At 46.9% G+C, this 72089-nt stretch overlaps 1 protein-coding gene across 1 annotated transcript; it reads right to left on the minus strand.

The window, feature by feature from the left end:
• Nucleotides 1–37444: 37444 nt before the first annotated feature.
• LOC144168536 (uncharacterized) lies at nucleotides 37445–44354 on the minus strand. Its single transcript, XM_077697499.1, has 3 exons — nucleotides 42836–44354; nucleotides 40276–40427; nucleotides 37445–37636 (listed from the first exon to the last, which is right to left on the minus strand). The coding sequence occupies exons 1-3, from the start codon at nucleotides 44352–44354 to the stop codon at nucleotides 37445–37447; spliced, it is 1863 nt and encodes a 620-aa protein (XP_077553625.1).
• Between the last annotated feature and the right edge of the window lie 27735 nt (nucleotides 44355–72089).

Here is a 72089-nt window from a genome sequence, read left to right on the forward strand (position 1 = left end):
TCACGTTGAAGTGGATAAGGCCGTGCAGCAAAGACACAGCTTTCAGAATGTTTTTTTTTTTTTTTCACCTTTCACTTACCCCGCCGATTGTGTCTGAGCACCACCGGAAGCACCTCGTCGCCTCTCTTGCTCAAGATGACACGTATGGTATATTCTACTGTAAAGAGACCTCCGCTGAAATTATACATAAACCTTTAATCACTGTATGCACACAAGTGTACAAGGAATAGGTATGTTTGGGTGCTCATGCGCGCACGCTTGTGTGTGTGTGTGTGCATGTGTGCGTGTGTGCGTGCGCGTGCATGCGTGCGCGCGTGTGTGTGCGTGCGTGTGTGTGCATGTCGTGTGTGCGTGCGCGTGCGTGAGCGTGTGCGTGCGCGTGCGTGCGTCTGTGTGCGTGCGTCGGCTGTCAAATTTCTATACGCCATGCTCCCCAGGAGCATCAACAACAAAAAATAAACGGTGAAAATTACGTATGTAAAGGCAAAAACTGGGTGTGTTCTGTAATACAGTACATTACGTCTGTATAATCGTTCAAATAAAAGCTATAATAAACGCTCTATTTACTGGTTTGAGTGAGATGACCGTGAGTTACTGTTCTTTTTTTTCTGGTCTGTTGTGCGCGCTAGCAGAATGAAAAAAAAAAAACTGAGGTGTCATTGTCAACATTTGTTAGAAACCGTGCGAATATAATATGGCTCTTTGAGCTCATCGCAAAATAAAGCTCGTAGAAGCGCCCACTGTCACCGTTAGTCCCTGATTATGAAACGAAGAACTGGCGGAAATGTAAGTCATGCTGTAAAAAACCGTAAGCTGGAACGACCTTGAAGTGTAGCGCCTTTACTGGTGAATTCTTTACAAGCCAATTTGTCACCTTTTCCAAAGGCGCTAGCGTTCCCGTTAGCCAGCTGCAATCCGTCCAATTCGTCCGAATCGCGGCAAAAATGTCGCAGTTTGTGGCGCCAAAGCGGAATCGTGTCTCATCCAGTACGGTTAAGCCTTGAGTGCGCCCGATTACTTCTCTGACATGCATTGAAAACATTTGTCCGCGCTCCATTCTCCCTTTCCAAAGAGTCCCTCTAGATAGTCTCCTCTCGAACATTTGGCGTATTTTAGAGTCCTCGCTGGGATTATTTGTTGTGGACATCGTTTCTTCATTTAACATTGGGGCTGTTGTAGGTCAAGCGTTTTCGTCCGTCCGCTATAGGTCACGCGTCACGCGAGGGAAGTTCGTTGACCCGCTGGTTGCATGGAGAAACCAAGGAGGTTGTACAACCTCCTTGGGAGAAACCGGTTCCGAGACCACCGATAGAGGGCGCAGTGGTCTCGCAAGGCCGCGATCCTCAGCCTGTCACCACTGACGTAAAGCTGTCGATTCATTTGCGCGAACCGTAGAATTTGTAGTCCGACGGCGCTGCCGTTTTCGAGTGAGCACTTGTTGACGTTCAAGCCGAGACAAGAGAGCCACAGCTCGGCTCTTTCGGCAGATTTCATACTGGGTAGAATTTGGTTTAGTCTTTTTTGGAGTCATTGCATCAACGTTCCGTCATTCCGCGAGCACACTTACACGCTCAGACATGGCGTTGAAAGTACGGGTTGAAAACTTAATGCTGAATAGTGATTTCGTAACCTTATTTTAGTTGCCAAAAGATCATGAATATTTTCTGTAGTTTTTGTGATGATGGTTACCCGCAAAGTGGCGGCGTTGCCTTCGTCGCGTTGAACGAATTCCTGCCAAGTGTATGGCTGTGACGCGCGCATGTACCGCGCTGTCGTGTGCTTCGTGCCGTCGCTTTCAGAATGTGTCCAAATTTTGTTGGAGTTTTTAATCGCTCAGTAATATAAAAGGTACAAGCTTCCGATGTAAATCAAACCGTGTCCTTGATTTTTGACTTCTATTGAGATATCTATATCATGTATATCGTCCAGGGCCTCCTGGAATAATAGTAACGCAGCGAGGAAGACACCCAAAAAATGCTTATCTGAACCTCCAAAATCAGTAAAGGCAGCCAAAGTCAGCCATGATTCAACGCGTAGGCCCGCCCCTGCAACCGCACCGCCAGTGCGTCCTCAGAAACCGCAAAATATAGACGTTTGAAAAGGCAACTCGCCGTCATATTTTTATTCGACCAGCTCTGCTGCTTGTTCTGTCCAATTTGCGTTGAAGTTCAGTTTTTGATGTCTACATTCCAAAATTGGGGAAGTCAGGCGAAGAAACAAACTTTAAACTGAAGATTGGGCTTTTCCCGCTTCCAGTGAGGCTTCGGGGAAAATCTTGGGCCCTGGAAGGGAAAGATATATGACTCAATGTTTGATAGCGGCTTTTTCAGGGTTGTGTTCGACGCTTGGTTCGGGATTTACTAGTATTGCTTTTATTCTGCAGACAGGCATGAAGTGTTGTTGGCCCTGCGCCAACAGAGAGGGTCTACGCGGGGTGTTGAACGGAGAATTTAATATACGGTGCTGAGTCCCAACTCCCCTTGTTCTGGAATAGGGAACAGGAATATCGCGCACCGGTTCGAAGGAGCGCATTTTTGATGAGACCAGCGAGACATGTCATGGTTTCCTGTTTTTATTTCATTTGAGAGAATCTGGTTTTCCGAAGCTTCGTGCCGGAACATATGGAACAAAAAATCATTGTTTTCTGGGCGCCTGCGGTGGTCTGTGTTAAGCATGCTGTGACATGTTCTACGCCTCAATATTTATTTTCCTTCGCCATTGAATGGCCGTATTCGTGATTGATTACTATTACGATGACGCGGATGTTTTTGAACTTTTTAGTTCAACATAAGTTAATGGTCGTCCCTACTACCTTTCCTATTTTTTTTTTCGGTTTGTATATCTCAGCGGTGAATTATGCTGCAATGAGCATGCACTTAAATCTAATCGGGCGATCTCAAGCGACATCTAGTAGTGGGTGTCAGTAGCTATTCACCCATCTGCAGACATGCTTTTTGGGGCCAGCGTTGACCCCTACCACTACCCCTAACTGGGGCACATGGGGCATGCAAATTGCTTCCGGTTCAACCCAAGAGAGGGCGCCACCGCCTCAGCGAGTGCGCGATTGCTCCTCCCACCGGCGCTTCTGCGGCGCCCAAACAGCGGACGGCGTGTAGCAACACAGGGACTTACGATCTTTGAATAAACTTATACACTGCGTGCTTCGCCCCTCCCCAGGTTTCACGTTAGTGGAATTGCCCGAGATTTAAAAAAAAAAAAACATTGGCTCCACAAAAAAGAAAGACTGCACAGAAGAGGAGGGAAGGGGATACTCCTATTTGGCGTGGTCAGGAAGTGTGAGCACTGAAGGTTGGACCACTATGGCGACCGAAGAAGAAGCACGCGCATCTTTGACGTCGTCTTCGGTGGTCTGTTCTTAAAGCGTGTCAGGATCCATAAAACGTATCCACAGGGGGATAACGGCTATGTCTGTTCGGCGTAGATGTACACGCTGCAATATTGCGATATTATTCTAGGATATCTGAGGTACTGTAACGACGCGTGAAGACTAAAATCTAGTGCACGTTTTTTAATCGTTAATTCTTCGTTTAGCACATTGAAATTAGCGCATACCGTATCGGAAATCCCGCGAGACATAATCTTTGTTTCGGATAACAGTAATATAATTTATTCGGGTTAAATTACAGATGTTTATATTCCAGCTAATTGCCCTAAATGAGAGGTGTTTTTATGCTGTTGAAGTTTTTAAGCCGTTTTAATATTTTGCATCTAATTTCAACACGAAAAATTGCATGCGCTGTTTTTCCAATGCTTATACAAAACAAAAGAAGGTAACACATATATCCCTATCCTATTCTGTCAATGAGTTTTGCCTAAAGGAAGGAATTTCGGGTGACTATATCACAGCCACTCTTGACTTTCTTTATGTCCTCGTGAGAACACTGTGGTACTGTTAGAGAAAGCAAACATAGAAACGCAAAAACAGAGTTTTGACCGAACGACCATTTTTAGGGCAAGAAATAATTACGAGAGAGCATGTGTTTTTTGGACTAGACATCTTTTTCCGTGTTTCGGTCGAAAGAAGTATAGTCGACTACCACCAGAATAATAAATCACTGAACTTATCGGTGAATTCTCAGAAGTAATTGATGGGTAAACTTACAGTTCAATAATGTAGGAGAAGAATATCCAACACAAAGGGAAGTTCCTAACGGCACAAAACGTAAAAAATAAAAGCATTTCTGCCCAAGAATACCAATTTTGAGATGAATAAAAATGGACTAAGTGGACAAAAAACTTTTGCGTTTTTTTTTAATAGGACACTCCGGCACCCACTCTAGAGGTTACTTACAAATTACATATTTGTTGATAGTAATGACACTTGAAACTTTTTAATCGAGGTCTTGGCTATTTCAGACAATGAAAAGTGTGATTCTCGTTTTTTTGTTTTCATTCTTGGCAGAGCTAAGAGCGTACTTGTCAGGCCTTATAACAACGTATTTTACCCAAATGTCCACAGTAGATTCTGAAAAGCTAAGACGACGGATAGCAGGAAATACAAAATGCAGTGGTGTTCTTACAAGAGTGAACTAGATTACCCTCATCGTTCAGCAAAATTTCTGCCGTAAGCTGGCACCATGCGTAGCAACGTAGTTAATAGAAAAAAATGCCCGATCTTTTGTGTATGTGTGGGTCAATATTGCTGTCTTGATGTATACACAATATATATTTTGGGACTGACTGCATGGACGCGCCCTCTTGCACCGGTACAACCTGCATACCTGCTAAGCCTATACGTGAGTTTAGCTTTGCAATGTTCGTGAATGCGCAGAGTCCGAAACTGAGTTCGATAGGAATGCACACCAAGTGGTTTAAGAACCTTTGTCAACCATTACGGATGTAATACATGCAGGCGTACTCTGTTGTGTAAATGCCGGCTCCCCAGCAGCAGTCATTTGTTTTTAAGGCGAAGCTTTAGTGTTTTCCCTGCGGCGTCTGTAACGCGAAAACGCCGAAGTGAAAGAAATAAAAAACAGTTCTGGTGGCCGGAATTGGACCTAGGTCCCTTACGTTATGAAACCGGTGTCTATCCGATTGCTCCCTTTCCACATTGTCAAAGCCGTTTGGCAAACTTAGACAACCAAAGAATCCGCCACGAGAAAGCTTCGCGGTCAACCATTGTCGTTTGGTGGAGGGGTGGATGATTTTTCAGCTGCAATCGTGAAAAACTCCTCGGTTTACCCTGAGCTCACTCAAAAGTTTTCTATCTCCAGTCTGAAACTTGTACAGCTGCACGGTCTCGTTTTCCTAAACAACCGCCAGTTCCAATGATAACAACAACGCTGCTAGTGTTTATCCTTATTATTTAACTGATGTTTCTTTTTTTACTTCTGATTTTGTTCGATGCAGCTTAAGCCGCATAAACGTTGCCTTCGCGCACCCACATTTTTCTCATAGATTGCACTCCAGTCTTATCACTCGACCTCGGATTTTAACCACGAAGAAAAAACACACGTTTCATTCAAACTCGCACAAGACTGCACAGACCGTCGCGGAGTTGCCTTCTCGTACAGCACGGAGTAAAAACGTTATCCTCTAGCGCCCGCTGACCAAACTTCTTCTTACTCGGACCATAACTGGCGCAGACATTCGTCCTCGTCAAGCAATCCCCCTAGGGAGCGTCCGCAAGACGAACTGAAGACGGCGGAGGTTTCTGCGCATTGATCGCCTTTACTTCCTCGCTGTCCCTTCCGCTTTCGGTAACAGTCATCAAGCGCTGGACACCGGCCGTTCCCCAGCGGCTAGCGACGTCCGAGGATGCCCTTCGGGGCTTTCACGGGCAACCAACAGCAAAAGTTTTACGGCCGTGTCTCTGCAAGTTCCGGCGGTAACCCTGCCTTCGTTGCCCCGTCTGCGGGTCACAGGGAATCTGTTTTTGTTTTCGTATGCGCACACAAAATACAGGGGATGAACAAAAAACCACAATCAGTCTCTCCAGCTATCGCCATTCCAGAGACGTCATTGGTAGCAGGAAAAGAAAGAAAACGCTTCTGAAGAACAGAGTTCAGTTTCACTGCGCTTCGGAATACATAAGAAACAATAAAATGTACGTGACAAAAGTCAGGATGGAGAAGGAAAAATCTGAAGTTTCCCTTAGCATTCGATCTGGCGCCTGAACCTTAAATGAACACAGTACAAAGTTTGACAAACCCTTTTTTTCGACTGTTCTAGGTCGCTCAGCTCACACGTACATTTGTTAACTGTGCGACTGTGTTGTGTAGTTATATTTATAGCAATTTCCAAATAAACAGGCGGAAATAATTTCAATTTGGACGCAAAATTTCTGAAGTCTGAAAGGTGGAGATACGTGGTGTCTAAATCTTACCCATGCGATGAATGTTCAGCGCCTTTGTTTAATTTAAAGCCCTAATCAGAACAAAAAATTTGGAGGACACCTACCCCTTCTCATTTTTTAGTGAATGCGAAAACATTATACTCGTGTACGAGTTGAAGGGAGAGACAACTGACTTTTGTGGAGTGCATGTCGTCTATCTCGTATGAAAGCCAGCGTTTTATATACTGGGGTAACGACAAGCAATTTCCAAATAAACAGACGGAAATAATTTCAATTTTGACCCAAATTTATGAAGTCTGAGAGCTGGCGATACGTGGTGTCTTAACGTTACAACTGCATTAAAGGGACGCTGAAGTGAATTTGTCAAGCTCCCGTTTTTGCTTGCACTGCATAGACTGGCTAAAATTACCACTCTTTTCATCGTTTATCCGGTTGATAAGTCGGTAATCATTTTATAAAGCTCGAAAGAAGAAAACCTACCATGCGCGGTCTGTGGTGGCCGCACCAACTAAACGCTGTGAGTAGGTGCACCGTGATTGGACGATGCCCACGATTAGCATTAAAACAAGTTTCGGTTTCGGTTCTGTAAAACAACATGCTTGACATCCAACGTTATCTGATGGGCATTCTCGATATCTCAGTAATCGTCATACCGCGCTTCTGCCATGTTTTCGGCTGTTAAATGCCTAAGATAAGCCTCCCAGGACGGCTTGGAATCGTAGCAATCACTAGCGGAGGCCTACGCAGTGGACGAGCGCCCTCCGCGTCACCGCAGACGCTCAAATGCCATGGGCTTTTCCCCATATTTGAAGCTTGCCTCACTCATGCTTGTATCATAAAAAGCGTGTTCGCACCAGGCCAAGGGTCTGTTGATTCTGGCCGGTGCCCACTGCCCGCAAGCAGTCGGTGCTTATGGCAACAGCACGCAACGAGAACTGGCTATCGCGTCAGTGTCAGTCTGCGCGCATTCTGCGAACTCGCTCGTGGAGAAATAAACGTTACGGCCCAACAATGGTGAACTCAGTATAGAAAACATCAGCCGAAAACGGAAAAAAATCAGTTTACAAAAAAAAAGTACTCTCGGGGATTCGAACTTGTGACTTGTAAAACATCATCCCTAGCGCTCGAGACCACTCGGCCACAAGCCAGCGCTGTCGACGGCGGAAATATAAGGTACATAATGTATAACCACTTTACACTTTTATTTAGTTTTAGCATTTTGAGCAGCTTAGATGACCATTTCTTGTATAGCCCTCGCGCGATAAGCGTCCCCCAAATTTCCACAATATCTCACGTCTATCAATTGCATTTCTTAGACGGAAAAGCGTTCACAGATGCGTAGTCGTGCGGCGGACCTCTGTGCTTGTTCACCCAGCGCAAAAAAAAATGCTTCGTGCTCCCTAGTTTCACGCTGTAAGGTAAACGTTTCAGTTGATTTTATTTCCTTCGTACCTATATTGGCTTCGCTGACTTCTCCCGCCTTCAAGTGACCTTAGATTTTCCTACTAGCTTACCAGTCAGCGAAGCTTCGCATGTGCGCTTGTGCAGCGCTTGTGTGGAGCGAGCTGGACTTGGAGCTTGCTACAGTGTACAAGCTAACAAACTAAAAAAAACGCACATTATTCCATTCACAAACGTGTCGTGGCTTAGTTTCAACTGAGCGAACGAACTGCGACGACCCGTCGGCGGCCGGCGGACTAAACGCTGTACCATAAACGCAGATAAACGCTGGGCTGACTGACTCTGTCGGAAGGTCGGCGAGCTGTGCAGTAGCGCAGTCAAGCCAAGTCATCTCCTCCTGACGTCACACGAAAACGCCACAGAAAATGGGCCAGGATGCAGAGAGGAGGACAGCATTTTCGAATTGATTTTTCTACTAAATAAATTCGCGTAAACGCACTCAGAGTGCTCGAAACACCGCCTGTGGACTCCGGACTACAATTTGCGCTAGTAATCCCGCGATGTTTACAAATCACTTCAACATCCCCGTCGATTTCAACGCGTGGTTCAGAAACTGCTTGAAGAAATAGTAGAGGTTGCGCATTATTGTTGTTTTCGCCGGGGAAAAGTTTTTAAGCCCCTCTTATATTTTCACGCGCAGTGAAAGTGTGTTGCCGCACGGCTCATTGCCATGGCTGCCAGCATTCCCTTTGGGGGGGCACGTTAGAAGGAGGAGGACGACAAATGCCTTCAATGATGAAGAGATGTCAGCCTGACAGCGAGCTTGGCTTGCTACTCCACATGAGCATGAGAGGTGCGAAAGTGAAAGGAAGCGAAGGCGCAAAAACTCATACAGACGCTACGAACCCAAATGAGCCCACAAACTGACAGACGCAGGCTCACGCACACAGCACACAAACAGAATTAAAGTTAAGGCAAACGTTCAGAGGGCTTCGTTCAGGCCGGAGTCACGGAGAAATGACATCAAGGCCCGCGTACTCCGTGTTTCCGCAGCAGTTGAGTGCCATGGATCAATGGCGTCGCAAAGCTTCAGTGGTGCATCAGCACGTATTCCCAAAGTTGTCTTCAAGGTTAGCCGCGGGGTGCCATAACGGGGACACAGACAGTACATGTTCTATGTCCTCACGAACAGTGCATACGTCATAGTGAGGGCAGGGGGGGGGGGGGAGGCAACTCGGCGCGTCCTGTACAAGTAAAAGCGACGTTGAGGCGAATGCGGTGAACAACTGTTTCGTCGCGCTTTCCGAGTCCACACTCAACTCGGAAAGTGCAGGCGGGATCAATTCTGCACAATGGCTGATAATTGTTTGATCCCTCCGTCCATATTGAGAGTTGCAACTGCCGCGCCACGGTGTACGCAAGTGTCGCGGCGTCACGTCGAGAGAAAGGAATCGGGATTCTGTATGACACTAGATTGCGTGTGGGCCGCGCAAGCTGTTTCATCGGCCACCACATTCCCATTTACCCCACAATGTCCAGGTAGCCACTGTAACACTACCTGGTGAAGCAAGCTGGCAGCCTATGTATGCAGGGTGTGTATTTCGTGGGCCAGTTGTACGCGCGGAAATTATGCTAGTTGTTGAAGCGCCGCCAGTGAATCGGTGAAAATCACCCACACAGAAAAAAAAACTTTTTGCACAAGAATGTAGTGCAAAGCAAAGCGGAGCGCACGGCAGTAAGTTCTAAAAATTCCGATTTCAATGTTCAAGGGCGCTATCAGCAAAACCGTTTCGGTTTAGGGTGTTTTAAGTGATGCCCTTTTATTTGGGATAAAGAAAATATACTCGAAAAAGAAATCGGTTGTCTGTACCCTTAGGAACGGCAATAGCTCATGTAGCGTTCCACTCCGCCGAAGCCACGGACCCGAATGTCAACACGCGCGCGCATTTTGATACGAGGTTGCCTGATTCATAACATCGTCCTTTTTTCACACCTATTTTTTTGCCATCCCTGCAGGAATTTATATCCAGATTAAGTGCGAGAAATTATGAATACGACTTGTGTCACCTTCAAAATAATTGCAGTAAGGTACTTGTTGCGCTCCGCGGAGTAACAACCAACTGGAGTGATGAGGCGCAGGGGCAACTAACCTCATCTAAGGTAACCAAACAGCCAAGGTAGCCAAGAAAGAGGCAAAGCAGATTGAAACGGATAAATGGAGAGAAAAAATTGAAGCTAAAACGTCGTTAGAGATGTACAGGGCTTAGAAATTGAACATCAGAAAGGAAAATTTCTACGATAATTCTAAAAACAGTGCTTCACTTATTGAGGCTAGAGCAGGTTGCTTGCGAATTAAGAGCTTTGTGGGGAAGTATACACAAAAGGATGGGGTATGCGTGGTCTGCGGAAAAGAAATAGAAACTATGCGGCACATAGTGTTAGAATGTGAGGGTATCCATCCAAATCTACAAGAGGGAAATATTCGGCTTCCAGAAGCCCTAGGATTTAAGGGTAGCACAGAGGAAGTTAACTTCAAGGCTGTCAAGGCGACGAAAAGAAGATTAGAATGCTGGTGGACGAAAAGCATAGAGGGGAATGTTGCCTAGGACAGCTACCACCTGTAACAGAAAAAAAAGTATTTTGTGCCTAATAAGCTTTTTGTGCCTGCCCTAAGCAGCGCTAGTATTAAACCAAGAGTGTAACACATGGGTATATTAGTCCTTTTTGGTAAGATGATATGTCATCACCCCGCAACGAAGGGGAAACCAATAGTAATCATCATCAGCATCATAGTTTGCGAATGCAGTACGCTGCTTATAATAAGACAATCTATCATGCCTTGAAGGGAACCAGAGAACGGTAGGCGATTGCCTTAGGAGCGCATGAAAAAACAACTAACGAAGCAGCGCAGGGAGATATGGGCTGGGCGTCGTTTGAAGCTCGAGAAGCGCAGAGTAAATATGTTTTGAAGGGAGGGTGAGAGCAATCAACCGACGTAGGTGGACAGCTTAAGTTTTTAGGTACCTATACATGAAAAGCGTGGAAACCCAGTGGCTCGGAAGACTAGAAGGCTAACGATGAAATACGGAAAGAACAGTGGAGAATCTTCGACAGCCAAAATAACCAAAATAGAGGCAAGGCAGATAGAAACGAATAAATGGAGAGAAAAAATAAAAGCTAAAACTTTTGTTAGAGATGTGCAGGGCTGTGAAATTGAACATCAGAAAGGAAAATTTCTACGATAATTCTAATAACAGTGCTTCACTTATTGAGGCTAGAGCAGGTTGCTTGCGAATTAAGAGCCTTGTGGGGAAGTATGCACAAAAGGATGGGGTATGTGTGGTCTGCGGAAAAGAAACAAATCATGCGGCAAATAGCGTTAGAATCCGAGGGTATTCATCCCAATCTAGAGAGAAATATTCGGCTTCCAGAAGCCCTGGGATTTAAGGTACACAGAGGCAGATAACCTCAAGGCTGTCGAGGCGACAAAAAGGATTTTACAATGCTGGTGGAAGAAAACCAGAGAGGGGACTTTTGCCTAATACAGTTACCACCTGTAACAGAAAAAGTAGTATGAAAGAGCAGCGCTAGTATTAAACGAAGAGTGTAAAACATAGGTATATTAGTTTCATCTTAGTTTTTTTTTTTTTTCGGTAAGAGGACGATTCATCACTCCGCTACAAAGGAGATACCACTATCAATCATCATTAATCATCAAGTGCCCCAAAGTATAGTGCTGAAACTGTGGAATGGATATACCTTTATTGTGTGCACCGCCATGTTTCATAGCTGTTATTGAGGTAGATGGGCCAGGGTTACTCCCTACATACACCGCAACGACTGTAACAAGTGTCGTGTAGAGGGCCGCGCGTTCATTTTATGCAGGGTAATGACGTCGTTAATGATAATGATATATAATGACGTCGTTCATAATGACGTCGTGCACGATAGTCACGTATCAGGAGTGATTTTGACAGGGCCAGATTTGAGCCCTCAGTGCTAATCTGCCTTCTTACAGCGTGGCAGATTGCTCCCGTTACCAGAGAAGGGAATGCCAAGGTATTAAGAATCTCCCAGATAGCATCCAAGTAGCCGATGCCTAACTCCCTCTTTGGCGTTCTGCTACGTTGAGGCAGGATATTGTGTCGAATTGTAAGCGAAGTGAAACCCACTAAAAACGCCTGTGTACTTCCTTACCGTTGCTTTTGTCCAATTGTAAGCGAAGTGAAGCCCACTACAAACGCCTGTGTAGTTCCCTACCGTTGCTCTGTAGAGACAAAAGATACGTTTCTTTTTCCTGTCATCTGTCAGCTCGACCACAATACTGCGTTCCTTCCCGTTGGAAGCGACGGCAACGTTGGTGAGCACTGAAAGGACAATGGCCAGCTGACGATTGGCATTTCGATCACGTACGTGCCTATCAACTTCCTTACGTGTTCTGGAGAATTAGGCAGGGCGAAACCTATTAATCACAGTGCGCCAAAAACGGTAGAGAGAACTACCTCCCGGCTTCTCCAATCAGCGACTTGAGCGCTTTTCTACCTCGTTGACGTGAAATGTTAGGTGCAGTTTCCCCTGGCCGCCCGGAGCTATTGTTGTCGGGACCAAGAAATGTCGCCCAAAGTAATTTTTTTTTTGTCCGTGGAGGCTGGCACCCAGCGGAAAATGTGTTTAGGAAACCGAAAATATCGGCCATAAACAGTGCCATAAGGAGAAAAAAGGACTCATTTACCTGAGCCATTCTTCTGCAACACCTCCAAGATCAAAGCAAATGTGGTCCCTCTACTACGAAGCCTCTGAATTACATAAAACCCCAGTTCGGCCTGTGGATGATGTTCTAGCCCGACTCCCGTGGTAAGGCCCTCTCGTGCTAGATATGGCAAGTGTATGGTAACATACTGGGCTGGAGATTCGAGCACAGTTTCATTTTACAATTTCGCCTCCTTCAACGCGCTCCACTTCGTCATTACTGTCACTTGCCCGGCGCACGTTCGGACAACGTTGGAAGCTAAGAGCAGTTTGGTTTCAGTTTCGTTATCAACATTTTACATTCTCCGAAATAGGAGCCGTTTCATATCTATGTTACATGGCTGGGGACAGCATGGTAGGACAACATGGGCAATGACTTTGAATTGAGCCAGCATTTGCACTCTTTCCTCAACCATCATGTATCAAAACAAGGTCCTCTGTTTCTGCATGTTGAAATACCCATGACAGTTCGTTGTCTTATTAATACGAGAGCATTAAATGACCATCATCAGTCAACATTATATCCAGCGTTACATTTGTGAAAATGTAATTTCCCGCAGACTTATGGGCTGTGTTCTTCGGCCCTCCGGACGCTCGCTTTGAGAGCTCGGTAGCCGCCAAGTACCGCAAACCCATGCCTACGTGTTGACTTCACTCAGAGCTGCATACTTCACACGCACGCCGCTCTTTATCATGGCCGGGATAATGCGGGCGAGCGCCTCCGCTTTAGCCCGACAGTGGCTTTAACTTGGCTGGAACGAAAAGTAAGGCGGAATGCTGTGAGTAACGTCAACATGAGGGCATGACTTTCCGGCGGTTCGCAGCCGCCGAGTTCCAGAATCGCTCGTCCGGAGGACTGAAGTACTCAGCCCATAAGGGCTCTCGCAATAATATTTTCGCAAATACAACGCTGGATATCAGGTTGACGAAGAATTTAGTCGAAAGCGTCCCACCACAAAAATCCTTCCATGCAAGCAAGAATTAAAAGGGTTGATTAGGGTTAGTTGGTACTGCACTTCCTTGAATTGCGCTGAGTGGTACATAAGTACAGGAAGAAAAGTGCACGGCATGAGACGTAGTCTATCTCCTCGTACAGTCGTCCGTCCCAGTCTTGCCTCTTGCACATTATCCCGTCCACTTTTCGCCAGCTTCTCGTCCCACCACCCAGGGCAGGTTCAATAATAAGCAAGAATAAACCAACCAACGTGTGCGCTAGGCACGTGTGAGCATCAAAGTGCGAACTCACTCCCTGACATAATAAGCTGTCTCTTTCCCACACCGTGCACCAAGTGCTTTTTACATAAGCTAACGGATAGCGGGAACTTTATGTATGCTCTCCCGTCACGTCCGTTGCTTTCTGTGCAATCTTTTTTTAAAGTTAAAGCAATCGAGAAGCCCGTTCTGCCGACGAAAGTGACATTGTTTTTTTTTTTGTTTGTTTAGTCCCAAATGGTGGGCTTAAAAGAGATGCCGAACGAATATTGCGTAACTGCGACAACAGACACCTTCATTTCACAGCAATTCCAGGAAATTACCTCTCCGCAAACGTGTCGAAATTGGCCGTCTAGACGGCAAAATGGGTAGAAGAAGCAAAACATCAAGCCTTCGCGCAGAGTCCATTTTCTTTTTCCTTTGTGTTGCCTGTCACTGACACCAGGCGACCTCTGCGCACCTGCATTATTCGTAAGTACAAGGTAACGAGATACTTTTTCCCTCAAAGCGGGTGGCGACATCGCCCACTCAAGTTGCTAACAGCGAGAGAAGGTGAGAAAAAAACTCTTCCTCCGAAGCCACCCCCTTTCATTCCGTTCTCATGTTCTTCGTGCTTCAACACACAGCGAAAGTTTGACTCAGGGGCTCTTAGAGAAGCTAATACTCTCACGTAGGGTTAGAGAGAAACGTGGTTGGAAAAAGCGCGGTTGTAAGGACAGTTCTTGGAAAACCAAGGTAATGGGCAGACTACTCCAGATGGCATTTCTCTTTCACCAGAAATACTTTTGTTAGTTTCGCTACCCAATCTCCTGTCCTTGTAGACGAAGGCGCCACTACTTCGTTTACCATTTTTTTAGTGTAGTTCTGTTTCTTCTGTTGCTCGGTGCCGTCCGCGCCATTGCCTGAATTTGTTTTCCAAGCTCCGTGAGAATCTCGCCTTTCGGTCGCTCAGTTTGCATGATGAATTCCGGCAGGACTTAACTCAACGATCTCGTATTTCGAGCCACACACTGACTCAAACAAACAAACAAAACCCGGGCCATCTCCACTAACCTGAAACCAGGGGAGGGGCGAAGCATGCAGTGTGTAAGTGTATTCTTATCACCTTAGCTTTTTTGCCAACGGAGATTAAACCATTGGGGGGTAGAGGCATACAGCTTTGCTGTAAAAGTCTTGTCTTTGAAGTACGAAGCTTTCTAGCGCGAGGCGTAAACGAATATCCCGGTGTTTTTGTTTTTTTTAGTACGCGTTACGAAGCGCTCCAGCGCGAGGCGTAAACAAATGTCCCAGGGATTTTTTAGCCCGCGTTACGAAGCGCCCCAGCGCGAGGTGTAAACGATTGCCCGGGTGCTTTAATGCGTAGCATTTTCTGCCGAGTGCCCCTACAGCCAGTACCGTGTAACCACCTGCATTACCAGAAAAATGCAGGTATCGCGGAAGTTCCACTTGTAATCACTATAATAGCGCTAGTGGAGATAACTGGCCTTTCAAAATTTTGAAAAACTAAAAATAACAAAAATAATAAAACACTACGACAAACGGCGAAAAGTTTAACGCCCTGCATTTTCACGATAATGTAGTTTCACGAAAGTTTCACGTCTGATAGTTGTAACAGCGTAAATGGAGATGATCGGTCAAAGGAAATTTTGAAAAACTAAAAAAAAAAAGAAAAATGTTAAAAAATTACGGGAAATGGCGAAACCTATAACGCATGGCATTTCCACAATAATGCAGATTTCGCGAAAGTTTCACCTGTACTCGTTACAATAGCTTAAATGGAGATGATTGGTGGAACGAAATTTGGAAAAACTAGAAAAGTAAGAAAAATATAAAATAATTACGGTAAATGGCGAACTGTGTAACGCCCTGCATTTTCACAATAATGCAAATTTCGCAGAAGTTCCAAATCCAATCATTATAATAACGTAAATGGAGTTATTTGGTCGAACGAAATTTTGAAAAATAAAAAATAAGAAATATTAAAAATTACGGAAATGGTGAAACGTGTAACGCACGTAATTTCCATAATAATTTCAGATTTTGCAAAAGTTTCACCTTTAGTGATGACAATGGCGCAAATGTAAAGAAGTGGTTGAACGAAATTATAAAAAAACTAAAAAAATAAAATATTAAGCAATTACCAAACATGGCAAACCATATAGCGCCCTGCATTTCTACAATAATGGAGATTTCGCAATGTTCCACTTCTAATGGTTACAATAACGTAAATGAACTAATTGGTCGGACAGGATTTAGAAAAACAGAAAAAAAATGTCTGTAAAAAACTCACACTCCAGAAAAGCGGCAAAAAGATGCTACACATTAGTAGATAATTCTCTGAATTTCTGCAGAATTTTTTTAGTACGCGTTACGTTCTAGCGCGAGGTGTAAGCGAGTTTCCCGGTGTTTAATACAAGAACTAGATGAGACGACGATTACAACGGCGATGACGACGACGACGACGACAGGAGACGCCAACAGCCCCAGCCCTTAAGGGGTTTTGCCCCTAGAAGCGGGCTTGGTCAAACTAGTGTTCAGCTAGAAAATGAAAATACGAATTCAGGAAAACCAAATCATGAAACAGTAATCAGCAAGATTTAATTTTCATGAAGAGGAACAATAGCGTAAGTCGTCTTTTCAGAAAGTAAGCGACACATGACTCCTTATGTGACTGGCGGGATGAAGGCACAGGTACTCACAAACGCAAATTCATTTAAAGTGTGCCATACATTTGCATCATATCGAGTGTCTCTCTTCTCGTACTTTCCATTTTCTTTGACAATATGCTCCCCCCGTATCATGTAACCGCCGGTGAGGTCTACTCACATTGCGGCTTATTCAAAGTCCTTCAACAAGCCGCATCAAACACCGTGGCGTCTTTATTGATGCAATATTCCCTGATTTAAGCCATTTGTTTATTCCTCTCGCTTAGTCCACTTGACAGAAATGAGCGTGAAATAGGAGAACCTAAACGCAAATGCACGTTGGCGTATAGGCACGAAAGAAGGACGGTACTTGGAAATACACCGCGAATAAAAAGTGCGAACTAAGGCCTTATTTACGTATCACCTTTCCTGCAGTAAATGCAATCCGACCTCTCGCAACGCTGAATAAACTAAGCAAACGATATGCGGGAGGTCATATTTCAGAGTGCTGAAACAAAGGGGCATTTGGTGAGTTTGTTGATACCGTGGTATTGGAGAACCCTAGGAGGGTCGGAATCCAAGACGACATAACCTGGAAAAATGTTTTTCTCAAGTGGACCGTTAGGAAGTCTAATAGGGCTCAGTGATGGTGCAGTATTTACCCAAGTGGCAATGCACTGTAGCGAATCAATTTGTGCCCGATATAAAACGACAGGGACTGTTTTAATAAAATTTCGATACATTCAAATTATTAGCACTGACGCTGGCCGTAAAGTACATCGAGCGGCGCTTGATGGGGTACGTTGAGAAAGAGGAGACGTGAACGGCACTTACTCATATAAGCACACCAAAGGTAAGCACGCGAGTAGCACGTGTTTATTGCGGCCTTATTTACCCGCCCCGATGTCAGCAGCTGAATGCCGGAGCCAAGGCCGCGTTGAGTCAGTCGTGCTATGGACGGCTGTGTTGCGTTCGGAAGGCTCGCAAGCCGCAGATCAATGCGGAGCGAAGCCGAATTGCACCTTCTTTGTTCTTGACCGTCCTGCCCATGCTCGCTTCGCAGAAATTCTCTTCGGTAGCGCTTATGGGCCATACGCTATATTCTTGGGCGCTTTGGACATGTCGATTAAAACATGAATTATATTCAAATGTAAATCCCAGAGATTCCTTGATAATAGCTTCCAGAATGTATACCGTTAGGCTCTAATATGCGAACGAACGACGGTTCCTTTTAATTGGTAATGATATAGACGCTCCCCCCGGTGACCCTGATGGTCGAGCTGGGGTATCGGTGCGGTAAACTTAAAACAAGTTAAACTTATAGATAAGAGCTGGCGTATAAAGGACGTGGATCTGTGTAGAGTGGCGCGGCTCGTTTCTCGTGGACTATCAACGGTGTGCAAAACGTTGCCGGATGAAAAAAAAAAAAGCATTGCTTACCTGCACGTGATTTGTGGATAATGAGCTCCTCTTTGATGGGGCCTGCATGACAATTAAAAGCGTATTATGGATAATCAGCACCATAAACCTCGTAAAAAAGGTTCATGGTGGCTCATTTTGGAAAAGACGAGTGGGAAACATAAAATTCAAAATTACTCCGAAAAAAAATTGCAGGCGCGGTAGGAGTACTAATGAGAAAGTGCAGAGACCAGTAGTGTCAGTTTCGCAAATTTCACGGCACATCTTTATTTGAATGACAACCTCTTCCGCGCGAACCCCCTAAACAGGAGTTCATCAGCAGTACCACTAGTTGTACCACTAGTATCAAGTCGTCTGTTACTGAATGCAAAATAAACGAAACACATGAGATCGCCTACGAATGTTTACGCCTACAAATATATTTTAACAGAATTAGGAAGCAAGGCGCTGCTTTAATTACGAACATTATCATGCCGAATGCGCCCCTGTTAGATCGTTGGGAGTTCAATTTTAACAATTACTGCAGCTGAAGGCCATTGAAATCAATAATGGCTTCAGATTACATGACAAACTTGCTGCACTCAGTAGACATTTCAATAAAGGATGAACTTATGAGAACTCATATAAATTCCTCACTTATAAGCAATTTGCATATCGCCACAAATTAAGTTAATGCAGAATAATAATTTGGGATACGGTTCTCTGGTCCGACACAAAGGTGAGCAGTCGCCTGAAGTACGCGATAAGCGTATGGGTTTCGTTGGATATCGATTCGTCTAGGGAGCGTCGGACCACCCAAGCAAGATAGGAGTCGGTGTCGGTCAAAGAGCGAACCTCTACAGAAGAGCGCGAAAGATCGATGCACGGACGAGGGCCCAGCCATGGTCGGTCTTGACTAAGGAAAAAGGTGGACACTCGATATCCGTTGTCTGTACCGCTAGGCCCTCCTTTGGGCAAAATAGGATGCTCTGTTGCCGATAAACAGGACAGAGCCCATGAACGCGAAAGGTAAAACTCAGGTGTTCAGTGGTAACGAAAGTTACCAGCAATGAAGTTAGTTCGACAAACAAAAATGGGAACCTCTCCGAGACGTTAATTGTGACGGGTGAATAGTAAGCGCTGCCGAACATTAGCTTATCACAATAGCCTCATCAATGGATAGAATCTTAAAAATAGGTTTAGTGGAATATTTACTAGAAATATGGTGCGGCCGGGACACCTAAAAAGGCCGTGCCCAGTGCACAGTGATCATCATCATCATCGTCGTCGCTATCAGCCTATATAAATTCAAGTCCGCTGCACGAGGAATTACTCTCCCAGAGACCCCCACTGCTTTTGTTTTGCGCTCTATGTTCGCGCTTTTGTTTTGTGCTCTTTGTTTCTATGATGCTTTCCACTCGCATTTATTCACTGAGCCAAGACAATCGTTTCCAGTCTTTGAAAGTTACTCACATCGTTTTTTTTATGGCTCATTGGGGCTGGCCCAAGTTCTCTTTCCGAATGTTTAGTAACGCGCTAAGTTTCTGTCCCATACCTCATAACCGACAAACCGCATTCGTTGCATATCATTTTGCATACCAGCGGAACTATCACAGCAGTTGTCCTGTATTTCTGAAGGCTGTGCATATTTTTTATTTGAACTCATTTGATTCACGACAACATGGATCTCAATAGTATTTCAGTTTGGTAGTCGTCACAGTCATTTATTTGCGTATACTGCGTTGACAGCTCGGTAATAATCCGCGTTGCACACTGGCCGACACCCGAGCCTAGCCAGACTCTTATGAAATTCTTCGTTCGAAAGTGAAATAAAACTCCAATCGCTGCTCGTTTTGCTTTCAACTGCGACGAGCGAAAATACTATAAACTCCTGCTGTGGTGAAATAGAGCGTTTGAATACGGAGCATCCGATATCTGCGTTCGCTCTCATCGCTTGAGCATTTCACGCTTCGCCGACCAGAAAAAGCCAAACCGTTCGTGCTCGGTGAAGCGGAAGCCCAAAGTTTCTTTGTAAAGGCTTGCATTTACAAAGGGTTGTTTCAGTTTACTTGAATTTTTGACTGCCAATCGTAACGTGCGGTTCAGTGAAGAAAACATTGAAAATAATTTGCTGCTGCAGCATGTGCCGCACTCTCGAGCGGCGATGAACAGAGGCCGCTCGGTCGAAGGTTTTAGCGGCTGAAGTCCCCGTGCCTCCCGGCATCCCGGCCGGAACGTTGCTGCCACTGGGGCTACAGTCGCCCAGACCCATTTAAAATTCGCGGGGAATTTTAAATCCGCGGTTCGTGAGATTAAGCCCGACGCAGATGCATAGTTAATTCTTTGCAAGCAGGGTACAATATTACTAATCGATAATTTTATGTCCGAAGCCAGCTCTTTTCAATTTTCAATTCTCCAACCTGTGCTGTACATACCGCAAAGAGGTTTTTTCTTGTTTGACAAAACGGTGAAACTTCTTAAAATCATATATTTAGGCGAATAAAGGAGTACCACGCGGTGCTAAGTTACATAACATGTTGGAGGAGAATTTTTGTGGTTCTTTAAAATCAAGAAAACTTGCGTATATTTTTTTTTCCCTGCGTTGAGTAAGTAAGCCGAGCAGAATAAATAAAGAGGAGACTAGGCAGCATAGCCTGGCACATTAATTATGAGCCGGTACACAAACAGCACGGGCACGAGAAGCAATTTGCTGCCTGCTCACCGCTTCACTAAGCTATAGTGCCTGGAATATATAACCAAGCTCGTGTTCCAAACCTCCAGTACATACTGTGGCTGGGGCTACTTCCTGTACAGCGCATCAAACGAGTGTCAATTGGAGCCCCCAAACTCTTTATAATCTTCAACTGACACGGCGGCTCCTGATCACGAGACCGCGCGACTTGAATGGAGCCGTTGAAAATATCTCTCTGTCTCTCTCGCCAAGCGAGATGCGAATGCGGGACCATTTTGTTTTCGTATGCTAAATGCTACTGTAGACGTGAACGTTTTCCACGCGAGGCCTTGTATCTAGCACAACTTAATTAGAACATATTAGATGCTAAGCAGCTTATGGTCGAGCCTGTTCCCTCCACCGCGCCCACACCCCCACTGCGCATGCCTGGCCAGGCACCGCTGATGATGATTGTGGCAGGATGCCCCTAGCAATTGGCCAACCAAAGAACCCATCACGAGATAGATTCACGTTCAACCACCGTCGTCATCTTCCCGTAGGGGAACCCTGAGTAGTATGCGAGGCATTCCTCCTCTCCTCTTTGACCCTCCTCTCCTCTCCGGCATTCCTCCTCTCCTCTCCGGGATTGCGCAACAAATGGCAACACCTGCGGCTCCGCGCGCGATAATGCGAAGCAACTTAGGGTTAGAGACGCGATGGTAGCCGCTGCATACTCCGCCGGGGGCGCCACTGTAGCTCCGCTGTATAAATGACGCACGCGCTCGCTCCGCTCCCCTCATTCTCCTCTCGCAACGCCACGATCGAACTGAAAACTAATGGGAAGTTGAGTCGACCCCATGGCTGCTTCGCATACTACTCAGGGTTCCCCTACGGGAAGATGGTGAATTTTTTTTTATTCCGATTTCGCACAACTGACAACCATGATGACAGAGTGGCTACTGAGAGTCATGGCTAGAGGTCGTTAAGACCATTACCACGATAGAGGGATAAAAAAAGAAAATTCGGATGCGAAGAGTGGACTAGTGCATCGCGATACAGTATGGGCTGGAGGAGCACGGAATAGGCCTTCATCCCGCAGTGGGCAGTCGCCGGCTAATGATGGTGATGATGACGAAGACGGCGACGATGGAAGTGATGGTGGTGATGATTGCGCCTATCGCTTCTGCCGTAAAGATACCTAGTACCAGAATGAAATTGCAAGAATGGAGAATTAGGCAATGATGCCGCGACAACACCGTTACCGCTGCTGATATGTTTTGCCGGTCAGTGAATGTCACTTGTAAGGAAATTTAACATACTCAAAGTGACATTAGATGGATGCCCGCAAGCCAAGAAAGCCGGTTACATCCATGCCCGAGTGATCAGTAAGTGGAATGATGCTTAAACTCGACCTACTAATTGTCTGCCCGGTTCAATGGTACTAGGAAGCATGAGAATATGATACGGATTCTTGGGACCGCAGGTGCCTTATGGGCGATGTGAATGGGCGAAGAAGCAACATATGCTTGCCTTCCTAAGAAAGGGAGCCACTTTTTTCTGAAACCATCTATTTTCTTACAGCTGTGGCCGTCACTGGGTTGGCAATGAAGGAGGAAGTAATGTCATCTCTCCTCTATATACTTTTTTATATATAATCCCGAATTTTTTTTTCTTTAAGCGAAACTGGTGAAAGCACAATTCTCTGCTACTGTTACCGTTCATACTAGCGTTGCACCGAAGCAGACCTCAAGAGGTGGGTAGCAGCCTGTTTCGAGATTGCCTTCTTCCAATTTCTGCCCAAGTGAGTCAAGATAAGAGGAAGTTCAATTACCGATGTGGCAGATTGATTCCGCATACAAGAAAACACACGCGGAAGAGCCTAATTAATCGGGCGAAGGCTGACACCGCGCATGTCTGCCTCAATTATATTAAGTCGGCGTTCTATCGCCTCCCACCCCAAGAGCTTGATCTGATAGGCCCCTCTTTGCTGTTTTGCGCTTTCTTTGGCAGTGATGGCATCCGCCTGCCCACACAAAAGCCAACACGAACGCCCGGAACGAGAAGCGACGTTGTTATGCATTTCAGCTTGAAGGAAATCAAATTACCCCATGCTGCATGTAACGCTTTTAGCAAGGCGATAGAACCTACGAAAGATCCTTTGTCACGATGCCACTTTGTTCAGTGCTGGATGGCTCACTTTGGGCGCCCTTAACATTGGACACCTCGCCTACACAGGCGCCGTCTATGAATAGCAGAGGGTGACCTCTGCCGACCATGTTTATTTGTCGCAGCGAAAGCACCTTGTGCGGTTTCTATCGGCGCTGTGTCAGCGCCATGGCTCCCACACACGCCATCGACGCCACAAAAACGGTCACTCGGCTTGTATCGAGCCGCCGGGCCACGAATCCGTAGCAGCCCGCATCGAGTGCTCCACCGGCGTGACACTGGTAGCACGCACTCCGCGTCCACATTTCTTAACGGGAACTTGGAACTCACCAGCTTTTGAAATTGGACATCCTGTGCGGGAGAGTAGACGCATTTCGATTTCTGAATGCTCATCTTCATCAATGTCATTTTCGTTTTAATCAAATCCTACTCCTGCGCCGGCTATTTGCCTGAACCCGCCAACTGATAAGATGTGTATTCACGGGATGACATATTGGAGTATCAAAGGCAATCCTCTCGTCGCTTCGCTGACCTTAGTTAAATTTCTATATCGCTCCAGAGTTTATGTTCGCGCTCTATTTGTACAGTCAGCAACACATCCCAAAATTATTAAACTAAAAACTACACTTTTGTGAAAACAGCTTTCTTTCACAGATGGCACACGCGATCACTATACACAAACAGGATCAAACAGTGGTAATCTAACTCTGCAAGCTCACTCGAATCATAAACCAAGATAATTAAATCTTTCTTAAGCTGTTCTCGGCCGAGTTTTGTTTCATGCTGGATAGGCGTGATTACAGGGCGCATATAGTTCAAGCTCAGGTTTGTATTTCAATTAAATTGTAAAACTTGATCCGAACTGAAGTTTCAATGTTCCAACCAAAAAATTGGCGTCCCAAGTTCGCGACAATTTTTTTCCCACTTTGACAGAACAAATGGCCCCAGCAGCGTGAGTAGCGCTTTCCTGTTGCTCCATTACAAGAGAGTCCGATGCTTAGTATGTTATGAGTTCAGATCCCAGTTAGTGTACATGTTTTAGTCCGATACGTTTCTGTCCTGGCAGTTTGAAATTCCTGTTTTCAGAACAAACGGCCACAGTAGCGTGAGTAGCGCTTTCCTGTTGCTCCATTACAAGAGTCCGATGCTTAGTATGTTATGAGTTCAGATCCCAATTAGTGTATATGTTTTAGTCCGATACGTTTGTTTCCTGACAGTTTGAAATTCCTGTTTTCACGTTAAACAAGGCGATCACTTCCCCCTTTTTTCCACCAAGGAGGGTACGGCGGAAGTGTTTGTATGTAGGGTTCTGAAGGATAGACCATTACACCTGCTTCCCAGTCCAACCTCTCTTGTATTTTTTTACGTATTGTATACATTTACGCCGTTGTACTACTGCTGGGTTACGTTTTTTCAATTGTCCGCGAGCATATTTCACGTACTTCCGAGCGAGCTTGCGCTTGTGCAGAACCTAAACTGACGCGCAAATATTTTAGTGGAATGTGCTGGGAGCCCGAAAAACAGCATTTTCAGCCTATGCAGCCACAAATTGAAATAAAAACATTGTTTCGAACCATGTGCTACTATGGCGAAAACGGTAAGCATGGTTTTCTGGTACTACCGCATACAGCGGTGAGCACGAATCTTGGAGCTCTGGACGCTCGCTTTATACTTCCACCTTCCGGAATCCCATTTGTTCGTTTTTTGTCTTCTATTCCAGCCTAGCTGCAGTAGTGGAACCGAAAACGTACTAAACGGGATAAACTTTCCAACAAACGAATCCCAGGCCGCTGCGTACGTTTGGGGAGAACAGCCATGGAGGCAAATAATACCGGGTGCTTAAAGCCCGTCCCGCCGCACTCCTACTTTAAATATTCATGAAGAAATTTTAGAAACAGTGAGTAATACTTAGGGTACAGTTCCCGGCATCGGTCGAGGCCAGACCGAAACAATAAAACGACAAATTCAAATAAACTACGCGGCGTAAGCATCTTCTGTTACAGGGTCCCATTGCACGCAGCCCAAGCCTGTCCTGCGCGCCGAATGCGTACGTAATCTTCTCAGGGTCTGAATACGCGCTTTTATAAGGTACTCAAAAGCTGAACCTGTGAAATATTGAAAGCATGGTACGTTAGGAGGTAGTGCTATGGGTAATAGCCCGAGAGTAACATGCTTCATGCTTAAAGGGAGCGTTCTTTTACCGCTTGTTGAGAGATTTGGAACAAAAGATGAAAAAGTAAGCGCGTTTGCTTTACGCAAGAAAAAAATATTGCCGTGAACCATGCATTGGGTTTGTTTATTTGTGTTTTGCTTTTGCCGCCCGGCTGCGCCGGTCTGGGTGGGTTATCGGTGTTGTGTGTGCTAAGGGAAGCACGTGTTCCGTTCTTTCTTTCTGTGTCGCATGTGTTATCTTCTGATAAGGAGAGCGTTCCGAACTAACGTGAACAGCCTAGAATAATATTCGTTGATCTACAGTGTTCTGGATACAATTTGACTATTCCAGAAACCCTCGCGCCGAGTGATAAATTCCCGCTGAGCAGATGCCGCGGCATCTGCTCAGCGGGAATTTATCCTCAGTGGAAAAAGCCACCAGGGGGCCAACCCGAGCGAACGCGCAGCACATGGGCTCCTGGAAAAGTGCTCCAAAGCAACGAATAGGTCCACTGTTCACGAGAGAAAACTCGACGGCCACTTATATGAAGCTTTAAGGATCACCCCGATGCAAAGCTTACGGCTGTGAGTGAGTTTTTTGCTATTCCGCGGTACTTTCAAGATTCAAGGCGAGAGCCGCTTTGCTAACCCTAACATCGGCGCGGCCGACACCGGCACGAATACGAAGCGGTGGCGACAGCGGTGATGGCTGCAGGCGCGGCAGCTGTGCCCGTCGACGAACAAGATAACGAGATGGAAGCCCAGGAAAGACTAGAAGCCCCAAGTATACAAGAAGACAACGAAGGATGGATTGAGGCGGTCAGCAAGGCGACGCGCAGAAAGAACAGAGCAAGCCTGGACTCCACCGCGCAGCAACTGAACCAAACCGAACGTAAAACGAGCATTAGGCCGGGTGCCAACGCAGCAAAGCCAAGACCACCCCCTCTACCGAAAGAAGATTTCAAGATGGTAATTCGCCCCAAGGAAGGACTCGAACTGCGCAAGCAAAGCCCGGCACTCCTCGCGGAGAGCATTCTCTCGGCTGCCCAAGTCACGTGGATAGAAGCTGAGCTCCGAGTCCGGGTCGACCCGAGCCAGAACAGCCTAACTATAAGCACACCACATCAGCAAGCCGTCAGAGCCCTCAACCGCATCACGCAGCTAACCCTAAAAGGGAAAACCTACCCGGTAAGCCTATATGGACTTTCCCCGTACGACTCCTGCAGAGGCATAATACATAATATCCCTCAACATACTCAATGAAGGAAGTCCTCGAAGACCTCTGGCTCCCCGGTACTGAATTTCTAACATGTCGTCGTCTCGGAAGTACTTCCACGGTACTGATCACGATTCTAGGCAACAAGGTACCCTAAGTTACCCTTCTACGTATACTATAAAGGAGTGGAGACAAGGTGCTACTTATACAAGCAAACAATTCCTTACTGCCACAACTGCCATGAGACAGGCCACCGCACTGATGTTTGCCCAACACCTAATGCCAGTGCCTGCGCCAAGTGTGGAAGACGAAATCCAGAGCCGGACCACCCATGCTCCCCCAAATGCTCACTCTGTCAGGGCGAGCACTTGACAGCGAGCAAAGACTGCCCACGACGTTTCAAGGAGCCTTACTACCTTCGCCGGTAGAGTTGGGAGAAGGATGCCTGTGCCGAAAGCCCACCCTCTGGCAGCCGCGAAAGATCGCGCAGCAGAGGGTCCTCTCAAGGCAGGCGCTCCTCCAGGTCACGGTCGCGCTCCAAGTCCAGGGCCCCCACCGGCAGTAGCCAGTCAAAGCAGCGGGCGCCGACCACCTCGGGCAACCAAGAAACGCCGACTCCGCAGGTGAGCTGGTCTCAGATTCTCTGTACCACTGCTCATTCCCCCAAACCCACCTGCAATGAATGCACTAACCTACAAAAAGAAGTCACCTCTCTTAGAAGCGAAATTGCATCGCTCAAAGCAGCCATATCGCAACTGGCGCAGTCCAACACCTCAGCCCAGCACATGCAAGCAGGGGTAGAGAAAAAACGTAAAATCTCCGACGCGAGCAAAACAACCACTCCGAATCATGCTCCCACTCCTACACAAATTGGTGACGTCAGATCAGAGTGCAAGAAAGCCATCAAAAAAACATGCTCAAACTGTTAATGAGCAACTTGGTGCTCTCATTGCGCAGGTTAGCTCGCTCGCACAGATCATGGCACAGTGCCAGCAAACAAATACGCTCATACTGAACCGCCTTGACCACTTGGAAAGTCAATCAGCGCCGTCCCTCAGCCGGTCATGTGGGAAAGAAAAGCCGTACCAACGACTAACCACGACAGACACGGCAGACAAGGACCTCTCTACGTCCCTCCATGGGTAGGCAGGATGCAGGAACGTTCAAAGAACTCATAATCTGGCAATGGAATTGCAGGAGCATAAAAAACAAGATTGGCCTACTCCAGCAGTACATTGAATCAGTGTCCACTGCACCCTACGTCATTGCACTTCAAGAAACCAACGCACACGCTAGGCTTCCAGGATATATCACACATGAAGACTCAAAAGGGTTTAATTCTTGCACACTAATCAAGAAATCCATCACTGCCATACACCACGCCATAACACAAGCAGAACAAACTGGCATCCTCACCGAGCTCATCCCGAGGAAGGTACGCAAGGGGAAAAGCCTGTTTGTCCTCATTGTCTACTGCCGACCAAAAAATAAGCAAGATTGCATTGACCGCATAGTGCAACAAGCAACGACCACCGCGGGCTCCAATCCCCTCATTGTCCTTGGCGATTTCAACGCGGCCCACCTCATATGGGGATACCGATATGCGAACAAGAGAGGCAATGAGCTCCTCCGCTGCGTGGGTGAAGAGGGTTTGGTGCTACTTACGGACTGCAGTACGCCGACGCGAATGGGCAACAGCGTAACTCACGACACGTGCCCGGATTTGACTTTTACTAAAAACTAAAAACGTCAACCACGCCACTAAACGTCAACCACGCCACATGGGTGAACCTGGAGGAGAATCTAAGTAGTGACCAGTCAGTCGTTTCAACGACCCTTTACGGGGAAGAATATCGAGCACCCCTAGGCGAAGTTCGAATAACGAACTGGGACAAGTTCCGCGAGCGCAGGGCTGAGCTGCCTAGCTCCAAAATAGAGGACATCAACACCTGGACGCAAACGCTACGAGCTGATGTAAAAGCCACAACGCAACAGCTAAATACCACTACACAGGCTCCGCATATAGACACCAAACTACTCCACTTATGGGAAGCTCACCGGTCGCTCATCCGCAGATGGAAGAGGCAAAAGCACAATCGCAAACTCAAATTGTGAATTGCAGCCCTGACTCAGGACGCGGCCAAATACGCTGCTGAACTTTGCAAGAATAATTGGCTCACGATCTGCAACAGCCTCGGTGGTACTCTCACATCTAAGACGTGGCGACTACTCAGATATTTGATTGACCCTTCAAAAAGTAAACGCGAAACTGCGAAGACAATGAAAAACATTTTGCACACTTTCCCAGGCACCAAGGACGACCTCCTCAAAAAGCTTCAGCAAAGATACCTGCCTCTATCTCCGTCATACTCAGCTCCAGACTACTCGGGTGGTCCAAACCTCCACCTGGATACCGCCGGAATGGAAGACGGCTGAGGTTCATTTAATACCGAAACCAGGAAAGGAGCCAAGCGTCGAGAATCTCCGCCCAATTTCATTAACGTCCTGCATAGGAAAGCTACTCGAGCACGTCATCCTCGCTCGCCTACAACAATACCTAGAAGATACTTGCCAAATTCCTACATCCATCTACGGATTCAAACCAAGTCTCAGTGCCCAAGATATTCTTCTTCAGCTCAAAGAGGAAATCATGATGCAGGCCAATAATCACACGCCCAAAGCAATTCTCGCCCTCGATTTAAAAGGGGCGTTTGACGATGTAAATCATCAAATGATTCTGAACAATCTCAATAACCTCCACTGCGGAGCCAGGATATACAATTACATCAGGGATTTTCTTACAAACCGGCAAGCAGTCCTGAAGGTCGGTGACGCACAATCACCTCCCATTCAAGTTGTAGGTCGAGGCACGCCACAGGGCGCAGTTCTTTCCCCACTGCTATTTAACATCGCCCTCATCGGCCTTCCCAAACTATTAGATGCCATCCCTGACCTTCGACATGACCTGTATGCCGATGAAATAACGTTATGGACGGGCGCTGGGTCGGTAGGGGAAATGCAAGATCGTCTTCAGCAGGCTGCTGACATCGTGAAAGCTTATGCAGCCAAGTGTGGTTTATGCTGCTCTCCGCAGAAATCTGAGCTTCTCCTTGTCCGGAAACGCCAAAGTCGAAAACATCAAGACCCAGGCATCCAAATTACCCTTGACGAAGCTACGATCACGCCTTCCCCACACATAAAGATACTGGGGATGACCTTTCAAGAGGACTGCTCCAACTCTATACTTCTTCGGCACCTAACTCAAACAACAGGACAAATTTCTCACATGCTCCGCCGAATCACCACGAAGACTAGAGGGATGCAGGAAGCAGACACACTACGGCTTGTCCAAGCTTTCATCATCTCTCGCATCAATTACGCCATCCCGTATGCGATCTTCTCCAAAAGTGACGTAACCAAACTTGATACACTCATTCGGAAAGCATACAAACAAGCACTTGGTCTCCCCGTCAGCACGGCAACGGATAGACTTCTCAAACTGGGAGTACACAACACTGTGGAGGAGCTCATAGAGGCTCATTTGGTAAACCAGCACCACCGTCTAGCGACCACAAGAACAGGACGCCAACTGTTGGTCGCCTTGGATACAATACCCCAGTAGAACAAGGCAGTTCTTTCATGGACATACCCACAACCATAAGGCAAAACATCTATGTGGCTCCTATTCCACGGAATATGCACCCTCAGTTTCACCAAGGAAGACGTGTGGCGAGAGCACAGGCATTAGATATAGTCCATGGATCAAACCCCAAAACTGTGTACACGGACGCTGCCGACTACGCTCGCATGGATACGATGACAGCTGTCGTCACCACATGCACCGAGCATGTCGCCAGTGTCACACTTACTGGAATCAACACTACCCAAGCAGAAGAAGCAGCCATCGCTCTTGCCATTACTCACACTTCAGCCGATACAATCATCACTGATTCTCAAGCAGGATGCCGAAGCTACCTACGCGGAAGAATATCAAGACCAGCTGCAAGAATTCTTCTCCAGCGACCCCCTCAACACAAGATCAGTCTGGTTTGGGCACCTGCCCACTCGTCCCTTCGCGGCAATGTCATGGCCCACACGACAGCCCGAGAATTAGCCTACCGGGCACCGCGAGAAGACTGGCTTCAAACGACTCATCCCCTAGTAACATACCAAGGCATCACACAGCACTACAAGCTGAGTAGGCAAGAGTGTCCTCATGCCCACCCGTCACTCACCAAGGAACAGGAGCATAAACTCAGGCTTTTGCAGACAAACACGTTCCCACACCTATCTAAACTTCACGCCATCAACCCCACCCTCTACAGCGCCACATGCTCACACTGCGGTGAGATCTGTACCCTCTACCACATGGTCTGGGCCTGCCAGAAAAACCCAAATGTTCGCCCAATTCCCAACCCTTCTTATGAGCAGTGGGAGAGAGAACTGGCCAGCTCCAGCAGCGACACTCAGCTTCGGCTGGTGGAACGTGCGGAGAAGGCAGCAAGCTCCAACGGGATCCTGAAATGAGGAATCCGACCACGTGCTCCCCCCTTTTTTTCGCAAAATAAAGTTTACTCCCTCTCTCTCTCTTTATCCTCAGTCTACGCACGTCACTTTGTTGACTGCTGTTTCGCCGCCTGTGTATTCTTTGAGTTGTTAAGGGAGCACAAGTTCGCTCCAATAAACTTGTTTTTTCTTCAAGACAGCTGCGTCGTCTTTGGCTACGTGACAATATCCAGGGTGATAAAGCGATGATAACTTACTTACTGCGGTCAAGGTTGTTCGGTTAGCAGATTGAAGGTCCATATAAATTAAGGTGACCTATTTCCTCAGGATACACTGCTTGCCCGGTATGAACGATGTTCTTTTCGGGAAGCTAGATGCACAGATAAACGGGAACTTCACGCAGCTAAGTGTTACACTGTAGGCATGTTTCCGGGTATCTCAAGCACAGTTTATATTACTTTGTATTTATTTTTATGTGGCTTTGGGGTGCAGCTCGACAAGCTCGAAGCACACGGTGGTGCTTGTAATGTCCCATAGAGTTTGCGTTGTCGAGCTACCGAGTGTTTTTGTGTGCCTCTCCTCATATATCTGTTTCCAGACCGGTGAATTCAACGTCGCCCGCCACGGCGCGAGCAATTAACAAAAGTGAAAGACAGACGATCCTGGTGGTGTTCTCCGAGACCGACAAATTTTATCATGTGTTCTTGTACGGAATGTACAAAAGTGAGAGAGACAGATTTGAAGGTGTATTTCGGGGGTGTCCTATTTGATACCCTTTTAGAGTGCATGTCACGTGTTCCACACGCGCATAAAAAAATATCAGCAGTGGCATTAACGACCACGGTATTTTTGCTGCTGGACACGGGACGACTTGGGGCGATTTTGAATCCATCATTTGAATACGCTTCCAAGGAGGCACGCAAGGAAATCGTACTTGACACAAAAAGAAACGACGGGTTTTCGTCTTCATGTAACAATACGACCTTAGTCTAGTCAACCACACATCCAGGGACTACTTGTTATGGCTGGTGTATTGACATGGCCTTTCAGAGGGCTATCCCAGTCAGCGTGGAGTGTCTTGAAATCTTCCGCCGTAAGCACACGGTGGTGCTTGTAATGTCCCATAGAGTTTGCGTTGTCGAGCTACCGAATATTTTTGTGTGCCTCTCCTCCCGAAAGAATGAATGTTAATGTGGCGCGTTTGTGAACATGCCTACTCTGCTTTCACTCTTTCTGATCTTGTATCAACTTCTGGTCATATGCGACATTAAGTGCGGTTTGAATGTCCGCTATTATGCTGACCATTACAAACAAACAGAGACTGTAGACACCCTCTAAACAGTTTTTTTTTTTTAGGTTTAACGCGCCAACGCTACACAGGCTATGAGGCGCGCCGTGGTGGACGGCTCCGGATTAATTCTGACCACCTAGGAATTGCTAACGTCCTCTGAAATCTCGAACACGCTGGTGTCTTCGCTCTTAGCTTTGGTCAGAAAATCGGCCGCCGCGGCTGGGAATCAGGCCCACGTCCTCGGGCTCAGCAGCACAACGCCTTAGCCACTGAGTCATCGCAGCGGGTCCTCGAAACGCTGAAGCCTTGAACTGCATGACTTTAAAAGTTTGATGCAGCCACAAATAAGATTTAGACTAACTTCCAGCCTCATCAAGATTACACGCTTGAAAAGCTGACTCATAATAAGAAAGTAATAAAACCGCAGTTCGGCGTGTTTGATAATCTCTCCCTAAAGACACGTATTGTTTGGCTCTACCCAAATGCTTAGTCAGCTGACGGCTCAATGTTTGAAATGAAGCAGGTACAAGCAAGGGTTGCCTTCCTGGGAACTTAAACTTTATTTCTAAAGCTTGAAGCTGTTCTTCTCTACAGCAACTAGCTATTATGACTCCCTTCTTTCCCCCTCTCCCTCGTGGGCATTTTCGCTCTCCACGATAACTTTTTTCGCATTTGCGCCGCAGTCGTGAATGCATAAAAACCTCACAAGTTCTTTTTCAAGCCAGCCCTATTGCCAGAGCGAATCTCCCTAACATGTTCTGTGCTTTATTCGGTATAAATTAAAAACAATCCTATGGGATCATAAGAGACGCCCTAATGAAAAACCTTTTTTATTTTGTCTAGTTGCACCCGTACGGAGGGTGGCAGGGCGTCCCTAATTATTGTATGGCTTCGCTTGGCAGCATAAATCATGCAGTGTGGAGACGGTTCAGAAAGCACGTCCAAACCTGCTACCCGGGAAACTGTAACGTAGCGCGAAGGTAACGGAGTGTGCCGAAGAATAATGAAAGCCAGCATGCAGACAGAAATATTCTTGCCCGGCTGCCAGTATAGTCGCTTTAATAAGAGGGGCTTGCAAATCGCACTACGGGATCGCCAATGAGTAAAACAAGGTTTTGATCAAATAACCCTCCATATGCCTTGTCGATTGTCCGCAGGTTTGTAGAGCCAAAAAGCACCTCCCCAAACCTCAACTTCACCGGTAATCTATTAAGACGATGATACTACTAGTGGTCTTTGCGAAGGAGGACTTCCGTAAGCACTTACAGAACCGCACTCACTCGGGGTTTCTAAATAAACTAACTAGAAGCGGGAGTGAAGTGTGGCTGTGAAGCTGAATATCATCTGCTGCTCACGAATGACTATTCACTGTCTGTGAGGCGTATGCAGTGGGTTTATGCGCATTTATTACCTTCGTTCGCCATGCACCTTCCCCAATTTTCGCGAAAGACGTTCTCAACCGGCAACATTTTACTTCGAGACCCGTATGAATTAGTCTCCTCGCTTTAAAACTGGCGATATTAGTTGTGCGCAGTCTCGCACGGTAGCTAACCTTTTACTGTGAGTCGTTTCTTTGTTATTTTCCCTCGTTACGTTTACATATTAACTAATATTGTACAGACTCGTCATTTTATCGCTTACCACCTTGCCTTCTTATAATTATGATTATACTTTCAATAGCATTTTGTGTCATCTCTTTTAAACCCCTCTACTGCAGTTCCCCTCATTTTGTTTATTTTTTGTAACCACTCCACTCTTCAATGCCTCATGGCTCTAAGAGCATTATAACTAAAAAGAATTAATGAATATAAGGCCCACCCAACTGCCAGCCTGACCACGAATAGTCAACAAAAATTCCCCATTAGATTTATTTGCTGTACCGCTGAAGTACGTGTTCTTTCACCTCAGAGCGAAATTACCCTCGGTGAGTGCCATGACATCGTCCCCCACGAAGTGAAGGCTACATTTCGAGCGTGCAAGAAAACGGGCGCCGTTTTTTAGGCAGCAATTTAGACATGAATTTTTAAGTGCGAATGCACTTTATAAGCGACCCCAAACCATCCACCGCAGGCGGCGTTGGCGTCCGCAGTGCTCCTCTATATTTAAAAAAGAAACAGCATCCGGCGCCAGGTTTCGATCCGAGGATTTTGCGGCCGCAGCGCGACGCGCTACCGACCAAGCCACGGACGCGACGGTGATATCAGTGTTAGACGCGCCTTATATCTTTAACGCATTCAAACTACGTCGTCAGCGGCGTGCGTTGGCGACTCAGCGGCGTTATAGCGGCTTGATAACTGCGTGGTGTACACGTGATACTACAAACCCGATGGAAGAGATGGAAGAGAAGGCGGCGAGGCGGTGGGCTGCGGGGGCCGAGCGCAAGCGCCGCAAGCGGGCCGACAACCGTGCATTCGCACTTTCACATTCTCCCCCTCGGGGAAATGCGGGGGAATTTTTTCCTTCACGTCGTTCCAATGTTTTGGCCTCGCGCATTCACAAAATTGTCCGGGGTGAATCTTTTAACTGAAACTAAACGGATATGAGGCCCTACTTTCATCCTTGTGTTCTGCTTGTTTGTAGCAGAACAATGGAGCGAGGAAGTGACTAGCGGAGAGAACATGTGCGTGCGTGTGTGCTTGTCGCTTGTATGTGTGTATACATATTCCGTGTTCGTGTTTTTTTGTTATGTCAGAAGTGCTTCTTTCAACTATATTCGGTGTGGTAGGATCTAAAACAGGTTCCGAAAAGGGGGCGCCGAAAAACTTCGCATGAATGGCACCACCCTTGCGGGATTCTGGCGCGGCAGAGGGACTTAAGGTGCTAGGGCTTTGTTAAAAATGCATTGCGGTCATTTTTTTGCGCGAAACAATTGATCGTCAATTGCGTGTACACGTTGCGTCGCACAATTTCTATTTTTATTGCACCCAGTAGCACAAAAACAAGGAACATTTTGTAGGTAAACGTGAAGTACGTTTGTAAAATATTTTTCAATCTTCCTCGCATTCATCTGCCTCAGGACGGGAGTGGGTTCATAAAAAAGGCAGTACAAGCAGCAGCACTCCGGCACCATCCGGGTCGAAATACTGGCATCACCGGCTAATTGTACACGCCCTCTGAAAAGAAGATAGAAGCAAAAGAGAATGTCCACAAAGTAACTTGCCTGCACACCCCGATGTGTTCGCCATTTTTCTAAAATCAGTTGACTAGGACTATGGAAGAACGAACACGAAGCCCAAGCACGTCCAAAATTAGATAAAAGCATCGCAGGATGACCGTGTGTGCTGCTATGAATGACAGTGCAATGCCGGGGAGTACGATTACTTCTCCGTTGCTTGGATGTAAACTGTCACAATCGTTGTTTGAGTGATGGAGCCGCAGGAATACTCCCCTTAAAACGCGGTTTGCAAAGACCAAAAAAACTGGTGATGCACTTCACCGCATCCTTCATGACGGTCAGTAAACATGCCCTCGAATCTGTATAGACGGCAACTGGTGTGGGGCTACGGAGAACATGCATAAATCATGTTGATGTCGGAAGGAACCACAACTCCTGGTTTCTATTAAGTTCCCCAGATTTGCGGTTAAGGGACAGGATACAAAATTCTAAACGAGAAAGGGGACTCAATTTCTCCACACAACAATACACAATTGGGCAGAATACAAGTAAGAAGAAGTGCCATAAAAAATACGGGCATATTCGCTTATGGCATAATGAAAGGTCACATCAACAAAAGAGAATAAACCAGTCTCACCTACAAAATATACACCTACGAGTATTAGACGAAAAAAAAATTGGCTCTAATCCAAGCTGTGAAGGTGGGTGGAATGCAAAGCTTTAAACGACGCCCACAAGATTTGCCCATGCAGCGATACTTGAATTCTCACACCTGGCTCTACAAAGAGTGAAACCAGAGATACTGCCAGCCGTTACCTGGAATTCACGGGGGCGCCGTCCCGAACACAGCAGCGTCGGCCATGGCCGGGCTAGAGCGGCGTACGCCGCTGCTGTAGCCCCGCCGTGAGTCGGGAGAAAGAAAACGGAGAGGAGCGTCTTTCGAAGGGTGAGACAGTGGGACCTAGCCATCCTGATGTGCTGCCTTGGGGCTACACCACCGCGCGCCATTCGGAATGTGAGCATAGTGATTCCCATTTATACCGATTTAAGCTAGTTACTTCAGTACGTTTGAGAATTGCGAGAAAGCTGAGGGAACTTTTATAATCGCTATTTACCACAACCAGTTGCTCCTTTCGCCTTTTGTATTACCTATTAAAACACAACCGAATTGGCATTCACCAATTTAGAAAACGAAGTCCCATTCGTGGCAAGCAGTGCGCAAAAGTTAGCGTTTCTCTAGCGGCCAAATGTCTGTATGCAGTTTGTACATTTTGTTTCCTCGCCCTACAAACCAATCCTTAACGTATCTTTGACGTACGACCACTTAATTCCGTCGGGTGCGTGTTACCCAGGAGGTGCTGTCGGACAAGTTAATAAAGCCGTGCGAAGGAAGAGCGCAATGGACGCCAAGCTTAGCCAAAACAGGCCCAAAACAACTTACCGCCAATGCTCCCGCCCGCGGGCAGGCACCTCCGCGCGGGGCGGGGAACGCTAGGTAAGTTCGCCGCGTCATCTAGAGTGTGCTCCGTTAATGAAACACTTCAAACCCCCCCACCTCCGAACACCGCCGCCTCCACCGCGTTGGGAGTTTATTGCCCCGCAGGCCGCGAAAGAACCGTTGGCTGGTAGAGGTAGAAAAGTTTGCTTTAAAATCGCATTAAAATGTGAACAATTGACGATGGTTTAAGATGACGCAACAATATTTGCTTCTAGTCCTTAGAGCAGGCCTAGTGAAGTCCTTGTGTGTTACCCGGTACCGGAGATCGACGGCCGCCTCGAAGCTCCGGGTGAATTTTCTGAGTGGGAGTTCCAAACATTTCATGGACACAAGGGAACGCCAGGTGGCGTTAGAGCAGCCTAGATGGAACTCGCCTCGGCTCCAGAAACGTTTGAGTTTTTTTGGTGAAATCTTTTCGGTGACCAACTACAACCATCGGACTGCATACCTAAAGTTATCAGGTAATCCCCGGAACCAAACATCGGGCCGTAAGTCGACTTTTACCGGTTTTATGCCCACTTGAAATTTAGAGGCGAATGTTAGGCTTAGCAACGACCACGCCAGCCCCACCTCTGTAGATGGCCGGTAGGCCGCTCGATGAGGCCGCTGGCCATGCGACCCACCTGTCTCTAGGCCCCTCCGAAGACGAAGCAATGGAAATGCATGACGTTCACGAAGATCCTCCGCCAGATGAAAAAGATGACAATGCCCACATCCCATGGATAGAAGTTACAAGCCGGTCGCATCGCCACAAGATGCAGCATCTCCCTACTACGACGCCCCTAAAACCGGCCCTCCGCCAAGGCCACGTGTCACGCAAGCCGAAAACCCTACCGCTACCCGTTGACGACTACAAGCTTGCAATCCGTCCACGAAACGGCCTCCAGCTGAACAAGGTGAGCCCTATGGACCTCATGAAGGCTATAGCACGCGAAGCCAATCTCCAATGTGGCATAGCAGAGATAAAGATCCGCATCGATGAAGAACAGAACGTTCTCATAGTAAGCACTCTATCGCCGGAGACCGCTGTAGCGCTTAACTCCATCATGAAACTCGCGATTGATAATAACACCTTCGATGTTTCGTCCTACGGCGTTTCTCCAGGCAACTCATGCAAAGGCGTTATCCACAACATCGGCCTGAATTACACCCCCAAGGAAGTCCAAGACGCCATTGTGGCCCCGAACCACGAACCTCTCACCTGCAGAAGGATGGGAAACACCGGCACCTTTCTGCTCCCGTTCAAAGGCAAGAAGGTACCGTTCGGCATCTATGTCGCTGGAGTTATAACGAGATGCTACCTGTACAAGCGCACGGTAGCATACTGCTACATTTGCCACCAAGTAGGCCACTGTTGCGACCGGGCGGGGGCACCCGATCCGATCTCCGTGGCCTCCGACATACGAGTGGTAGCGTGTATGATGCGAGCGGCCAGCCGCTGTTGCAGCCGTGAAGAAGTCCAGAAGCCGTAGGCTAACGTAACTGTTTACTTCATAGCGAGAGGTGAGCCGAAGCCAAAGAACAATGCCCCGACGGGCGAGGTTACAATACAGGACTCGAGCAGAGCGACAACATCGATTCGCTGCTCTAACAGGAATGAGTTACAACGCTTGGGAGCTCTATTTATACCCAAAAGCGATAACGGTCAAACGCAACACGTGGGAACACGCACTACACTCTTTCCAGAGTTCGTAAGCTGTTCATAGCCTCGGGCACGTTGAGTCCGAGAGAGGGGAGAGAGGAGGACTCCGTTGCGATCACCGGGGCCTGCCTCTGTGTCCTTGAAGAGCGTGGAGACGAGCCGTGCAGGCAGCCGCCGAAGTTCAGCCGCCGCAGGCAGCCGCCGAATGCGCAGAGAGCGAAGCGTCTGACGAGGCTTTGTCGCAACTTGTGGCCGACATGATTGCGCCTGTTTTCGAAGGAGCACGAGTGGCTTCGCCGCACAGCCGAGGAGTGATGCGGGGAAGTACTGCGGCGCTGGCCCATTCGTAACAGCTTCTCCGCCGGGGGTCCGAGATCCCGATGGATAAGGGTCTGCAACCGTTGTCCGGAGGGATGCTGTCGAAGTGAAGTGTTCGGCAGACGCTCGACTCCAGGCCTTGGCTGTACGACACCGTGCTGGAGCTTCACTGGGCGGGTCACTGGACGAGTAGTGGCTCCCCAAGAACGTCTCTGGCTTGCTCAGGCAAGCAACAGAACAACACAGGAAGACACAACCGCATCGCCGGCAAGCGCGAAGACAAATCAACACTGAAGATCTACCAGGCTTTTAGTAGCGATAAAATACGCTAATAACTAACTACTGTAGTTATATTTTTGCCCAGCAGTACTTTAGACAACTGACAAACCTGAAAGGTGACATTTCGCTTGATTGGAAATGTCCCACACAAAAAGAAATGTAATCGGAAAGGGCGAAACCTGCTCCAGGAAAAACAATGAAATTGAGAAAGTCAGGCGTCTACAGGCCATTTCTCGCGCTAAGAGCTGCGATTCGAGCTCTCATCATTGCTCCGAGCTTTCCCCAATTTGTATCGCACTTTAGGTGCACCCGTTCTCTGAAAGAGACTGCTGCGACCGCGTGAAAGGACATCGGTCGTCTTGTTCGACAAAGGTCGAGCGCGCGGAGGAGCGAACGAGATTTTCCAGCGTTCGAACGTAAGGCGCGCACTCCTTCCTGGAGGCGGCGTTCCCTTGGCGCGAAGCGAGCTCACAGCTTTGCCCCTGGGCGTGCCCGCACTGAAACATGCGCCACAAGCACGCGCGGAAGTTTTCCCTCTATCCTTCTTGCTCGCCTTTTCGCGAACGCGTTCGGCAAGCGAACATCGGAACGTGTTTACGTTCTCTCCTCTAGGCTGATCGGTTCCCGACTTCGGCTCAGCCGCAGTCGACACCGCAACCTCAACTAGCTCCGCCGATGTTGGCCTATCATCGGGAGCATCAGCTTGGAGTGAAAAGGGCACGACGTGCTCATTAGGCACCTGGTAGCTTTGAGCAGTCACTACCTCGTTGTCCCTAGCGCTTTCGGCGACAGCCTCAGCAAGCGAACACCGAAGGGTGTTTTCGTTCTGTTTTGCGGCTGTCAAGGCTACGCTAGATCCAAGCTGCCCTGTCTCAGATGGCTCAGCCGCCCGCGACACCTGAATCTCTGCGTGCTCGGCTGGCCGTTGCTCGAGGTCAGCTACCTGAGCTGGTGGCAGAACGGAATCGGCTTGCTCAGTGGCGAGATCGTCATGACTCCCAACTGAGCTGTGCAAACCGCTCGCTGCCTCGGCAGCAGGCTTTGCCACCACGTCGCTCGATTCTGCACTACCGTACGAAAGAACCTCTGTTTCAGCGGACTCGTGCGGTCTCTCGGTAACCTCATCGGTTACGCATTCCTCCTGAGCTGGTGGCAGGACGGAATCGGCTTGCTCAGTGGCGAGATCGTCATTTCTCCCAACTGAACCGTGCAAACCGTTCGCTGCCTCGGATGCAGGCTTTGCCACCACATCGCTCGTTTCTGCACTACCGTCCGAAGGAACAACCTCCGTTTCAGCGGAGTCGTGTTGCCTTTCGGTAGCCTCATGGTTTCCGCACTCCCGCGAAACGTCGCTATCTCGCGAAGTGTTCACGCTCAAGTCGGTAGCCGTTGCCGTTCCCAAGGCCTCCCGCGAATTTGAACCGTCCGAACACTCTGCCGATATCTCCAAAACAAACGCCGACACATTATCGCATTCAGTGGACACGCACTGCCCTCTGCCGCCTCTGCCGACAGTCTGAGCTAATGCGCCGTCGTTATCTCTCTCAGCAACCTTGACGCGCTGCGGGGCTGCAACGGTCACCTCCGACTCGCGCTCCCGAGCGTCTGCTACTGGCAGCTGCTACGACAGCTGCCGTCTGCTACGGTGCTTTCCTCGACAACGAGGTCTTTTTCGAGCAACAATTCCAACTCTAGCTTCACTTCTTCCTGCTCGAGTTGAATTTCGTACTCTAGGTTCTTGTCCTCCCATTGGAGTCTCTCTCCCTCGAGCTCCTTTCTTCGCGAATCGTTCCTGCTTTCAACCGCCGCCTTCGCTCCGAGTCCGCGAGCCTTCGAGCGCGTCAGCGCGAACACTATTCGCCGCGAGCTCGACATGTAGGTGGCGACAGCGTCGCGCTGCTAGTGTGGATGCTCCGCTGAGCGGCCCGTAAGAATGCACACTGTGGGCGGGCTTCGTGCCTTTTTATCGCCGTATGCGCGCACGAAAGGTGCAAACAAGAGTGGTATGCTGTAGTTCAGTTCCTCAACGTTCAATGTATAGCATGGAAGTGGCAGTCAGTTTTCATTACTACGCCAAAAAAAGCGACGACTCATCGGGAATCTCAGAATGGCCGTAATTGTGACAGTGAACTTGTACGCTGTGGCTCGTAGCAAGCTCGATCTTTCCAGACTATGGCTTTGAGCCTTCAATAAAAGCATAAATAGAAACAAATCAGAAAGCCTCGATCTCTGAAATTCAGTTTACAACGGCAATCTCAATCGCTTTCACTGGTAGCATGACGCAATCTTGCATTTGTGGGATGCCCTGAAAAGGCAACACTACTTAACTGCCCGCAATTCTTTCTAAGAGCTTGCGATATTTTTTGTGTGTTCAAAAGGCAACATAAGATTACTGAATTTTGATCAGTGCAGATATATAAATGTAACCGCTCTAAGGGGTCTTCTAAATGAAATTTTAGCGACTCTGAAGGAAGGTTTGATGAATAACGGTTTCGGATCACTTATTTACAGCTTTCGTCGCAAGTGAACTTGCGAATTGAATTGTCAACGCACGCAGTACAATCAACATCTCATGTTTAGCTAGGTTTTCGCAAAGTGACTAGCAGGTTTACAGTGTGCAAACCAAGCTTCTGGGACCTCACAGTGAGCACAAATTTTCTGTTACGGCTGCTCTGTTGACCATTTCCGTTCCTTTTAAAATCTAACAGGTGCCTGCAACGGCGAGATGTGCTTGCATTCTTGCGTATAAGGTCGCTTACGAACCCTAAAGATGGCAATAAATGACGTTGCGCTGTTGCAGATGTAGTAAAACATTTCCTTTTTATTTCTCGTTGCGAATCAGCGCAACGAGTTCCCGGTAACTACTTTGTTTTGTAAACTGAATATCGCCTTTGTCTTGGCATTTACTTGAGGATTGGTTAAAAAATAAAATTCGGTGCATTTCGTTTTTTTTTTTCGGGAAAGAAGGGGGGGGGGGGGGGGGGCGGGGTCCTGCCAACGTTGCAAGAGCAGCGAGAAGAGAATGCATGTAACGCGAAAAGCCAAACTATGGTTATCAGTATTACTTACAATCGAAACTACACTAGGGGTCGTCGTGTTCTGTAGCGGTGAAAAAGCAGTAAAGCAGTATTTTAACACGTATTTTCAAAACTGATTAACCCCCCTTTGGTCCGAGATTGTCCAGGAATTGTGGCTCGCCTCTTTCAAAATTGTATTGAAAGCAAGCATTGTGGGAAAAAATTAAAAAAAAAAAAAACAGTGAGTCATGGCACACACCTCTCACGCATGTGGGCAACAACGGGCATTATATTACGCGTTTTCTCTTTCTTTAAACTTAGGTCCACCTTAAGAGGTTAAGACGTGACCATATTAGGCATTTGGTTATGCTGAGTGAGACACGTTTCTGGACAAGGTGATTCATGTCGGTATATGAAAATGACACACGGAATGCCACATGACAAACGCAAACTCACAGATGCTTAATTTTACCGAAACATCTCCCCTAAATACTCTTGCGCATCCATAGAAACGTATTTTAAATAATACGTAAAATTAGCAACTCGATACAGTTGAATAAATGTTTATTCCTCCTCCTTAGTATAAACAACGACTGTCCAAGAATGGTATTTATTTTAGAAAAAGGCACGGGAACGACACGATCACACAGGCGCTTACGGGTGTAAAATACGTGTCCGGTAATGTATGGGCGATAGCGCACGGGTCGTGTGCAGTGTAAATGTTTTTGTTTGTTTCTTCTTTATATGAGGACGCAGCGCAATTTTACAAGGGTGTGGAATTTGCACGCGCATGCACAGGTCTTGTCGCTTCTTACCCGTTTCGCGTACTAAACTTTTAACCTTTAAATAATCACCACGCCACCTTCAAAAAGCACCCTTCGACGTTCCCGAAACGGCAGACGACTGCACTCAACAATAAGAAAAGTGCAATGTGTGGAAGCAATATGTTTACAACACGTTTCACACTCGAGCGGTGACCACGGCGAAGATGTTTCGTGGAATTAAACCAGCGCATTAACCCGCAACGGCCGCTGATTATTGCGTTTCTAGAAGAAATGCGCAAGTAGAGGTAACTATGTCATTGCTTACTGCCAAACGAGCACACATATTGGTTGTTTTGTCGTGTGCAGCACGCGTCTTGCGCCGCACGCAACGTGAAAAAGCAGACGACGCGAGAGCGCCATCCACACTAGGAGCGGTTCGTCCCGCCGCCGCCAGGGGCCGACTGTGTTCGCGCTCGGGGCGAATCCCTTCCCCGAAAACGAGTCCCCTTTCGCGCAGCAGCTGATCGGACCTGTTCGAGAAAAGATACGGATACTGTGCCGGAAGGCTGGCAGAGACAGCGGCCTCGGTTTCGAGCTTTCCGAAGGGACCATCGATGGTTATCCTGGCGATCGGAAGACACACGCTTTGCGCTTCTACGGCCTGCTTTATCCACGCGTGATCGCCCGTGAATTGGTGCGGTTCGACGTAGGACGGGTGGACCACGTCCATTGTTGCCGCGGAATCGCGAAGCACTCGGCACGGTTTGCCGTTAACTGCAAGCTCGCGTACGTAGGGCTCTAAAAGTTGTCTGCTCTCCTCATCCTGGTGTACTATGTGAAAGACAAGCTTGCCCTTTTTGCAACTAACTGCGAAATGCCCTGTCTCGCCACAATTGTAGCACGCGGACTGCTTGCGCGCTTCGAAAGCCTTTTTTCGGCGCTGTGCCTCTGCGTTTGCGCTCTTTTCGTTTTCCGAGCCCGTTTCATTATTCGCGGATTCGGTCACTTTTGCTCCGCTCTTTTCGTAGGGAGCTCTGCCTTTCGGCCCTAACTTATCAGGCCTCGGCCTGAACTCTTTTTGGCCGTCTTTCGGCCCCTGCGCACCTCGACGTGCGATGAACTCGTCGGCTAGTTGAGCTGCCTTATCCACAGTATTTACCCCTGGCCTATCTTGCACCCAGAGTCTCAGGTTTTCAGGTAGGCGGCGGTAAAACTGCTCAAGACCGAAGCACTCAACAACCTTGTCGTGCTCTCCGAAGGCCTTTGCCTCTTTGAGCCACTCTTCCATGTTTGCCCTCAGCTTGTAGGCGAACTCAGAGTACGACTCGCCCCTGGCTTTCTCGGCTTCACGGAACTTCTGGCGAAACGCCTCTGCTGACAGCCTGTACTTACGCAGGAGGCTAGACTTGACTTTCTCATAGTCCTCCGCCTCCTCCTTTGGCAAGCGGGCCATCACGTCGGATGCCTCACCTGGCAAAAGCGTAAGCAGCTTTTGCGGCCATGAGTCTCGGCTAAACTGGGCCCTCTCACACGTACGCTCGAAGTTGACCAAAAAAAGACCGATGTCTTCTCCTACCTTGTAGGGTCGCATTAGGTCACACATTCGCAACGTAGGTCGCTCAGTCGCCGCAGACTGTACGCTTGGCGCGCTGCTGTCACTCTCACGCCTAGATCGAGATGCCTCGATGTCAAGACGTTTCATTTCCAGCTCATGCTGTCGTTCCCGTTCTCGTTCCTGTTTCTTCTCCTCGCGTTCCTCTTTCCGCTTTCTTTCCTCGCGTTCCTCACGCTGGCGCTCAGCCTCCGCCTCGGCGGCTTGACGTTTCGCGGTCTCCCTGCCATTGACCAGCTCAATGCATTCCGACAGCTCCTCATCGTCAGCCCCGACAGCGAGTATAGCCTGTATCAGCTCTGGCTTTCTCAGTGCGTCCGTAACATCCAAGCGCAACTCTTTTGCAAGCTCCAACAACTGCGGTTTTTTCAACGCCTTCAAATTCATGGCCGGTCTAGAGTACTGCTTTCCCACTGCTCCAAAAATGTTTTGCGCGAATAACCCACGCAACAAAAACACACGCCCTACCAACTATCCTCAGAAGCCTGGTAAAACTCAGTGAAGACAAGTCCCGCACTCACCCTTGACCGCCGTGAATTCTGCGAAGTCCGAAGCCGCCTTGACGTCCGTGGTGTTGGGTCTCGCACCGCCGGCCTCAGGTGTTACGAAGTTGCCATCCGACCGCTGCCAACCAGTTGTTGCGACCGTGAAGGCCGACTGCAGCCGGGAAGATGTCCAGAGCCGATAGGCCAACGTAACTGTTTACTTCATAGCGAGAGGTGAGCCGAAGCCAAAGAACAATGCCCCGACGGGCGAGATTACAATACAGGACTCGAGCAGAGCGACAACATCGATTCGCTGCTCTAACAGGAATGAGTTACAACGCTTGGGAGCTCTATTTATACCCAAAAGCGATAACGGTCAAACGCAACACGTGGGAACACGCACTACACTCTTTCCAGAGTTCGTAAGCTGTTCATAGCCTCGGGCACGTTGAGTCCGAGAGAGGGGAGAGAGGAGGACTCCGTTGCGATCACCGGGGCCTGCCTCTGTGTCCTTGAAGAGCGTGGAGACGAGTTGTGCAGGCAGCCGCCGAAGTTCAGCCGCCGCAGGCAGCCGCCGAATGCGCAGAGAGCGAAGCGTCTGACGAGGCTTTGTCGCAACTTGTTGCCGACATGATTGCGCCTGTTTTCGAAGGAGCACGAGTGGCTTCGCCGCACAGCTGAGGAGTGATGCGGGGAAGTACTGCGGCGCTGGCCCATTCGTAACACCACAGAGCCGACGTGTGTCCCAACCCCCCGAAAACGCCCAAGTGCAAGACATGCGGATCCCCGTTTGCAAGCAACCGACATGAGGGACACCCAAAGTGCCTTCTCTGCAATGGCGCCCACACCACAACGTTCAAGGCGTGCCCACAGCGGTTCCTGCCCCCGGTGAATCGGCGAAAGCAAGTGGGGAATAGCCAGTCACATCGTTAGGGCCACTCCAGGTTCCCGTCCCCACGATCGAGGAGCAACCAGGACCACTCCTGTTCTAGATCCCAAACACGGAGATGCGGCTCCAGAGGACCAGGTAGGAGTTCGAGTGGCTGCAGGCTGCGCACGGAGTCCAAGACACGTGCCTCCTCCCGAGGCCGTTCCTCAAGCGCCACGAGAGGAAACCGAGAATGCTCGCAAAACTCCCATACATCGCTGCATCAGCTGAGCTGGGTCAGGATTGTCTATCCGAATAACTCGCACACACCAACAGAGAAACGTTTGCTAGAAGAAAATGCAATGCTTAGTGCTGAGATAGCAGCCATGCGCGCAGACATGGCGGCAATGAAGGAAGAGTTAAACAACTACCGGAAAGCGTCCAACTGTGTAAAGACACAAATACCCTCCCCAGAACCGCGCAAGCGGACCGTGACCATACCGCCACAAGAAGGCCGAAAATCCCCACAGCCGAATAACCTATTGCAGTCAGACAATACCTCAAACATTATCTTCCCGCAGTACGCAATAGAAGAGCAGGCACAGGGGGACGTGGCGCGTGCTCTTAACGCCCTGCAAGCATCCCAAAGTGCACAAAGCCTTCACATTATGGAAACACTGAAACAAATAACTTCCCACCTTACAAGGCTAGAGGGGGGGGGGGGAGGGGGGGTTCAGGTTCTCGAGGAAGCCGACTTCAATACCCGCACCAGGAAGACCACCAGAACCGATAACACCAACCCCACATGTCTGTCCTCACCCATAAATCAAGATGGACCTTCATCCACCTAATAATAAATTGTTTCAAGGGCAAGGAATAACTATGTGGCAGTGGAACTGCAGAGGTTTCCAGAACAAATATGGATCACTCTCCCAATACATCGCCTCATCCACGACTATTATAGCCCTGCAAGAAACTAATACACCAGTTCGCGTGCCAGGATACATAACGTACGATGCAGGCACAGACAAAAGCCTACACACTCTGGTGAGCAAACAATACGTGGCGATTCAATACCCACTTAAACAGTCCGCAGCAATTGGCATTCTAATTGAAATTATACCACAAGCCCACAAGAAGGCCCGCTCGCTGTACATTTTGAATGTGTATTGCAGGCCTAAACACTCCCCACTTATTCTTCAGTAAGTACTGGAACAAGCGACACTCAAAGCAGCCAACAACCCGCTTGTCATTACAGGGGATTTCAACGCTGCTCACCCTCTATGGTGTTACGCATACACCAACTCAAAAGTCACTAGATTGCACTCGCTGATAGAATGCCAAGACCTCACGATTGTCACGGACCACAGTAGGCCTACACGCATTGGCACAAGCGTCACTCGAGACATAGCCCCCGATCTGACTTTTACAAAAAACGTTCCTCAAGTTTATTGGATACACAGGGGCGAATATCAATACAGCGATCACGCCATTATATATACCACTGTGATAGGATCGGACTACAAAGCAGTAATAGGTCGGGCTCGTCTCACGGACTGGACGAAGCTCAGAGAGGAACGGAGCAATCGCTCACCTGCCCAAGATACCCAAGTTGAAATGTCTTTACAGGACTGGATCAAACAACTCCATCAGGATTTCCTAGAACATACCAAAATAATAAAGACAAACACAGCCACACCGTGCATTGACTCTCATTCATGCACATCTGGGAAGCGAGGACAAGTTTGCAGCGGAGATGGAAGCGGCAGATACATAATCGAAGACTCAGAAAACGGATCGCACAGCTAACACAACAAGCTGCCAAGTACGCCAACTCTCTCTGTAGGGAAAACTGGCTTTCTCTATGCGGCCGCCTACGTGTCACCCTCACCACTGCAAAAACATGGAAGCTCCTCCGTTACTTGATAAACTCCTCATCTAGCAAAACAGAGTCCCAACACAACATGGCTAAAATCATACACCAATTTCCTGGAGACATGGAAGACCTGCTCACAGCCCTCAAGAACAGGTATCTCCAGACACACCCAACAGAACGTCTACCACCATATTCAGGAGCACCAAACCCGGCGCTTGACGAAGACATCCAACTGCACGAGGTCACTGCAGCCATACAGACTTTGAGAAGACACACAGCTCCAGGAATGGACCACATCTCTAATAGGATGCCTGTCAACCTTGACGACCCGTCGCTCTCAGAGCTCACCAATTGCTTCAACAATATCTGGAAGTCAGGAACAATACCTGAGGAATGAAAAACCATGGAAGTTCGGCTGATCCCAAAACCAGGAAAACCACTCAGTATAAAGAACCTCCGGCCCATATCACATCTCTCTCTTAGTGCGTAGGAAAACCCCTGGAGCACATCATGCTCAAAAGACTACAACCCTTTCTGGAAGATACGAGAAAACTGCCCCCAGAAATGGTGGGTTTTCGACCCCATTTATCAACGCAGGATGTACAGCTCCAGCTCAAAGAAGAAGCGATGAGACCCGCAACCAGTAAGTAAGGTTAATTAAGACTAATTAAGTAATTAAGATTAATAAATACATGTTAAAACAACGAGATAGATATTAATAATCGCACACCGCCGTCGAGGCATTACTTTGCGTTCGGTGGGGTAGAGTTTCGAACGTCCAACACACAGCATGTGCTTAGCACGGGCAAGTACCGCCATCCCGCGGAGCCTGACGTAACCAGTGATGGCGCACTCACATGGTTGCCTGCATGCGTGCCTCACCAGTGAATACAACCTGTATCTCCGTCATTCTGAGTCAGAGGAGGCGGAAATTACCTCGTAGCTAAGAAGCACGAATTGCGTGTATAGCAGGCATCGTCTGGTTTACAAAGAATGGTGAGGTCTTTCGGTTTTGGCACGAAAGCACTTATACCCTCTCGTCCTGAATTTTGTGTATGTAAGATGAAGCTTTAGAATCGCCGTGATGGTTTCTAAGTAGGCCCAGTGAACTGCTAGCGGTGTAGCAAGAGGAGAGGTATATATGCGACAGCCTGGCGATAGCCCTAACGTTACGCTTTGCAGACTAGCTTGGTCAAATACTACCCACAGCTAGGAGCACAACGGGTTTGACGCTGCTTTGGCAGGTCGTTAGGACTAACGTTATGTCGGCCAAACGTGAAGCCTAAACATAGGCCTAACAAAGGCGATTGGCCGAAGCTCTTAGTCATACCGTAACGGAGGGAAAAAGGGTAAAATCAAAACCGATGATGATCAATCAATCAATCAATCATTTATTTGCGTGCCCAGGAACAGCCGGGGGGGCCTTTGTGCTGGCGCACGGAAACAGAAACACACGAAACATAATGTACACATCTCTCAAACACAAAAAAAAACGAAAGGATAGCCTATGTTGAAGTTACGGAATGAAAGTCATTTAAGTGCATGAACTCAAGGACAAAAGACAAATGCAGAATGAGAGAAGTTGGCAGTTACGCCAATACAAACTCACAGACATGTTTGCGAAACAGAGTAGGGCAATCATTAAATATATCAAGGTAATCCGAGTACCGATTGTACGTGCATTGCAGTCGGAACACAGGGCACAAGACACGCAGACAATTGGGGTTGCAAAAGGTATCATGTTTCCTGGTCCACTTTTGCGGCACATAAAGACGAACATGTTGTAGCAGCTCACCACAAGACACTATGCCGTGCATAATTTTAAAGAGGAAGAGAATATCAGCCTTGTTCCGCCTGGAAGTTAAGCATGATAGCGTCAATGAAGAGGGCGATCCAGGGTTATAATTACTACTATCGCCAAAGCGATGGTTGAAGATAGATATGAACTTATTTTGGACCCTTTCTACAAGCTTACGGTTTGTTTTGCTCGTGCTGTTCTAGACAACAGATGCATATTCAAGCTGAGGACGACATATAGTTTTGTAGAGCTTGAGAAGAGAAAACGGCTCCTTGAACTCCTTGGACACGCGACAGACAACGCCAAGAGATCGAAGAGCTCTACGAGTAAATACCTGAATATGTGGAGAGAAGCTCAGTATACTGTCGAAAGTGACGCCTAGGTCATTAACCTCTACCACACGTGGGAGTAATTCACCGTTGATGTTATAGGGAAACAAGATGTTGTCAGTCTTTCTTGTGTATGTCATTACCTTAGTTTTAGATGTATTAATGAGGAGTTTGTTGCATGAGCACCAATGCGAGAAGGATGAGACTGCTCTCTGGAGAGCGGAACATCTGGCAGGATGAGGAGGATAATAATAATAATAATCAATCAATCAATCAATCAATCAATCAATCAATCATGTTTATTTACGTGCCCAGGAACAGCCAGAGGCCTGAGTGCTGGCGCACGGATAGTTATATGAAAACAAAATACAAGAAACATATTGCAAAAAACAAACAAGCGACAAGACACACACATATTGAAGTAGCGAAAATTACAAAAATAAAGCACAGGCGGAGCCTGGGTACAGGTAAAAAAGAAAAAAGAAGATGCCTTTGTGGCTCAGCTTATTGTAATGAATACACAACAAGCAGAGAACAAAGTTTGACAGTAAGACGACAAAAACAATGACAAGAGTATAGAGACAAATGATAAGAGAAGCATGATAAGTAAACAGTTTCAAAAACAGGCAACTATATTGGTTAAACAGAACCGCAGAGAAACCAAATTTCAGCAATAAAAAAAAAAGAAAAACGAACGATAGAGATATCATAGATGTTTAACATACTGTGTTCAACAGCGCAGTACGGTAAATTGTAAAGGAGCTTTGAAAGATGTCAAGGCGTTCAGAGAAGCGGTTGTAGCAATTCTAATAATAATAATCAATCAATCAATCAATCAATCAATCTTTATTTTTGGTGCCCAGGAACAACCCTAGGGTCTTGGTACTGGTACACCATATACAAGCATTCATAAAAACAAACAAAAATCAAGACAACACAACACAGAAAACCATATATATGAATAATAATAATAATAATAATAATAATAATCAATCAATCAATCAATCAATCAATCAATCAATCATGTTTATTTACGTGCCCAGGAACAGCCAGAGGCCTGGGTGCTGGCGCACGGATAGTTACATGAAAACAAAATACAAGAAACATATTGAAAGAAACAAACAAGCGACAACACACACACAAATTGAAGTAGCGAAAATTACAGAAATAAAGCACAGGCGGAGCCTGGGTACAGGTAAAAAAGAAAAAGAAGATGCCTTTGTGGCTCAGCTTATTGTAATGAATACACAACAAGCAGAGAACAAAGTTTAACAGTAAGACGACAAGAACAATGACAAAGTATAGATACAAATGATAAGACAACCATGATAAGTAAACAGTTTCAAAAACAGGCAACTATAGTGGTTAAACAGAACCACAGAGAAACCAAATTTCAGCAATAAAAAAAAAGAAAAACGAACGACAGAGATATCATAGATGTTTAACATACTGTGTTCAACAAAGCAGTACGGTAAATTGTAAAGGAGCTTTGAAAGATGTCAAGGCGTTCAGAGAAGCGGTTGTAGCAATTCTGTATTCTGCGCACAGGAGAATGACTGGAGTTGCGCGCAGCGGTCAAGAAAGGGCGATGCGACCTGGTGGGCCTCTGTGGAACACTAAACTCTAAACAGTTAAGCAGGTCTGCGCAAGAAAGGTCACCATGAACAATTTTGTGAAGAAATGTAAGGTCTGCACGCATACGTCTGCAGGTCAACGAAGGAATGGAAGGAACTATGGGTAAGTCAGAATCAGGACCCGAACTGTGATTGTGATGACGGTGCTTAAATATGGATAAAAACTTCTTCTGCACACGTTCTATTAATTCACTACTAGATTTGGAGATGCCGTTCCAGGCAACAGAAGCATATTCTAACTGGGGGATACAAATTGCATTGTATAGCATTAGAAATGGATCTGGAGAAGAGAATTCCTTTGTAATCCGACACACATTTCCAAGACTTCGGAGCGCTCGCCGGGTGATGAGCCTAATATGAGAAGAAAAAGAGAGGGTACTGTCGAAAAGAACCCCGAGGTCCCTAATCTCCTCAACCCTTTGCAACGGAGCTCCCGCTATACTGTAGGAAAACAGTAGACGATGGGTTTTCCGGCTGTACGTGACAACCTTTGTTTTAGCTGGATTTAAAATGAGACAGTTTTTGCTGCACCAGACCGATAATTCCGACACATCCCTCTGCAAGGCACAGCAGTCCTGAAAACTGCTAATGTGCCTAAATAGTTTGACATCATCAGCATAGAGAAGAAATGAAGATTTTGTTAACACTGTTGACACATCATTGATAAAGATAGAAAACAATAGTGGACCCAGCACAGAACCCTGAGGTACACCACTCGTTGCAGTGTAAACACTAGACCTTTTGAAATTTACATCTACGTAAAAGGACCGGTCAAGGAGATAGTTGGACAACAAGGCAACAAGACTTGCATCAACACCGGACATAGTAAGCTTGTTAATTAATAATTTATGGTTCACTACATCAAACGCCTTACTGAGGTCAAAATAAATTACATCCAACTGGCCGTTTTCACAAACTGCAGCCGAAGCCTGAGTCATGAAGCTTGCAAGATTTGTAACCGTCGATCGACCCGAGAAAAAGCCGTGCTGATTTGGTATCAGAACGTTCTTGACGCAGGCAGCAAGAACGTTGTGCAGAGCTGACTCAAAGAGTTTTGAGGCGACACAAAGGAGTGAGATTGGGCGATAGTTGGTAACGGCTGACTTATCACCAGACTTAAATATTGGAAAAATTCGAGCAATCTTCCATGCACGAGGAAATTTGCCGAAAAGCAAACAGTTATTATAAATGGAAGTTAAGACAGGCACAAAAATGTTGCCGTAAGCCTTCATGAGGGCTGCTGGAATTCCGTCTGCACCACAGGAAAATGACGGTTTCATCCGTTTAAGGCTATCATTGACAAGTTTTTCATCGAACATAAGTGTACTAAAATTAGACATATTATTAAACGATAGGCGTTCATCGGGACCATCTGGCAGTTGAAAGACAGAATGAAAGTACTGAGCAAAGCTCGTGGCGACATCCTCAACCTGTTCCCCATCGGAATTAATCAGACTAATGTGTTCTTTAGACGCCTTAGAACGGCCGCGTACATACCTCCAGAAGTCAGCCGGTTTCTGAGACGCAGAAGCCTCTAACGACTCTATATAGAGCTGGTGGTCACGCCGGTAGAGGCTTTTACAAAGTGAGCGATACCGACTAAAATCCGCTTTCCACTTGTCAAGCCCAGACCGCTTGGCCTTTTTGTGGGCACTGTCCTTAAGTTTAAGCGAACTTCGAAGTTCTTTAGAGAACCAGTGGGGAAATTTGGAATGAACAGGCTTATAAAAAGGGATGTACTTTTCCATGCCACTCCTGACAATTTCGGTAAAACGTCGAACCTGTTCGTCAACATCATTGATATCAAGAACACTAGACCATTCAGCAGATGAATAAAAGTGATAGAGCCCAACATAATCTCCACGCTTGAAAGCATATCGCGGGACTGCACAATCGTCAACACCACCATAGCAATGCTGGGCAGCGACAGAGATAGAGGCAATAAGAGGGGGGTGAAACTTGTCGGGGCGTACAAGAGATATTTCGGAGGCACACACTTGTACGTTTTTCAAGTTCGAGAAGCACACATCTAGGACATTACCACAGAAGTTTTCTATGTGGCAGAACTGCTGCAAGGAGGTGAATGATTGAAAATCTAATAACATGCTGCATTTCTGCGCTGAATAATGGTTTTTATGCTGAAATGAAAGACTCTTCCAGTGAATACCTGGGGTGTTGAAGTCCCCAAGTATAATTAGCTTATGGTTGGAGTGTGAATTGGAAACATTTTCAATAGATGTGAGCTTGAGATTATATTCAGCAGGTAAGATATCCGGGGTTATATAGAATGCACCAATGAGCAGCTTCTCGCCCCTCTTGAGGCCTACCTCAAGCCAGACTGATTCCTCAGTCTCGAGGTCTGCACGCCGCACGCATTGCACTGAGCGATCGATGGCAATGAGAACACCGCCACCCTTTTGCTTAGGCCCAGTTAACTTTCTGTCACTTCTAAAAATTTCATAGGTCGGAGGAAAATAGTCGGAAGATGAGATATCATCGCAAAGCCAAGTTTCAGTAATAACAATAGTAGAAAATTTGGAGCACACAACATTTCTAAGAAATTCGGAGGACTTAGTACGTAGACCCCGAGCATTTTGATAATAGATGTCGAGAGTGTCGTTCTTACTGGTCATTCTCAGAAGTTTCACAGCTGTGCACCATGCCAGGGTGGAGCTTGCCTTGGAACGGCTTGAAGAGGCAGCCCTTTGGCCACATAGACGGGTCGCACAGGCGCCTGATATATTATATTATAAATTATAATATATATTATATTATATATTATATTATATTATAAATATATATTATAAATATAATAATATTATAAATAATAATAATAATAATAATAATAATAATAATAATAATAATAATAATAATAATAATAATAACGCTGGCGAAGATGATGATGATGATGATGATGATAATGACGATGACGATTACGACGACGACGACGGCGTTTCCACGCCCTCGTCTTATGCTACACAGCCTAGACGTCTGCAACTCGAAAGAAGCTCACCGATAGTAGAACATACCCACAGGTTTCTGGCACTTTCATAAGCTATAAAAGGCGGTTCAACACGAATACGCTGCTGAAAATATTTTATCTGCCCCCTTCTTCGCATTTTACCACGATTACATCGTTCTAAGTTTTCTCCGAACCCAAAAAAGTCTTTCTTCGAGCTCCCGGTTATGACATCACAGCGGAATTCAATGATATTGGCTATTAAGCGGTCGCACTGCAGTTGGAAGTGGCCGCAGTAAAGCCAACCAAATGAACAGAGAAAGCGCTTTTTATAATATAATACCTCTCGCAATGGCCAAATTCCAGGACCAAGGTCGCGACCCTCGTTTTCTTTTCTTTTTTTTTTTTTTTTTTTTACGGTGCAGGGAAGCGATTGAGTCTAAGAGTTTTTTCATTGCTGCTTTGAAGCAAGAAGCTTCATCAGTGAGGCCTTGCGAGGCTGCTAAATTCCCCAGCAGAAACAGAATATGGAGGTGAGACGTGGCCGCCTTTGTTCTCCTTATCGGGAGCTTTCAACGCGGTATAAGGTCGCCGTTTCTTAAGAGCCAGAGGCAACTTCTGAAATGTTATGGTTCCTTCTTCGTGGCTCTAACTTTGTCCTTTTTCTTTTCTGATTGAGAGAATTATTGGGCTTCCATAAATGCCCTTATCTCATTGAGGCGTACGGAAAATTTCAGCCATTCGTAATTTCTAAAGGGGTACAGATATCTCAGCACGATGCACCACTAAGCTCCAGAAATGTAACAGCACGCATTTCAAGTGAGTCATCTGAACTGCAAAAAGTAGCTGCTTTTTGTTATTCGTCTTGCCATAGGTTTTTTTTTCTTTTACGTAAGATATTTTTTAAATTTACGTGGTTTTTGCTGTAAATTAGCAAATTAAACTCAAGTGTGCGGCAACTGATTACAAATAAATGGAATATACCTGCGAAAATCTTTGTGGCTCTAAGTAAAACGTCCCGCAAAGCCTTAATAAATGCAATCAGATCCCACCGATTTCTTAAATAGGTTAGAGGGGACTTACAATGAATGTTTGTCATTGTGCTCATTACAAAAGTCATAACGTTAATTCCTCTAAATATGCCAAGAAAAAGTAAATTATTTATGCTACTATTAAAAATAGAGGCGTCTCTTTTCGGTCCACAAAATTCTTCCCAAGTTAATGACCAACTACAACATGTACGAACTATTACCATTCCGTCTACAGGGTATGGAAGAAGTAATTACGAAACTCGCAAGCCACCAAGTCGGTTAAATGACACTAACGACCCTGCAAAGGTGGAATCTCACTCAGGTTCTGCTGTATTTATACTAAAGGCTTGCTTTTTTTGCTACGAAGAAATGGGTACAATTTAACTCTGGAAGCCCCACGTGTACATCAAAGATACATGTTATAAGATTTATGCATGTACAGTAAACCCGGCGAGATTACAACGAAATCCCTTTATTCGAAATATCGCTTTATTCGAACCGTTTTATGATTCGCAATGCACTTCTCTGAGAGCAAATGATCTCCGGTTTCAACGAATTGTATCGCTTATAACGAAGGCAGCTTATTGTTTCCAGGACTTCGTTATAAGCAGGGTTTACTGTACTTACAAAAGGCTACAACGTCCGACTTGCAAACCAGGTGTTTTGTCAAACTGTCTTGGGTGGTTAAGCTGTTTTCACTTACTCAGCCACTCGTGTCTTTGCGTACTAGGGGGAAGATGCTTGTGCGAGTGTAGTTACGGAATTTTGGGGAATTTTCGACTCATGTTGCACAACTGCGAATCATAGGTTATCGTGATTCGCACGTCTAAAAACGCTGCGCTGTGCTTGCGAAAGCGGAATATTTGTTTTCAATAAAACTAAGTTCTCTTTAATCGGAACAGGAACCAATAAAGTTGGCATCGACAGCCCTTCCTTAGTCAAACTCCTATACATTCGTGAGTTAGACAGACACAGTTTCAAAAAGGATATGGCTTGAACTTACATTTGCCTTGTGCTCAGCTGTCACTACCTTCGTAACCTTGTTCTGGACACAGGCATTCCTTCAGAATGCATGCAAACATCTCAGGACACGCTGTTCTCTGCTTTCCCAAATTATTCGTGATTGGCCGTCAGGGCCTTTACGCGTACTGCCCATTTTATCTCAACAGGATAAATATTGATCCAGGTTGCCCAGGTTACGTGGAATGTATCACAGGCACGGCCCGGAGCAAAGGCTATATATTTCGCATTAGATACGATGACCGCAACTGCCTTTACGTCGAGACGGTTCGCAAACAAAGCAGTCGGAGCTCCGATTGCTTCCGAAGAGGCGGAAATAGAGCGATACGAGAAGGAACTCCTCACTGGCTATATTTCGGCGTCGACATTAGGAACCAAGCGGAAAACGCGCCGCCGTAAGAAGCACAAGCATAAAAACAACGAAGTGAGAAGTGTTTCACGAAGGGGGGGTGGGGGTGCGAAGTGTTTCACTCACGGAGCAAACTGTAGATGGCGCGGCGAACTTACCCAGCGTTCCCCGCGCGGAGGTGCCTGCTCGCGGGCGGGCGCATCGGCGGTACGGCTTTGTTTTCTGCTTTATCGGCGGTTGTTTTGGGCCTGTTTTGGCGCAGCTTCGCGTCCATTGCGCGCTTACTTCGCACGACTTGATTAACTTGTTACACAGCACCTCCTGGAAAGCCAGGACCCGACGGAATTAAGTGGTCGTACGGCAAAGACACGTTAAGGATTGGTTTGCAAGGCGGGAAGACAAAATGTAGAGACCACTTACAGACATTGGGCCGCTAGAGAAAAGCCACCTTTTGCGAACTGCTTGTCACGAATGGAACTGCGTTTTCTAAATTGCTGAATACTGATTCGGTTGTGTTTTAACAGGTATTACAAAAGACGAATGGAGCAACTGTATCTGATAAAAAGCGATTGTAAAAATTCCGTTAGGTTTCTCGGAATTCTAAAACTTACGAAACGGTTTAGTTTAAATCGCTACGAATGGGAATCACTAAGTTAACATGCCGAATTGTTTCAGTGTCTACGCTTGAGTCGCAGGATGGTATAGCCCCGAGCTCGCACATCAGGATGGCTAGTTTCGCTGTCTCACCCTTCGAAACACGCTCCTCTCTGTTTTCTTTCTTCCGGCGCACGGCCGGGCTACAGCGAAGGCGTCCGCCGCTCGAGCCCGGCCGTGGCAGACGCTGCTGCGTTCGGGATGGCGCACCCGCGAATCTTGAGTAACAGGTGGCAGAATCTCTGGTTTCACTCTTTCTAAAGCCACGTGTGTGAATGCAAGTGACGTCACATGTGGACTTGTTGTGGGGGTCGTTCACAGCTTCGCTTTCAAACCACCATCACAGCGTGGATTGGAGCCAATTTTTTATCGGTGATCCTAGCGGGTAGTTACACGCGGTACCATACGTGGTTTACTACCTTCACTCAACATTGATTATGTGCAGTTGAGCGTATACAATGCTTCTTCATTTTCCTAAACAAGTGAACAAACTACAGAGCAAATTTTTTGCTGACTGCACCGCACAGGTTGGGCAATGCATGATTCGAACAAGTTGGAAGGCATGTATCATGTATTGAAAGAACTGAGCTTACAGCTATGCCCGGCTTTATCTCACGAACCACAGATTTATAATTACCCACGAATATTCCATGAATGTAGACGTTATCCTCTCTAGCAGCAATGCTCCGGTCGAGCTAGTGTGTTTCCCATAAGCCGCAGCCAATAAATCAGTCGCCTGAGACTACTAATTCCGTAAAAGAGTTCATCGCTGGTAGAGGGTGAGCGGGATGAGGAGGAGTAACACTTTCCTTTGAAGGAAAGGCTCTAGGGGAATTTGGGAAGAGGGATACTGGGTGGGGGTGTGGCTCTGCGGTAGTTCGGAGGCAACAAGCTGGATATATACCCTCGAAGAGGTAGGCATCTGCATTCACATTGCATTTTATCGCCGAATTCAACCAAGGCATAAACCTGCAATAATGGAACGTCCTCAGTTAGGTTGACGTTGGGAACAGATCAGCGGCACCCCGAAGCAAAGTATCAGTAAAGTATCAGCAGAACCCCTAAAAACCAGGAGAAAAACCAAAGAAAGCTTCGCTCTGATAACTCTACTGGCGTACTTGTAGCTGAGACATCCGTCAGGCATTATTTTCCTATAAAAAAAGATTGAAATAAATATGAAAATTCAAAACCTGGGTACCTAACCTAGATTTATTTTGTATGAAGCGCTCGCGTTATTTGCTGATTCAAATCCAAACAAGTATATTCATTGCACACGCGACATTTTTGTAGTTAAAGGGAGGGGGGGTTCGGCACAATCCTGGTCCTCATACTAATCTCCGATAATGCCAGTCTTGGCTTGATCCAGCTTTGTGTATAAAAACATATTTCTGTTGCAGAAACAAAGACGTTTTTAATTAAACTGAGAAGCATTGCCTCTTTCGATGGAGGGGCGCAGTTAACCGCTACGATAGCTAAGTTTATCACTCTGTCAAAGTTATGTCTTTGTCACTCTGTCAGAGTTAGTTATTTACATGAGTGTTTTAAAGCGAGTTATGATGCTATTCATAATGCAGGGAGTGATGTAAGGTGTGTTTATTGATGCAGGTTGGGTTTCGCCTTGTAGGGGAGTAGGAGAGAGGAGGAAACCGGTGGCCAGTAAAGTTTGTAAAGTCTCCACAAGGTACAAAGCTCTGCTCATTTTTTTTCCCTGCCACTCTGTATAAGGGAATTAAATGCACCTCGTAACTTGTTGAGACAAGCTTACTAACTTTTTTTACTCCCCTCGCTTGTACTAAAGGCCCCGTTGCAATTTATACGCTTATAGAAAACTCTCTCATTAGGCTGGCTCAGCGGCGAGTGAGCATCGCTGCTGTGGAGGCAACGTTTATATGCAAGCTCGCTGCAATATTCCCTGGTGCGCGCTCCATTTTTTCTCGAGGAGGTACTTGCAGGCAAGAAAAATTAATTCGTCAGACGGATATCGTTAATTAGCGGACTCGCAGCCCTTAATCAGCTTTACACGTATTACCCAGGCCGCCGGTCTCCATTTGGTTCGCGATAAATACCGAAGTATGAAGCGCAATCTCCGATCCATTAAACAAACGTGGTGCTACAACCAGTAATAATACGGTGCCGCAGGTCCTTGTACAAGAGATAAACTTCTCTCGTCGGTTTTTGCTTTCCACGATTCAGGAAGGCCCACCCTTTTATCATAGAACAAGTTGAATTCAGTTTTACAGATCGAGCTTAACCTGTAATTCTCAGCAGAACAGTTGATGTTTCAGTTGATGCGAGAGGAAGACCGAAGATCACTGGGGTGGGAGGAGGGGGACAAAGAAGGCAGACACATACTAAATCTCGCGCGCCAGGCCGCTAGCAACACCGAACTAGGCTAATGTGGCAAGTCGGTGAGAGTGTTCCTGTATGCCCTTACGCACATCTTCAATATCAGAATGTCGAAAAGTACTGTGAATGTGTCTACGCAGATCAAAGTCGGAGAAGTGCAGAATAAGATCTTGCATGACATACGCCCCCACCACTACAATTTCATCCCCGATTTTTTCAGAACTTAAAATCACGCCATTTATCGTAGCAAGAGACTTCAAGACAACATTACTAGTACAAAAATAGCTAAAGACACCTAACTGTTCATTCAATTTCATACAAACTAAATTAGATAGCAGACACGTCCACCAATGAAACTTAAATTTACCAAAAATACACAATGTATATGGTCGCCGCACCATTTCCTTCTTGTGAGACAAACTATAAAATAGTATACCAGCCGAATTAAAACAAAACAGACATATATAGCACTCATGTCTGAACACAAATAGTAATTCATGTCTGAGCCTTATGCTTCACCGTGTTAAATTTGCACAACATTGTATTTTATCTTTGTATTATTGTGTTGGATTGTTTTTTGTGAAAAATATGTTATGGATCCATTACTAGCCATGTCGGCTATGGATACAAATGACTTTTCACCTATTTTTGTATCTGATCTTCTTCATGAAATAAAGATTTCTGATTCTGATTCCGATTCACGTTGACTTCACACACCGAGGGAAAAAATGGGCATATTTGAAGGAGGGGGGGGGGGAGGAGGGGGGCTCAGTGATGTCAATACCCTTCTTCCGGTCACCAAGGATCTAACGTTTATGAATGATATCAGGGATAGTGGCCATGTTGGAGAGTTGTTTGCTGATAAATATTTCTTGGGATCGGCTGAAGGGTAAATCCTTAAAGATGGGGGTAGGGGTGACGCTATCCAGTCTCTTGCGATGAAGGAACCGGAGTTAGCATCGTAGTCGCACTCTGCCCCCGCTCCCAAGATCAGCCGAAATTTTCATAAACAAGTATTTTGCAAATGCTAGCCTAACCCCAGAGACATTCCCCCATCTCTGCCGCCCCGATGCCCCTTTTGCGCCTCCCTCACGCCCGCCAAACTCCAGCACCTAATTTGGCACTGTCCGAAATTCGCAAGCTACAGAACCCTCAAGCCTCCTCCAAATGCATCCTCTGTATACATTGACCCTCGTAGAACCCTCCATGCAGTCTTTAATCGCACATTTTTCTCTAAAAATTTCGCTCTAGCGCGAGCAGTTTAGAGCCGTGAGCCTGTTCTCCTCACCCCACGCAGACTCTCCCACCTTCCCAAGGAGCCCACCAGTTTCGGTTTGAATTGTCCGTTTTCAAGATGTCCCAATACACAAAGACTCCACCTTCTACTCCCACTTCTTCCACTTGACCTGGCGTCTTCCCTCTGCAATAAAGGCTATCTCTCTCTCTCTCTCTCTTTCCCATTTCAAAGTGGCCGTCTGGTGGCGAGTCCGCATAGAAGTTTTATGTGGCATTTTTGTTGTTTTATTTGCTGTGCTGTTGTGCTGTTGTTCTGTGATGCTGTGTTTTGTCCAAGCATGTTCGCCATGAATGGAAGGTCCTAGAAGTTAGGGTGATCGTTTGTTTACATTTCGGCTTTTGGCTGTGACTTTGCCAAAAATGCGCCTAGCGAGCTGATTTAACTTGTCAAACGGAACAGCAACGCTATAATGCGAATATGGCCTTTAAAGAGTCACCTTGTCAAAAAAGTTAGCTAGGTTTGTTTTGCTTGCATGTGACTCAGCGCGAGCGGCCGCCCCCGAAGCCGAAGAAAAAGGAGACGTTTATAACTGTAGAGCTATTGATGCCACGAGGTTCAAATTTGGGACAAAGGTGCTCCAGAACTTTATGAAAGAGGAGTGCGAAACAATTAAAACTTGGGTGGTAGATTTCCTGACCAAAATGTGAAAATTCTCGTAGCTCTGTCCAAATGCATCCGCCATGAACGGAAAATTCTCTAAGTTCTTCTTCAGCTTAGGAAACGAAACGCTAGACAAAGTAACAGAATATAACTACCTCGGACAGATGGTTAGTGCAGACCCCAACCCTTAGACATAAGCGAAAACGACCATGTATTCGAGATTTCGGAGCACGTTAAAGATCCGCAGGTGGACAAAATTAATCCAGAGCCCTCCACGACGGCGCGCCTCATCGCCTGTGCAGCGTCGGCGCGTTCAACCTCATAATCAATCAAATCTGGCGCAGAATAGGTATGGGCTGAGGAGCACTCGGCAAGCACCCCCAGATAATCAAAAGTAAGCTACCTGTGTCACTTAAAAGAAAAATCTACAACCAGTGCATACTGCCGGTGATGACATACGGAGCTGAAACTTGGCGCCTTACTAAATAACTAGAAATCAAACCTAGGTCGGCTCAACCGTCCATGGAACGAATACTCTTAGGAATAACACTCAGGAACAAGAAACGAACGCCCTGGATCAGAGAATGAACTAGAGTTGACGATTTCGTAGTTCAAATAAAGAAAAAATAGCAGTGGCTTAGGTCGGCTATGCTAGAATATACGTAACTTAAGCTAAGGTTCAGTTGGTTATTCGTAGCCTTCCTGGTTGCCTAGGATTCGCTTGTTATATTTACTGCTGCTTCAAGACACACACACGGTATACGCATTATGTGACATATGTATATTTATCAAGCGGCTCCGGCGCAGCGTCACCAATCGGCCCAGAGCTAAGCTGGTTCCACAGGCGCACGCCGGTGTTGTTGCGTCACACGAGCCATCGGTTCCACACCCGGCCACCCCTCGCATGATCATCAAGTGGACCGGGCCGCCACGTGCGGCCCGGTGTTTGGCGAATGGGGGTCGGCTAAGACGCTGGGCGCATGGGGTGTGTGAGAGACGCCGGGCAGTGAGCAATGTTCTGTGCGCCATGTGACGTCACTGATCCCCGCGCCTGCGCAGCACGGCTCTCCAGGAGCCACGCGAAACTGCTCAACCGCGGAAAGTGTAGCTCACGCTACAAAAGGAAATGGACTTCGTCTGGCTATGTAGTGAGACGAACCGACAAGCGGTGGACAATTAGGGTAACAGAGTGGATACCAAGAGACAGGTTTAGAGGAAGGGGAAAGCCAATAACACGATGGATGCATGAACTTCGGGGGTAAAGCGTTGACTCGAGTAGCGCAGGACAGGAGCGGTTGGAAGGTCAATGGGAGAGGCTTTTGTGCTGCAGTGGACCTGAGCAGACTGATGATGATGCTGATTATGATGATTATGGGGTTTATTTTGGCTTTTTTTCTGCATAATTATTTCACATAAAATGACACCGAAGAACCTACGCGCTCTTATACAATAGTCCTTTTACTTTTCCATAGAGCCAGCAAAAATGAAACAGCGGTACACCCCAAAGGGCTGGTGCGCATTTTTGCGTCGCCTATAGCCATTACTGTATAATTGAAGTTGATTTGTGACCGCGGCTCGGCCACCCCCTCTTCGCTCTTCAGAGGCGGCGACCCACCACCGGTTACTCAGCCGCGCCGGATGCACCTTGCTCGAGCGGTTACGGGGGTCACCGATGGCAGCAACGAGCAGCTGCACTGCCAATGTCTCGCAACTCTCGCATTAGTCTCGGTTGACACAGCGAAAGCTTTGCAAGAAGATCTAAGGGTAGCGAAGCAGAAAAGCGAACACACTGGAACGAGCCGGCCAGGCTATGGTTGTTTGGTTGGTTTGTTGGTTGGTATCAAGGCCGTCGTCCAACACTTCGTAGCATTCATAGTTCATAGCATTCATATGACGTTCAGGCCCTAGCTACGGCCATTGCTGCTGCCCATGGCACAATCATCATTATCAACAACTTTCACACAACCAGCAGAAATTATCAACTACGTCGTATTTCACATAGATGTGGCCACCTATAAGGACACCTTCAAATTGTGCGAGAACCATGCATCCCTTACTCACATTATATAAGAACTTTCTTCTAATCCCTCCACACTTAGATCACCTGTCCAGATCGCCACGCTAAAGCAGTCGGGGACATGGCTGCTCAGCTCTGATGCTGGCCTTCAAAGACCTGTCCTCCAACCAGCCTCGCATGCCGCCTGTATTCAAGGGCTCCGGTCCGCCGTATGAGGAGGCGAGGCGTTTCTGGGATTTCCCACTCCCGGCCCTGCCTTTCTTAGTTCAAGACAAAACAAAGTTATTTATCATTATCAATCTCAAAAGAGCACCTCATTCCCATCAAATCAGCATGCACAATCCCCAGGTTAATATACCCCAGGTTCCCTATAAAGATTTCTTCGAGGTTAAGGATTCCCCTACCTATTTAAAGGCAACGGAAACCATAGAGTAAGAATTAAGAAATTACTCCAGCGCCTCACGGTGCGCTGAAATTGCAATGAATAAACAACTACTGGTGGGTGCATTGCGGAGGCCGAGAGTATGCAAACCACAAGTCCGCGTGCCACGCGCCAGAAGACGAGGAAGCGCCTCACAACGCACGCAGCCAGAACGCCGCTGAGCCTGCCGTTGAGAGCTTCAACGCTACTTCGCCGGTGTTACTTGGGAGCGCACCTCAGCTCTTTCAAGGTAAGCATCAGCGTCCGGATTAAAGCGTTTGTTGTGATTAGGAGCTCTGGAGGAGCTCTAGCTGCTATGGAGACCGATTTGCTAACGTCAGCCCAAGTCGGCTGCTCGAGTTTTAGCACCACATGCCTCCCGAACGAAGTCAAGCGTTTAGCTACTGCGTGTTTACATGTAAAGGGACCTTTGGCTGATTTTATTGCAAGAAAAAACTGTGGTTGATTCTTCTGTCATAGGAATCGGTGAAGCACAGAAGTGAAATGTGCAGCGAAATCTGCAGCTGAGCATGATTTGCAGGTCGGCGGCTATCTTGTGGGTGTGCTTGGTGAGCGGCGTCCTGCTGGCGGGTCGCTTCGGCAAAGATGCACTGGCGTCATTTCCGTAACGGATATGACGTCAGTGAAATCTTGGCGCATGCCGACATAAAGCACGTTCGTGTTAAAATATAAAACCCGAAAACGAACAACCCTAAGTATAACGTACTCTTTAGTACTAAAGGGTGCTTCCCCGCAAGAAGACCCTGTGTGCCGGGGCGCACCCCTTACAGGCCGCTTGCTTCGTTGTACAGACGTCACTTCCGTGACGGATATGACGTGAGCGAAATCTTCGTGTATCTGGGAATACAACCTTTCGTGTTAAAAGTACTTGACGTTTGGTGTCGGCCTAGACAGGTAGTCGCTCCCTTGTCAGACCATGAAGACGGTCTAGTGTGGCGATTTGTGAGTGGTGTATGGGCAAGTCTTCCGTCGATAACACGTGCTAGCGACCTATAAGCGGACAAAATAAGCATTTTCAATTTGGGAGACCTGTTCTAGTTTGTCCTGATTGTAGAACCGCTTGGTCTTCAGCCGCCTTGCCGCTCTTGACGCAGCGTAAGCATTCACCTCTTTGCAGACCACACATACATTAAAGAACAGAGGATGTGTGTTCGATACTACTGTGAGCTGAAATCTGGTTAACTTTCCTATGTGGTCCATTTAGGTAGTGTCTATTCTGACGGCACCAGGGGGGATTTCTCACGGCTATTTTCACCTATTTGCTAAGCATGCCATCGGAATCTCACTTGGGACGAATATTCGGGGAAACCTGGCTGGTTATGGCTGTTTTCGTGGCGCTGTACAATAAAGAAAAGAAACTATCGTGGCGCTGTGGTATATAAACTGCATTGAAATGGTAATACTCGCGTTCAAATCCGGCTTAAGTGAACTTTATTTGTTTGTTTGTTTGTTTGTTTGTTTGTTTGTTTGTTTGTTTGTTTGTTTGTTTGTTTGTTTGTTTGTTTGTTTGTTTGTTTGTTTGTTTGTTTGTTTGTTTGTTTTGCAGTTTTCATTATTCCAGAAGTTTCCGTTCACCGGAATTTTGTTAGTTGGGCAAGTTGGTCATACATTCTGGGTATAAGCGCGAGAAAGACACATAAGAAGCACGCCGTCCTATGTGTTTTTCTACTTGCTGTATTTTTCCCACTTATTTCCAGAAGGTATATTGTTGGCGGTTTTTTTTCCCCTCCAGTCATTCCTACAATTACCGTGCTATTGACGTACAGGATTTCTGAGTTGGGTTGCGTTTAAGTTGGGTTCTGTTCAGTATAGTTGGGCCAGGAAAACTTTGGTTAGATTCGTTGCAGTTTAGTTGGGTTAGATTACGTTGGGGTGCATTAGTTTCGTTAGCATAGGTTATGTTACGTTAAGTCAGGCTCGGTGATGTTAAGTTAGGTTATGTTAATTTATGCTACGTAGAGATAAGTGTGCCCCCCCCCCCTTTTTGTCACTTGAATTGTAAGGGGATTGCAGTACTCTGGGACCCCTTTCTGTATTGACTATATTCTGGTGATGTACCATTCTGTAACGACAGTAAAGTTCTATTCTATTCTATTCTATTCTATTCTATTCTATTCTATTCTACCAGACTATCATTGGTTACCCGTGCAAAATAGGGGTACTCGGGTCTTTTATTTAACGTGAAGCAATGTTATTCGGCCAATTTTATGTCTGCCACGCTTTGGTAAAAACAGCCGTGAGAAATTTCCTACTCGTAATTCTCACGGCTGCCGTGAGGATAGATGCCGCCCTCAACTTAAAAGTACGATTTAGCGTTTATGGTTTTTATTTAAATATGTAGAACTTTTTCTTGTTATTACTTTGCATGCAAATTTCCGATTTTAATCTTTCGCTGTGCATACAATAAACATGTTTAGGGCTTCTTCCCGGTAAATATTGTTCTCATTTTATTAGTGGTTTTACATAAAAATGTCTTAAATTTACAGGCATAGAATCGTTATGTTTATTAATAAAAACTGGTTCAGGAAGGGAAAAAAAAAGCACGCCCACTCAAGTGCAGCCGTGAAAGAGGAGTAGACACAGCGAGCGTACATTTTCCTGCCAATCAAGTTCACGTGCTTCATCATACTACTATACTAAATACACCGCGTGCGAGTAACGAGGTTGTCTCTGCCCTTATCGTCGAAAGCGCACACTTCAAAGTATACAGATTCGCATGCTTTATGTTCGGCGCGTTTTTCTCTCGGGCCAATATCGGTGATCGTCGGAGCTGCGACTACAATAAACGGCAATGGATAAATTGTATTTGTGCGCTCCTCAACGAGAGAAAGGATATGTTGAGTGTGTTAAAGATTCACTGAAACCTGTTTACTTTCGCACTACAATTTCTAGTGCACTGTGTACCACTCTCTGCGGATGCACTGCTACAACGTGTTCATTGTGTCCTTCACATTAATGAAACGCAAGAACCAGGTAACCCTAACCCTAACCCTAACCCTGCCAGGTAACCCTAACAGCGCGGAGGAACGTGGTGTACAACTACAGATTCTGGCGCCTCTATACCGTCGGGGGCCGAGACTTCGGCAGTAGCAAAGAGTGGCTGTTAAAGTCAGTAAACGGCAGATACCCCACAGAAAAAAACTATGGTTCATTCCTCAGTCATAGGAATCGGTGAAACACGAAAGTGAAATGTGGAGCAAAATCTGCAGCTGAGCATGATTTGCGGGTCGGGGGCTGTCTTGCGGGTGTTCTTGGCGAGCGACGTCCTGCTGGCGGGTCGCTTCTGCAAAGGTGTACTGACTTCATTTCCGCGACGGATATGACGTCAGTGAAGTCTTGGTGTATTCCGCCATAAAACACTTTCGTGTTAAAATATAAAACCCGAAAACGAACAACTTGAAGTATAACGTATTCTTTAATACCAAAGATTGCTTCCCCGCAAGAAGACGCTGTGTGCAGGGGGGCACCCTTTACAGGCCCACTTGCTTCGTTGTACTGGCGTCACTTCCGTGACAGATATGACGTAAGTGAAATCTTCGTGAATCCCGGAATAAAACACTTTCGTTTTAAAATTCCCAACAATCGCAGCGCCGAAGTCGACGTTGCAGTCAGCAGCGTTCAATTAAACAATAATGCTTCCAACAAGTCCTCAGGTACTCTCGGATCGTTTTGCGGTAACAGCGAGTGAGGCAAAACATTTTCAGAGAATTTTACCGTTTTTTTTATTCGGTGTAAACCGAAAACACTGAACCTTGCGTATAAGAGAGGGGGCCGAGGGGATATAGTAGAGAGGGCGTGAAAGATCTGCTTACGGAGATTCGTCTGCCCTCGGGCAGGGTCTTGCAGGCGGAGAATAAATATGGACGACGAACCGGCACGTGACAAGGCCACCCCTGCACCGGAAGCAGACAACCGTGGAGCGAGGAAGAAGAAGAGTCGTCGTCAGAGGAAACACTCTTCCTCGTCTACCCCGTCCCGGTCTTCGACTCCCAGGCTGCTGCAATCGAGTGTGTCCGCCAAGGAGGCAGAGCCGCAGGGACACACCAGCAGCCATCACAGCCCACATGAGCCGGTATCGGATGCTGCGCCCTCGCCAGAACCGTAAGGATTCCATAATAGTATCTAAACTTCCCACTTTACTCACTTACTTACTAAGCAGCCAGGTGACACGTTTATAAAAAGCTCCAGGATACCCAAAACATGTATTTTAAAGCACTATTTTTTTTTTGCGTATGCATCTGTAGCGACGGGGTTTAATCAAACCAAAAAATGTCCTTACTGGAAATTTTACCCACGTTTCACTGTTGGCAAAGCTGAAATCATAAACGCAGCACATCTACTTCGCTGCTGTATGACGACACCAGTACGAGGTTTTGTTTAGAAATTTTTGATACTGTTAATAATATAAACGAGGCGCGCGTAGCGTTCACTCATATTTTAATGCGTAGCATTCTTTGCCGAGTCCCTGTGCAGCCAGGACCGTGTAACACCTTGCATTTCCACAATAACGCAGATTTCGCGAAAGTTCTACCTGTAATCGTTATGATAGCGTAAACGGAGAGAATTGGTCGGACGAAATTTCGCACAACTAAAAAATAAGAAAAATGTTTAAAAACTTCGTAAGAATGCAGATTTAGCGAAAGGTTCACCTGTAATCGTTATAATAGCGTAAATGGAGATAACTGATGAAAAACTAAAAGAAGTAAGAAAAATATAAAATATTCACGGTAAATAACGAACCCCGTAGAGCCCTGTATTTCCACAATAATAAATATTTCGCGAGAGTTCCACCTGTAATCCTTACAATAAAGTAAATGAAGGTAATTGGTCGTAAACTGGAAGTCTGGGCCTGTTGGTTCATCATGTTCAGGGAAAAAAAACAGCGAAAACACGCTACGCAAGAGGAGAGGCAAGACAAGGACAGCCGCTGGACTTGCAACAAAGTTTTATTGAAAGAACTCCCATAAATACTTAAAGGGGCCCTGAAAGGCATTTTGAGCACACTAAATGAACTAGCGCAACCGTTAGATTGGGTCGTCAACGCCTCTGTGCCAAGTATTACTCTTTTACGCGCAGCGGAAAGCTCACACTTTTGTTGCAAAGTTTGTCGTTTTTTCTCACCCTTTCCTTCGTGTTTTTGGACGCCGCCATCTTCACATGTCTACATCATCGATTCCCAGATGTTCGTCATGAGCTAGACATCCTGCTATTGGGCGGCTTTTTCACGCACTTCCGGCAAAGAGATGAGTCGTCTGCTCAGCGTCGGCTCGCCGGCTGATCTGCCAGCGGAGTGCCGGAGTACTTGGGCATTTTACGACAAACGAAACAAATGTAAAACAAACGCTTAACCGTTTGTATTGAATGCAACACGGCCATAACACGACATGGATATTCTCTTACCTGAGTACGTTCCATAAAGAAAGCGTTCAAGCCCCGTGGCACTTCTTTCGTGCAATCGCACAGAACGCCCTGAGCCGAATGCCCGGGTTTGACGCATACATTTTATTCAGCTTCAAAACAATCCAGAGATGCGTTTCTAACGAATACAACGTCACAACATGCGTTGAAAGTCTGAACCACGATTGACAGAGGATGGGTTGCCTCCTGCCCGTCGTAAATTCGGTACTCACCTCGCGCGCGGTTTGCGGGGACGAACAGCAAGTCACTTAACTCTGGCGCACTAGCCGATGGCTTTTAGCCACGCACACTGCACATACCCCATGCGAGGTTGAGTCGTACGTCGCTCGAGAAAGATTATCCAGACCATGGGAAGAACTATCCACCCGCAGAAGCACAACGTCGCATTTCATCGCGAAACAAAGGCGTCCACAACACACACACCATCGCCTCCTGTAATGCCAAACGCATCTCGCACTTCCCAATAGGAGTGGGTGGTACGCCTGCAGTGCCCACATGTCGCGAGGTGGGGCCCCAAGCTGAACCGGGATCACGGAACCGTAACTGACTTCTGGAGCGGTTTGTGCCTTGTTGCCAAGGCAACCGATGTTTGAGATTGTCAAAGAATAGAAAGCTCAGAGCCGCGGCGGAGAATGTTTTGCCAACGTTGCCGCTCTCCACCACGCGTCGCCCCAAGCTGAACTGGTCTAATAGGGACCTTAAACTGGTCACATGATTGAAGCGTTTTGTGCACGGGTTCTGCATCGGTTTAATATGACTTTTTCACATGCCGCCGGCAGGAATTACCACCGCCGCAAAATAAGACCCGGCACCAGCGGGGCCACATCTGATACGGTGCTTTTTGGATAAACAGTGCGCGGTGCATCAAGGGAACGAGCGCACGACCCTCCCCGTGCGGCTGCGAGTTCGCCGCTGATAAAAAGTCATGTGCCGCCAGCAACGTACAGCGCGAAAGGGCAAGGCCAGGCCGCCGCATACATGCGGCCAGATTTTAAGTGCGAATGCACTTTATAAGCGACCCCAAACCATCCACCGCCGGCGGCGGCGGCGTCGGCGGCGTCGGCGGCGTCCGCAGTGCTCCTCTATATTTAAAAAAGAAACAGCATCCGGCGCCAGGTTTCGATCCGAGGACTTTGCGGGCCGCAGCCCGACGCTCTACCGAATAAGCCACGGACGCGACGCTGATATCGGTGTCATAACGCGCCTTATATCTTTAACGCATTCAAACTACGTCGTCAGCGGCGTGCGTTGGCGACTCAGCGGCGTTATAGCGGCTTGATAACTGCGTGGTGTACACGTGATACTACAAACACGATGGAAGAGATTTAAGAGAAGGCGGCGAGGCGGTGGGCTGCGGGGGCCGAGCGCAAGCGCCGCAAGCGGGCCGACAACCGTGCATTCGCACTTTCACATTCTCCCCCTCGGGGAAATGCGGGGGAATTTTTTTCGTTGGCTTTTCCAGCCTTGAGCGGAGTGCGTGCGGGATTCATGGTGTCAACAAAGCTTGCCCGTAGCAGAAGACAGTAGCAGCGCAATAGCGGAAGTACGTCACCGCTGCGGAGAGCAGCATCATGGGAGGCAAGGCTCGCACGCCGTCAACAGCGGAGAGTAAGTCGAAAGGAGGAGGAAACTCGGAGCGACGATAATGCGCGGTTTTTGATTTACGATTTCTCAGCTAATACTCATCGCTTTAACAAAATTCTTACGGGAGGAGATTGCAAATACATTGCTTTATGTGGGTGCATGTACATCCATGCATCGGCGAAAGGTATTTCAGGACCCCTTTAAAAACGACGCACGCGCAGATGGGTGACCCCCTCACCCCTTCTAAATTTTGAGACTAAATTTCGAAAAGATAATAAATACCAAAAATAGGAAAACGGAAAATGACAAACCGTATAACGCCCCTGCATTTCCACAATAATGCAGATTTTTCGGAAGTTTCACTATCATCGTTTTATTAGCGTAATTGAGAGAATTGGTGGAAAGAAATTTTGAAACACTAAACACAATAGGAGAAATGTAAAAAATGATGGATAATGGCGAACCGTGTATTGCCCTCCACTTCCACAATACTGCAGAATTTGCGAAAGTTTTAAATGTAATCGTTATAACAGCGTAAATGGAGATAATTGGTCGAACGAAGTTTTGAAAAACTAAAAATAACGAAAAATAATACAAAATTACGGAATAGGGCAAACTTGATAACGCCCTGCATTCCCATAATAATCCAGATTTCACGAATGTCCCACTTGTAATCGTTATAGACCTTATGCAAAAACTGGCGCCCTCTTGCGGGAACCGCATGCGCTTCCGCCATGTTGGGGGATTGATTCCGCGCATCTCCGGATGCCGCAGTATACATGATAGCCAGGGGTTAGCGACGCGCACGTCGGCATTTATCGTTGTCCAAGATGCTTAAATACTGCCGTGAAACTTGCTGTGCACAAAGATGATAGGAGGACGACAACAGAAATAGCGTACACGTCTTTTTTTTTATTTTGCAACGGAAGCATGATTCGAGCCCTGCGTGAAGTCGCTTGCGGGTGTCGACTTCCCTTCGCGCAGTAATATTATAGCTAGATCGCATGCATAGTCACGAAACGAATAATATATGCAGGACTAAACAGGTCCCAAAGTGAGCTATTTTCTAGCCCTGTATTTGCCGCCGAGAACTACTGCCTGCTGGTAGTTAAGGCGCACAGCATCGGTCAGCTCGTACTTTATCGTGTGGGATGAGCTTTGCCTGCCGTTCGTGCTTTGCGCGCCCGTGTTTCTTTTTATTCTGGACGTTCGGTGGGTTTTTATGAAAGTACTACGCATTCTTTCGTTTGCCAAACGTTACAGGAAATAAGGGACCCGCGAGAGTTGCAACCTTCACGTAGCGCCATGAATAGCGCAAGTAACGTACGTTCTCTGATTGCTTTTTCGATGCATAATGCGTATTTACGAAGTCGCTCGAAAATGGGGGCAACAGATAAATGTCCACAGATCACTCG

This window comes from Haemaphysalis longicornis, unplaced genomic scaffold, assembly GCF_048455015.1.
Source record: "Haemaphysalis longicornis isolate Haplotype H1 unplaced genomic scaffold, Haemaphysalis longicornis Haplotype H1 scaffold_2, whole genome shotgun sequence".
Classification (NCBI taxonomy): Eukaryota; Metazoa; Arthropoda; class Arachnida; order Ixodida; family Ixodidae; genus Haemaphysalis; species Haemaphysalis longicornis.

What these genes read in the sequence shown, in the direction of transcription:
- LOC144168536 (XM_077697499.1), bottom strand. Translation starts at nt 44,354, where the DNA reads ATGAATTTGAAGGCGTTGAAAAAACCGCAGTTGTTGGAGCTTGCAAAA. An exon ending in CGTTTTCGGGGAAGGGATTC is followed by an intron (nt 40,428 to 42,835) that starts GCCCCGAGCGCG and finishes CGCGGCGAATAG; the next exon opens with TGTTCGCGCTGACGCGCTCG. An exon ending in TTCAACTCGAGCAGGAAGAA is followed by an intron (nt 37,637 to 40,275) that starts GTGAAGCTAGAG and finishes GCGCTTGTACAG; the next exon opens with GTAGCATCTCGTTATAACTC.